The sequence below is a fragment of the Danio rerio genome, chromosome 22, assembly GCF_049306965.1.
Source record: "Danio rerio strain Tuebingen ecotype United States chromosome 22, GRCz12tu, whole genome shotgun sequence".
Classification (NCBI taxonomy): Eukaryota; Metazoa; Chordata; class Actinopteri; order Cypriniformes; family Danionidae; genus Danio; species Danio rerio.
Window position 1 is genome coordinate 35,278,689 of NC_133197.1, and position 72,089 is coordinate 35,350,777.

General features: G+C 37.4%; 1 protein-coding gene and 1 long non-coding RNA gene across 3 annotated transcripts; both read left to right on the forward strand.

The window, feature by feature from the left end:
- Positions 1-24,123: 24,123 nt before the first annotated feature.
- nicn1 (nicolin 1) lies at positions 24,124-42,501 on the forward strand. 2 transcript variants are annotated; one of them, XM_009296489.5, is made up of 7 exons: positions 24,124-24,455; positions 25,910-26,042; positions 26,122-26,295; positions 34,736-34,849; positions 37,217-37,285; positions 41,199-41,303; positions 41,375-42,501. In XM_009296489.5, the coding sequence occupies exons 2-7, from the start codon at positions 25,917-25,919 to the stop codon at positions 41,414-41,416; spliced, it is 630 nt and encodes a 209-aa protein (XP_009294764.2). In that variant the 5' UTR covers positions 24,124-24,455; positions 25,910-25,916; the 3' UTR covers positions 41,417-42,501.
- Positions 42,502-43,021: 520 nt separating this feature from the next.
- On the forward strand, positions 43,022-45,719 carry LOC141380234 (uncharacterized). The gene is made up of 2 exons (XR_012397912.1): positions 43,022-43,847; positions 44,944-45,719. It is a non-coding gene; the product is annotated as an uncharacterized lncRNA (long non-coding RNA).
- Positions 45,720-72,089: the final 26,370 nt, after the last annotated feature.

Genomic DNA, 72,089 nt, shown 5'->3' on the forward strand with positions numbered 1-72,089 from the left:
CCTCTGTTCTCCTGCCCGGCGCAGAGGAAATAACAGTCTCATAATGGTGATAATTAGGGAGATCGATGCAGTTCGCCGGCGGGACGCTCAGCGCGGCCGTAAACCTTCAGCAGGGCTCCGAGGAAGAAAAATCGGGCGCCCCCCAAGGCTAAAATTTCCGCTTGATAAAATTTGACTATCAAGTGTCGCGTGTCATGAGTTACAGCCTGCGCATGAGTGGACATATGAACAGTAAATTTTACACCTGGTTAGACTTGATTAATATTTGGCCTCCTACTCAAATTCATCAGCAGAGAGTTCGTATTCACATCGCTGGCGATGTTAGAAATTTGTCACTCGGCATATATATATGCTGCTAACAGATGCCAGGACCGCTTAAGTTATTTATTTATTTTTTTACACATAATCCTGAACAGATTGTATCCCAAATATATATATATATATATATATATATATATATATATATATATATACACATACATATACACATATATATATACACATACATATACACATATATATATATATATATATATATATACACACATATACATATATATATATATATATATATATATATATATATATATATATATATATATATATATATATATAAAACTATTAAAAAGTTAGAAGAATCATCAAAGTAATTTTGATCTTAGGTGTGAAAGTTAAATTCACCTCACTAATGTGCCATGCCAGTGGCCCATGAACATTTCCTGCTTGTTATCAAACTATTTCATAACTGCAACAAGAGGCAATTCAATCATAACTTACGTTAAAACAGCTACTGTACCATAACTTCATACATCAATGAGGCTTTTTTTTGTATCCTGGAACGCTTGTCACGTTTTAGCGTGATCAAAACAGGAAATAAACGGGTATAGAATCCAAGTGCAGTTTATTTGATGTATTGTGCAGTGACAAAAATCCCAAAATCCAAAGTACAAAATTACCAAATAGCAAACAAACAAGAAACTAAGACAGATCAAACTTGAACTAGACTACAACAAGATGCAAGAGCAAGAATCAGGAACAACCTACCAAAGACGACAACGACCAACTAACAAACCGAGGTGGAATGGTTGAATATATAGTCCAGGTAATCAACGGGGAAACAGAGACAGCTGTGATTGCAAATCAGTGTAGATGACAGACCGGGTGTGTGCGCGAAAGAATGTATGGAAATGTAGTTTTTGGGCGCTGTAGTTCATACTCCGTGTCTGTTGAACTACATCGCCCTCTGGTGGTCACTGGCAGTCATGACAACGCTATAGAAATCAAAAATGTAAAACAGGAAATATGTTAGGACCATTGCGTTTGTTTACATCCTTTAAATCATACCCTCACTGGCCACTTTATTAGGTCCAACTGCTCATTAACGCACATTTCTAATCAGGCATGTAGACATGGTCAAGACGATCTGCTATAGTTCAAAGTGAGCATCACAATGAGAAAGAAAGGGGATTTAAGTGACTTTGAACGTGGCATGGTTGTTGGTGCCAGAAGAGCTGGTCTGAGTATTTCAGAAACTGCTGATCGACTGGGATTTTCACGCGCAACCATCTCTTGGGTTTACAGAGAATGGTCAGACAAAGAGGAAATATCCAGTGAGCGGCAGTTCTGTGTGCGCAAATGCTTTGTTAATGCCAGAAGTCAGGGTAGAATGGCCAGACTGGTTCCAGCTGATAGAAACGAAACATTAACTCAAACAAGCACTCGTCACAACCGAGGTCTGCAAAAGAGCGTCTCTGAACGCACAACACATCCAACCTTGAGGCGGATGAGCTACAGCAGCAGAAGACCACACCGGGTGCCACTCCTGAATCTAAGAACAGGAAACTGAGGCTACAATTCACACAGGCTCACCAAAACTGGACATTAGAAAAATTGGAGAAACGTTGCCTGGTTTGATGAGTCTCCATTTCTGCTGCAACATTCGGATGGTCGGGTCAGAATTTGTACCAATTGCCTTGTACTAATGGTTCAGGTTGGCGATGGTGGTGTAACGGTGTGGAGGATATTTTGTTGGTACACTATTAGTACCAATTGAGCATGGTGTCAACGCCAAAGCCTACCTGCGTTTTGTTGCTGACCATGTCCATCCCTTTATGAGCATCTTCTGATGGCTACTTCCAGCAGGATAATGCACCATTGTCATAAAGTGCCAACCATCTCAGATTGGTTTCTTAAACATGACAATAAGTTCACTGTACTCAGCCTCCACAGTGACCAGAACTCAATCCAATAGAGCACCTTTGAAATGTGGTGGAATGGAAGATTGACATCATTGATGTGCAGCCGACAAATCTGCAGCAAGTGCGTGATGCTATCATGTCAATATGGAGCAAAATCTCGGAGGAATTACTTGTTGAAGCTAAGATTAAGGCGGTTCTGAAGGTAAAAAGTGGCTCCAACATGGTACAAGTAAGGTGTACCTAATAAAGTGGCCGGTGAGTGTATATTTAATGGTGTATTTTAGTATACACATAAACCACTACAGTAATACCAGTACATTTGGCATTTCCTGCGCAGTTCAAAAACTAAACCAAACTGCTAAGACATGATTTGTTGTCATTTAATATTATTCAGTGCTTAATTTAAATATACGCTCAAAAATTGCTCAAACCACTTATTTAAATTGTGCTGAGACAACCATTTTTGAAGACTTTTTGGGACAGCTTAATTGTTTTATGTTCAGTGAACTTAAAATTGTAAAAAGCAATAAGTTAACTTCTATTAGCATGACAGCTACATACAAAAAAATCTGGAGGAAACTCATATATGAGGTTAATATAGAAGTACAGGGCCAGAAATGATACTCTCACTTATATTATTATATATTACATAAAATATTAAACGACATAAAACTAATTAAACTGAGATATTTGCAAAAAATAAAAATAAAAACTCATAGTTTAGTAATTAGGAACGGATAGTAATTTAATTATGGGGAACATATGATGGACGGACGAACGAATGGCTGGATGGACGAAGAAATGGATGGACAAAAGGATGGATGGATGGTGGTCAAGTATAATGTGCGTTTATAAACATTTTAATGTGGCAAAAAAAAAAAAAATTACTATTGCAAAAATATAACCAAAATTGTTATTATGATAGTGACTGTAACAATAAAATAAATACAGCATAATTATAAGAAATATAGGACAGTCACATTGTGCTGTAAAATGTACCAATTTTTGGAAGTAAAATAATTGTTGTAACTGCGATTTATTCACTTACAAAGATATTAAAGAGTTGCTTTAGTTTCAAACATTGATAGACAGACATGGGGACGAATGGAAAACAGACTGTTCAAGGATGGATGGAATACAAACTGTTTATTCGGTGGATGTAGAGATGGATGGAAATTAGACTGGACAGATGATGGACAAACAAGTGGATGGATGGAAAATTAAATTGATGGATGGACGGATGGATCCATTTTTGAAGAATTTTTGGGACAGCTTAATTGTTTTATGTTCAGTGAACTTAAAATTGTAAAAAGCAATAAGTTAACTAAGCATTAAGATTTGTGTTGGGACGACAAGAAGAAACCTAGCACTTTACAGTGTGCAAGTACATAGATTATTAATAAAACATTCCAAGTTTAAATGTTGGAACATTCCAAATGAATAGGGCATAGGAGGGATAACTGGATATGGAACACAACCAGAAACTATGTGTCTAACTACAGCTTCAGAGGTGTAGTTGCAAGCGTAAATGTTTGCGACACACAGTGCGTTAACATAGACACCAATAATTCAATTTTAATACGATTAAGACAATGCTCTGATTAAGTGTTTACCATGTAAACAGCGATTTTTGATTAATTTAATCAGATTAAGGTCATAATCAAACTAAAGAGAAATCCAATTAAGACGTGTGGAGTATGCCGATTTTAGTCGCATTATTAAAAGTGCAGTTCAGACATGTAAACACCTTAATCATAATTATTACCGTCATGTAGGACTTTTCACCATGTTTTGTGAAAAGATAGTCCACACACACACACACACACACACACACATGACTGTTTGACATCTTTGCACCGACCGAATGAGTGCAGACCACAGACACCTGCATCGTGAAATGCAGAGTTTTTTTTCTTCTATTCAGCATTCGGTATGAACTTCCGCTAAAACAACACTCTTCCAGCAGTTCACAGTTGCATCCAATATCTCGTTTGTCACGGGGGCATGTATGAAATATTCCATAATGAAAGTGCCAAACTGCAGTTAAAGTCGACAAATAAAAAAATGAAACACCCAAAATTTCATGAAACCACAGGGGAAATTTGGATAGCGCTATAACCCAATGACATTAATCAAATTATATGCTGTAAAATGGGATCACGAAAGGAGCATTCAAAAAGCAGATCATAACACCTTCATCTTATTATTGTTTTAATTAGATTAAGGCAAATCATTTGATTACTAATGTCCATGTAAACGTAGCCACAGTTTTTGAATGTTAGTTGGAACGACCGATTTGGGACCTGCCAAATTAACAAACTATGTTTGTACCGACGCAACTTGCAACCTTAGCTGGCTAACAATGAATTCGGAAACATACCCCTGTTCAATTTCAATTTCTAATAATTAGTAATTAATTTATAATGTCATGAATTTATATTTTTATAGAGTTATACTTTAAGAACTGCGCTTAATGTCTATGCTAATCAAACTGTTGCTCAATCGCACCAACGTTTTAATCATCCGTTCAGCATGAAGTTGAGATATTTTCTTTCAGTAAACTCAGAATCATTGACTTAAACAGTAAGTGTGTGGAAATGATGTTCAACGCCGCAGGAATTAGCACCGATGGAGCTCTAAGTTGTTGTAATTCCACACAGCGGGTCCCGTGGGAGATGTTTTTGGCGGTGACTGACAGCAGCAAAGCTGTCCTTTTCTGTCACCGCTCCCATGAGGATCCCAGATGCAGGAGCGCTCCTGAATTACAAAAAAAAAAAAACCTCCTCTGGAAAATCTGTGACCTCAACAGATGTAGTTAAAGTTAAATACACAGTTTTTACTAACTACATTAGGAAAGTTTTTATTTAGCTTTTTTGAATACGCTTTCTTATAAATAATGAGAATGTGCATTGGGTAGGGCAAGTGTCACCAAACTTTTAGGAGGGCCGGTGTCCTGCAGATTTGAGCTCCAACCCTAATCAAACACACCTGAACAAGCTAATCAAGGTCTTACTAGGTATACTCGAAACACTCAGGCAGGTGTGTTGAGGCAAGTTGGAACTAAACCCTGCAAGGACGTTGGCCCTCCAGGACCGAGATCGGTGACTCCTGGGGTAGCTTGTTTGCTAGAATGTTCTAAGCCAGGGGTGTCCAAACTTGGTCCTGGAGGCATATTTTAGTTCCAAACCCAATTAAACACACCTGAACCAGCTAATCAAGCTCTTTCTAGGTATCCTAGAAACTTCCAGGGAGGCGTGTTAAAGGAAGTCAGAGCTAAACTATGCAGGACACCGGCCCTCCAGGACCGAGTTTGGACACACCTGTTCTAGGCAGTTGCAGCATACCATCACTGGAGTGGTTGTTTTTTGGGGTGTTCTAAATGATTGCTAGGCAGTAGCAAGGCATTCTGAGTTGTTGTCTCTAAGGTAATTGACATAGTTAAGGTTATTAGGGTATATCTAAGTGTTTTTATTTTAAAATGTTGTAAACTGATAAAACAAGTCACACAAAACAAGTCAAACTTTGAGTTTGGCTTGAGAAAAACTAAAAAAAATTTGACGAGTCTTGAAGTTTCAAGGGGAAATGAAGCCCTCAGTCAAGTTTACCTTATTTTGTACATTGGATTCCACTTTAATGAAAATATAATAAACAAACTTAATTAATGTAACCATTTAGAAGAAAATGGCATGTTTTACTATAGATTTTAGACCTAGGGTGCCACCATCTTGGAATGTCGCTGTGTTTGACATCACGGGGTTGGTTCAGTTCGCTTAGCAGAACCAAAACAATGGAAGTAATTGTAAAACTCATTTATTCATTCATTTTCTTGTCGGCTTAGTCCCTTTATTAATCGGGGGTCGCCACAACGGAATAAACCGCCAACTTATCTAGCACATTTTTACACAGCCACAACCCATCTCTGGGAAACATCCACACAAACATTAACACACTCATAAACTACGGACAATTCAGCCTACCCAATTCACCTGTACCGCATGTCTTTGGACTGTGGGGGAAACCGGAGTACCCGGAGGTAACCCACGCGAACGCAGGGAGAACATGCAAACTCCACACAGAAACGCCAACTGAGTCCTTCGTAAAGGAGACTGTAAAGCCTAATTTAACCCAATGCAAGTAGTTGTGGACGTAGAGCTGCTGCAAATACAATCATCAGATGTGTGTCTAATATAAAAGTATATATATTTATTTATTCTATTTTTTTTTAATTACTGATCATTTGATGCGCTTTGAATAACTCTCTGTATTACACTGCTTAACTCCCTGAACACAGAGACTAGACACCCTAACTTAACCTAATGCATTGTTGTGGATCGCAGAGCTGGTGCAAATACAACAAAGACAGGCATTTAAGTGTCTTGAGTTGTGTATTTTTCTTATTTTTATACCTTCCGTTTGATGCACTGTTGTCCGCTTTCAGGCGAAGCAGTGGCGCAGTAGGTAGGGCTGTTGACAGCAAGAAGGTCGCTGGTTCGATCCTTAGCTCAATTGGCATTTCTGTGTGGAGTTTGCATGTTCTAATGTAATGTATGAGTGTGTGAATGTGTGTGTGTGGATGTTTCCCAGGGATGGGTTGTGCATGAAAGGGCATCCGCTGCGTAAAAATGAGCTGGATAAGTTGGCGGTTCATTCCGCTGTGGTGACCCCGGATTAATAAATGGACTGAGCCAACAAGAAAATGAATGAATGAATGAATGAATGGTCCGCTCTCTCATGCTGCTCCAGCGCTGCCTGACGAGGGCATACATGACTTCACGCTTTATTAAGTCTTGCCTGTGTGGATTATGTCAAGAATTATCAAGTCGATCTCTCAACATGTATGAAGGATAAAAACCTGCCATAAGAAACACTGCACTGATCTTAGTTTGTTTAAACATGAGCAAAGGTGAGGGGGTGTATCAGTGATAAGAGTACCCGCCCCCATTACATAAGTAGTGATTCACCCTCTGTATTACGCTGCTTGACTGCCTGTGGTTTCAACCAGGTCAGGTGGTGACGTGGTGTTGACTTCTGTCAGCAGGTGGCGCTATGACAGTAGCTAAATATTTGCATGTAGATGTCTTTAGGAGATGAATCTTATTGAACGGGATTTTTCCGGCAGAGATATAGGTACTTCCTCTTCCATGGTGATAAACTGAATTTGTCAGTCCGCCATGGACACGCCCTTTGGTAAAAACTCTATTCTCCACAATTTTACATCACAAAGGCCTTTGATTTATACTGACAAAACATAGCTGCTATGTATTAAAATTTATAGGAGGACCTTGTTACAGTGTAAAACATTTCCTGTTGTCAGCAGGTGGTGGTATAACTGAACTTAAATGTTGGCATGTAAATGTGTTCAGGTCAGGACTGTTAGCATACGTGTGAGTTTTGAGGCAGATCGGACAATGCATCCCTAAGTTATAACAACTTTATGTTTCATGGCGAAACATCAAAGTTTGTGAGGCTGCCACAGACACGCTCTTCGATGAAAACTCTAGATCTTCGCAATTTAACATCGCCAAGGCCTCTAAACTTCAAAACCCAATTTCGGTGTTGATCTGATAAAATCCCTAAGAGGAGTTTGTTAAAATACAACGACTGGAAATGCCAAAAACTGCACTTTTTTTCAGGCAGAGGAAGTTGTAAATGCCATAAACATTGGACTCCACTTTAATGAAAATATAATAAACAAACTTAATTAATGTAACCATTTAGAAGAAAAGGGCATGTTTTACTATAGATTTTAGACCTAGGGTGCCACCATCTTGGAATGTCGCTGTGTCTGACATCACGGGGTTGGTTCAGTTCGCTTAGCAGAACCGAAACAATAGAAGTAATTGTAAAACTCATTCATTCATTCATTTTCTTGTCGGCTTAGTCCCTTTATTAATCGGGGGTCGCCACAGCGTAATGAACCGGCAACTTATCTAGCACATTTTTACACAGCCGCAACCCATCTCTGGGAAACATCCACACACACATTCACACACTCATATACTACGGACAATTCAGCCTACCCAATTCACCTGTACCGCATGTCTTTGGACTGTGGGGGAAACCGGAGTACCCGGAAGAAACCCATGCAAACGCAGGGAGAACATGCAAACTCCACACAGAAATGCCAACTGAGTCCTTAGTAAAGGAGACTGTAAAGTGCCACAGACACTTTTTCTTCGACGAAATCTCTAGATCTTCACAATTTAACATCGCCAATGCCTCAAAACCCAATGTCAAAACCCAATTTCGGTGTTTATCTGATAAAATCCCTAAGAGGAGTTTGTTAAAATACAACGACTGGAAATGCCAAAAACTGCACTTTTTTCAGGTAGAGGAAGTTAAAAATATCCGACTTTCTGTTGGGTTTGAGATTTCGCTCCAAGAGCCTTTTTTGTAGGTATGGACCCTTTTTTTTACATGACGTCACACAGTATCTGGTTTCACTCCACGCAGTGTATTGTTACTTCCACTATATATATTTTTATCTACAGATAGGGTTAGATGGTGACCATAGCTGTTTTCTGTTGTCTCCATTCAAGGTGAGATGTCTGACATCTTAAAAAATGTACAGATCATCCAGATTTCAGCTTGAACCAAGAAAATGGGACTTTAAACAGTGTGTATTTCTTTGTGTTGCTGTTTTTACTGCAGATTAGGGTTGTGACAATGAGGAAATTTCCCCAGTTAATCGACATGTGACAACACTAGTAATAACAAGTGTAAATTTTCGAGATTATACATTGGCGAGACCCTCATAAACGTGATTCATTTTAGAGAAGAAGGGAGCAATTCCAAAAGGGCCTACACACCATAGGTGCTCAGTCCCTATTAATAAAAGTTTGTATGCCCCTTTAAGCAATGCATCAAAGTGAACATTAATAACAAAAAATGAATTTCATATCATAAACAAACACATGCATTCAAGTCATCGTGTACAGTACAAGTTGCATTTTTAAACGAATTAAGCAACACACTTCATAAAAATCTGATTATAATCTGATTATACTTGATGCTTTGAGACGTTACTTCCAGTTTTCCTATATGCAAAAGCCATTATTAATTTCCGAGTGAAATCTCCCCCAACTGTGTCTTCCAGCAGCTCATGCTATAATGCTCCAGATCTCAGCCCACAGGAAGAGCCTGAACCGGGCCAAGCTTTCCGAAGCGTCAGCCAGCGACAGACAACAACAGGTGCAGCGCAGGACTGTTTTCACATTACTGACTCCACCGTCTCCAGAGACTCCAGCTCCAACATGGATTGATTTACCGATACTGTCAACTCCTATATTTCACTCTCCCCAAGAAAGCAGCCGTCGCATTCGAAAAGCGATCGAGTTCTCCTGAGACTGGAGGGAGAAACAAGGAGCGATTCAAGCGGTCAAGGCGAAGCTAAAACCAGGCCAGAGCGTCTGCCAAGGGGGATTACAGGGGGCAGCTGGTGAGGGACGTTTTATATCAATAACGCAAGGGCGCTTCGGGTCATCAACTACAAGCACAAAGTCGGCCCTTTTCTCAACTTTGAAACCAGCCAAACCAGTTTCACCACTGCTTTTGAAAACCAGCGACCCCTTTGTGTCCTTTCCACGCCACTTCACACGACTGACCTTCACAGCAAAACTGGAGGACGTTTCATTTCCCTCGGGCAGGTGAGGGAAGGTGATATGAATCAGAATCTTCTATTAGCATGACAGCTACATACAAAAAAATCTGGAGGAAACTCATATATGAGGTTAATATAGAAGTACAGGGCCAGAAATGATACTCTCACCTATAATATTATATATTACATAAAATATTAAATGACATAAAACTACTTAAACTGAGATATTTGCAAAAAATTACCTGAAAACTCATAGTTTAGTAATAAGGAACAGATAGTAATTTAATTATGGGGAAAATATGATAGACGGACAAACGAATGGCTGGATGGACGAAGAAATGGATAAACGGATGGATGGATGGTGGTCAAGTATAATATGCGTTTATAAACATTTTAATGTGGCAAAAAAAAAATACCTTTGTAAAATTGTAACTAAAACTGTTATTATGATTGTGACTGTAACAATAAAATAAAAGCAGCATAATTATAAGAAATATAGGACAGTCACATTGTGCTGTAAAATGTACCAATTTTTGGAAGTAAAATAATTGTTGTAACTGTGATTTATTCACTTACAAAGATATTAAAGAGGTGCTTTAGTTTCAAACATTAATAGACAGACATGGGGACGAATGGACGGATAGAAAACAGACTGTTCAAGGATGAATGGAATACAAACTGTTTATTGGGTGGATGTATAGATGGATGGAAATTAGACTGGACAGATGATGGACAAACAAGTGGATGGATGGAAAATTAAATTGATGGATGGACGAATGGATCGAAAATAGACTGGACAGGTGGTGGACAAACAAATGGATGGATGGACAAACAAATGGATGGACAGACAGATGGATGGATGGAAAACAGACTGAACAAATGATGGATGAATGGAAAATTTAATTGTCAGTTGGATTGATTGATGGATGGATGGAAAATAGGCTGGACAGATGGTGCACAAACAAAAAGATGGATGAATGGATGGACAAACAAATCTATGGTTGGATGGATGGAGAGACAAACTAATGGATGGATGGGTGGATGGATAGACAAACAAATGGATTGATGGACAAACCGAGGGATGGATGCATGGATGGATGGGTGGATGGAAAGAAAATAGACTGGACAGATGATGTACAAACAAATTATGGAAAATTAATTGTTGGTTGGATGGATGGACAAACAAAAGGATGAATGGATGGACAAACAAATGGTCGTTTTGATGGACAAACAAATGGATGGATAGACAAACAAATGGTCAGATGGATGGATGGACAAGCAAATGGATGGATGGATAAAAAATGGATGGATGGATGGATGGATGGATAGGCAAACAAATGGATGGATGGATGGATGGACAAACAAATAGATGAATGGATGGATGGATGGATGGATGGATGGATGGATGGATGGATGGATGGATGGATGGATGAATGGATGGATGGATGGATGGATGGATAGGCAAACAAATGGATGGATGGATGGACAAACAAATAGATGAATGGACAAGGAAATGGATAGATGGACATACAAATGGTCGAATGGATAGGCAAACAAATGGATGGATGGATGGATGGATGGATGGATGGATGGATGGATGGATGGATGGATAGATAGGCAAACAAATGGATGGATGGATGGATGGACAAACAAATAGATGAATAGACAAGGAAATGGATATATGGACAAACAAATGGTCGGATGGATGGACAAACAAATGGATGGATGGATGGATGGGCAAACAAATGGATGGATGGATGGATGGATGGACAAACAAATGGATGAAAAGATCAATGGACAAACAAATGAATAAATGGATGTATATACAGAATTATGGATAATTTATGGATAATAAATTACAAACAAAATAGACAGGACAGATGATGGACAAAGAAATGGATGGGTGGAAAATTTATTTTGTTGGTTGGATGAATGGAAAACGACTGGACAGGTGGAGGACAAACAGGGATAGATGGATGGACAAACAAATGGATAGACAGATAAATGGGTGGATAGATGGATGGGCAAATGGGTGAATGGACAAACAAATGGTCAGATGGACGGACAAATGGATAGACGGACAAATAAATGGATGAATGGACAAATGGATGGATGATTGTCCAGTATGTATAGATGTATTTTAAGAGCACAAAAGTAAGTTTCCTCCAGAAGCAGCGGATGTGAGTGTAACTCCACTGGTCTGACAGGAGGTTAATTCCAGCGCAGATGAAGGTTAACGGCAGGTGGCCGCTGCTTCTTGCCGTTTCTGAGGAAAAACATCACCTTTTCCAGACAACTCAAAACATGACGCATGAGTGACAGGAGGTAGGTATGATTTCTGTTTATGAACCAGCCAATATTCCAGCATTTCACCAACAGCGTTTCTACAGTATGTTCAAATATAAATGCATATTATTTTAAACATCGTTTAACCTTCCAGGGTGGCACAGTGGGTAGCGATGTCGCCTCACAGCAAGAAGATCACTGGTTCGAGCCTAGGCTGGGTTGGTTGATGTTTCTGTGTGGAGTTTGCAAGTTCTCTCCGTTTTGGTGTGGGTTTCCTTTGGGTGCTCCAGTTTCCCCCACAGCCCAAACACATGCACTATAGGCTTTCTTAAAATAACTATAACCCATTGAAAAGAAAAAAAATGATATAAAAGTGTCATAATAAAAATAAAGTTGTATTGTTTGTTGCATGTAGTTGACCATTTGTGTGTGTTTCAATCCAGCTACCACTGCAATTATATTTCAAACCTGTGGGAAATACTGTATATGTAATACATAAGTATGGTTTATACAACCAGACATTTAGATTTGTCCAGTTATATCAGCAAACCACTTCTTGGTCAATCAGACATTTTAAACACATCTTGAATGTGTTTCGGAGGACATTTAAACCTGTCGTCCAGGAGTAAACAGCTCCCTTAGTTATTCATGAATATAATTTTATTTTTGGACTAAATTACAAATATGGGCGGTGGGTTAATGGTTAGCGATGTTGCTTCACATCAAGAAGGTCGCTGGTTCGAGCCCCGACTAGGTCAGTTGGCATTTCTGTGTGGAGTTTGCATGTTCTCCCCGTGTTTCCTCCGGGTGCTGGTTTCCCCCACAGTCCAGACACATGCGCTTTAGGGGAATTGATTAAATAAATTGGCCGTAGTGTATGAGTGTGAATGCGAGAGCGTATAGTGTTTCATAGTGCTGAGTAGCTGCTGGAAGGGCATCCGCTGGGTAAAACATATGCTGGATATAAGTTGGCGATTCATTTCACTGTGGCAACACCTGATAAATAAAGGCACTAAGCCAAAGAAAAATTAATGAATGAATAAATAACCACTTTAAGAATGAACAAGCAATCTATGGCACATTTAAGAATCTATGGCACAGTTCAGATCAGATTTTGTTGAAAAATATATTGTACTTGTTTGTGAGTTTTAAGCAGTAGTGTCAAGTAAATTGTGAGATTTCAGCACTTCCCCCAATCATTTAAAGTTAAAACAACTGGCCAGAGGCCTTGCAAACATGGCTGCTGACTGAACAGGCTTTCTGTTAAAGGGATTTTGTTTAAAACTAAGCTTCTTCACGAGCAGGTTACTCAAATGAATCCTTTTTAAGGTTATTCAGTTTTATCTGCAACATGACTGTAATATCACAGTTTCAGTCTTCACTGAAAATGAAGGAAATCCAAAGGTGATGCTACGTGCTAGTCACAAAGTGTAATACTGTGAATATGTTGTTTTCTTGGGTGTCACGGTGGCGCAGTGGGTAGAACAATCACCTCACAGCAATGAGATTGCTGGTTCGAGTCCCGGCTGGGTCAGGTAGCATTTCTTGGTGGCATTTGCATGTTCTCTTCGTGTTGGCGTGGGTTTCCTCTGGGAGCTCCGATTTCCCCCAGTCCAAACACATGCACTATTGGGAAATTGGGTAAGCTAAACTGGCCAAAGTGTATGAATGCAAGAGTGTATGGGTGTTTCTCAGTGATGGGTTGCAGCTGCAAGAGCATGCACTGTGTAAATCATATGCTGGATAGGTTGGTGGTTTATTCCGCTGTGGCGACCTCTGATAAATAAAGGGACGAAGCCGAAAAAAAAATGACAACATACTTTAGGCTCGTTCTGAATATATATCCCTATATACATTTCAGGAGACCGCGAATTATGTCGCCAGAGGTACGTATGACTACACTTCATTTTTTAAACGCAACATGGCAGTATGACGCTATTCCTTTTCGCGCTTACCAGCTGACCACTTATCTCTGTATGGAAGGCTTTCCCACTGTAACCAGTTTGTCTAGTTAGCTCACCATATACGTCGGTGAACATGAGACGAAGAGGTTCGAGTCTGGTGAAGAACGGATCCAGAAAGCAGGTAAGACAAAAACCGAATGCAAAAAATTAAATAGACAAGTAAATAACAGGGTTAGAATGTGGTAAAATCTGAAAACTTGAGTTAGTCGAATGGTCAGTCGATCGGTCAGTCAGTAAAACAGTCAATTGATAGTGGCCTCTGTTAGGTTGTACACGAGAACAGCAGCCGCAAATGGCATCAAATGGTTTGATTCAACAATCTCCAACTCATTTTTCAAGGGAGAACAGGTCAGATCATCTAACGAGTCATTTATTCAGGTCAGTCGATCGGTTAGTCAGTCAGTCATTCAGTCAGTCGACAGCGGCCTCTAGTGGGTTGACACGAGAACAGCAGGCGCGAATAGCACTCGCGAGAGAAATTTGAGATCTGAAAAAGCGTACACAGCGGCCTCTGGTGGATTCACGTAAACGAAAACTGCAAAAAAGCCTACCTCCAGGGACGTACTTTGCAGTCTTCAGAAATGCATATAGAGGTATGTTTTCAGAATGAGCCTGGGTTGTAAAATGAAAGAATGAATGAATGTTGTTCCCTTAACAAGTGACATATTTCTGTTAGGAAAGGCTACAGATTAAACAATAAAGCTATGAAATAAGAAATGTCAAAATATTGACCCATATAAAACTATATTTTTACAGCTAAACAGTGAATTTTGCTCAGTTTGCCCATTTTGGGAGATGCGACTGCGTTTAATTCTTAACCAATCTCCAAGTCATTTTCAAGGGAGAACAAGTCAGATCATCAAACCAGTCATTTATTCGGTCGGTTGGTTAGTCAGTCAGTCATTCAATCAGTTAAACAGTCAGTTGACAGCGGCCTCTGGTGGATTTATTTGAGAACAGCAGGGGCAAATGGCACTCGTGAGAGAAATGTGAGATCTGAAAAAGCGTACACAGCGGCCTGTGTTGGATTCACGAAAACAAAAACTGCAAAAAAGCGTACCTCCTGGGACGTACTTTGCAGTCTGCAGAAATGCATATAGAGGTACGTTTTCAGAATGAGCCTAGGTCAGAAAATGAATGAATGAATGTTGTTCCCTTAACAACGAGCAACATATTTCTGTCAGGAAAGGCTACAGAATAAACAAAAACTATGAAATAAGAAATGTCAAAATATTGACTCCAATAAAAAGACATTTTCATCAATAAACAGTGAATTTCGCTCAGTTTGCCCATTTCGGGACATTCGAATGCCTGTGATTCTTAACCAATCTCCAAGTCATTTTCAAGGGAGAACAAGTCAGATCATCAAACCAGATACAACATAATAACGAAAAGAAGAAGCTGTTTCTTTTCACAATACTTCAATCAGTTTAGCACTAGCGCCGGCTGAAAGCACTTACTAGCGTTTTTCTTCTTCCCCCTGATGCAGACCCTGATTCACAATGCATGCACAATGAACACATGCACAATTTGTCGCCATTCTTCACACAGCGATACAGTTAATGGATCTCTTGATAATAGCATCTGCAGCAGGCATTAGCTGTCTCCTTTTTTCAATATCTCCCTGGCAAAAAATTGTTTCCCCAATAAAGCGATAGGACCCCCCCCCCACCCGAAATTACTACACAAATGCTAAGAGAGAAGTGACATTTCAGCTCAAGGCAATGGGCCTGTAACATTTTAGCAGATACAAAATCCTAAAATGACCTACATACTGGAAATATGCTGCGAAAAAAAACAAACATTTATTATTCATTAAGCAGAGGCTCCCTTAAAATGGGAATTGGGGTATAAACTGAGTGAAGCAGAACCAAAAATCCATCCGCATGCAAAAAATCCTCCTCACGTTCTGCTGATGTTGATATATTCGTAATGGAAATATTTGTAACGTATTTTACAGCTACTGAAGACTGAGTAGTTTGAAATACTTATATGGAGAGATTGGTAGAAGTCAGCAATGTGCCATTATCAAAACTTTGCCATTTGTGGAGATCCTGAGCTGTCCATAAGGTTGGTTTGGGGGCAAGACCATATGCTTGTCTGGTCAATAGCAAAAAAGGGTGGAGATTCGGTATTGTTTATAGCAGTGGTCCCCAAGAGCCCAACCACCGGGTACCAGGCCGCACAAGAAATCATTCATTCATTTTCTTTTCGGCTTAGTCCCTTTATTAATCTGGGGTTGCCACAGCGGAATGAGCCACCAACTTATTCAGCATAAGTTTTACACAGCGGATGCCCTTCCAGCTGCAACCCATTACTGGAAAAAGCAATTAATCAATAAATATTTAAGTTTTATTTTTTTATCTGAACGATCCTTTAATTTGAAAGATCTTTTATTTTGAAAAATGACCGAATTCTCTTGCTTATATCATGGTCACTTGAGCACCCACATTTAAGCCACAAGCTTTTAAGCTTAAAAGTCAGTAAGGTTAGTTTGAGGGTGGGAGTATTTGCTTGTCTGGCCCAATAGCAAAAAAGGGTGTAGATTCAGACTTGTTTATTGCACTGGTCCTCAACCACCAGGTTCCGGGCCGTACAATAAATCATTGGCTGTTTCTTACTTCCAAGAATGCTGAGAACGTACTTGCATTCATGTAGAGAGCCAAGTTAACTCGGAAGAACGAACTCAGGAGACCGCAAGAACAGAGAATGCATCCTGTTAGAAATTATATGTTGCGTTCTTCCCTTGTTCTTCATACGATTCATTGTTTTTCCCCTTTTAAATATTTATGCTATGCAAAAAAACCTCACAAATATACAGAGCGCAATACAATTAAAATTTAATTTAATATGAATTTCAGCAAATAAACACTTAATGTGTTTATGCCTTTATAAAGATTTTCATGGTGATGCTTACTTTCACAGTCTCATTTAGGGAAACTCTTGATATAATAAGTTATAAATATATATAAATATATAAGTTATAAGTTATATTAATATATAAATAAATAAGTTATATCGCTGAACTTAACAATAAATCTATATAAAATGCTGCACTTCCCATCTCCTTTGTTCAGCCACAGTGACTTCTGGGAATTCTAAAACGAGATCGGTGCTCAAGTCTGCATTGATGCATCCTCGATATCAAGAACCCATCCGGGAACTTTCACGAGTTCTTGCGGTCTTGATTTTTGGAACTGAGCCTTGGCAAAAACAGTTACAAACAGCCATTAATTATTTATGTTTTATATATTATGAGTCTGAACGATCTTTTATTTTGAAAAATGATCGAATTCTCTTGCTTACATCTTGGTTTCTTGAGCACCCAAATTTATTCCACAAGCAGCAAAAATGAGTAAGAAACAGACTTCTTTCCCCTTCCTTGCGAAGAAGATCAACTGCATGAGATCGCAAATAATAATGGCCTTTTAGGGGGGATTTGAATATCGCATTATTTCTGTGCGCAAGTTCATTATTTCCAAAGGAGGTGCGCAGCTTGCAGACACACCTAGGCCCGATGCCAATTCTATTTTTGTACCTTTACCCCGTCCCCTTGAAGCAGAGTTTAAAGGGGAAGGGCGTCAAAATTTACCCCTAAGAAATGGGATACTACTACAGCACCTGCACATATCATCATATGTCATCGTAAGCTCTTGCTTCATATGAGATTGATGATCGCGACTGCTGTAGTTATTCCATTTGTTTTGTTTTTTGGTATTTATCTTCAGGAAATCCCTGAAGGCATTTATATCATGTTTTCTTAACGATACAATGTGGCAATAAGATTGTAACTGTACTGTGCATTTACACCCTAGCTGTATTCATCTATTTAAACACACGGAAACAGCATTAACATTATAGCAGACACTGTAAACAGCTCATGCCCAGCCACTAGAATTTTATAACAAAATATTCGAGTGTCATCATGGATTAGAGATAGCCGAATTTACCGTTTATTAAGCACCTTTTTTTAAAAGCATGATGGTAAAACACAAAAGCGGTTATGAATATATTAAAACATGTGTTTGTTTGTTGTAAAAATTCGTAATAATAACAAAAAAAAATACTAATCTGTGGATCTCCTGACTTCTGTGTGCAGCCATACTGCCTTGAAGCTGGTGTATTCTGGGAAATTTTCGTACCCCTTTGTTGTAATGTGTGGTCCAGAAAAATCTTTGTTTCGAGGGGTATCTAGCCCTTCCTCTTAGCCCTATGCCTTTAAGCTAAAGATAACTGGAACACCCCTACTCCTTCACGTGAATGTGCAAAACGAGAGGAAGGGCTAAGATGTAGGATTGGGATTTGGCCCTAGTTAAAAAATGTCACGAACGCACCACAAGTCACGTGACAAGCACTGATCAATAAGCGTCATACTTTGTTTGGAATATACACATTTCAATACAATAATTACCTCAGACAAACAGAACACCCAAACACTGCAGTGCTTTTTAATTTTCTCCATAAATAAAACTTAAATAAAATTTAAAACAATGTTTTGTCCACTTGTCATCCTCTGAGAAAAAAAAAGGGTAAAGCCTAGATAGGATACAGCTGTCACATTAATAGAGCATCGTTTTTGTAACACTGGATAACAATAATATTTTTACAGTACTGTGATGGTTGGGTTTAGGGTTGGGGTGAGGGTAGGCGTTAATAAAATACAATTTATTGGATTAAATTAATAAATATCAGTAATAATACTCGGTACAACTACTGTTTTTACATTACTGTGATGGTCCGGTTTAGGGTTGGGGTGGGGTAGACATTAATAAAATACAATAAATGTGAAAATGAATAAATAATATAAATAATTTGAGTAAACTTCTGACCGCAACCGTATCTGATCTAGCAAAAACCAGAAAAGAGTTGATGGTCGCCTGGCAATCTATGTAAACGAATAACACAAATACATTTTTGCATAATTTGCTGACATAGCAAAATAAAAAATACAAGAATCACAACAGTGTTTTCAAGGCTTTCACGAAAAGGAGGTAGGGGTAAAGTTAAGACAGCAGAAGACAGAAAATAGCCTACAACATTTCTGTTTTTGATGCATGACCATTAAAAGTACCTTCTATACTGTACAAATGTGAAGTATGAATAGAAACTCGGACGTAGCACATAAACCATTTGTCTTAATTGCGTAATCTACCAGCCTTAGATTCATGAATTACTGTAATGAGGTAAAGTTGGTTTTATATTCGCACATTCGTTATTTAGCAGTCTCTATCTTGTTTACTATGTTAATTTGAATATTTGATCGGAATTGACATGCAAGTATGACTTCTAAACAACATTACCACCAGTGTTGGGCAGTAGCGTCGCTACAAGTAGTGACACTACTAGCTTAACTACATTTCTCAGTAGCTTGGCGGTAGCGTCGCTACTTTCTAAATCAAATAGCTTTTCAGTAGCGAAGCTATTTTATTAGTCAAGTAGCGCAGTAGTGTCCACACAAGCTACATATACAGATCACGGATCAAGAAGTGACGGCACCGACATTCACGGAGCTGAGAGGCCGGTGTGTAGCCAGTGATAGTAAATCCATCGCTGCGTCCGAAACCGCATACTTCCATACTATATAGTATGCAAAAATCAGTATGCGAGCTGAGTAGTATGTCCGAATTCATAGAATTCGAAAATCAGTATGCGAGAAGTACCCGGATGACTTACTACTTCCGGCGAGATTCTGAAGTGCGCATCCCATACATGCTGCGCTATCCCATAATGCCCCGTGAGAATTCATGAATGGAAGTGAGCCGACGCAACTGACGCAGGTAGGTCACGTGACCATGACAAAATGGCCGATGTAGTACGTCCGAATTCCATTCATACTTTTCACATTCATACTGTATAGAGCGTACTTTTTTAACGGCAAAGTAGTACGTTTAAATTCAAACGCAGCCCATATATATATATATATATATATATTATTCCAAAAAATTCCCTTTACTATAGTATTTTATATGAGTAACAACTGGTTTTATTGGATTTTTTGTTTTAGCTGTTATACTATAATGTGTTTCTGTTTAGTACAGCATACTATTTACATTAACTAACTGAACTGAACTATTATGCCTCATGTTTCATTGACAGTTTTATTGATCACCAACATATGATTGACTTGGATTTAAGTTGCTTCAATTTCAAAATAAAAATAGCAAAAATAGCTTGGATGTGGCTAAGCTACTTTTGCTTTGTAGCTTTTAGCTTAGCTTGCTACATTTCCCAGGGGGTAGCTTTTAGTGTAGTTAGGCTACATTTTAAGGAGAGTAAGTTAGCTAATAGCTTAGCTCACTACATTTTTCAAGTAGCTTGCCCAACACTGATTACCACTATCTAATTCACTATGAATATGTTGTACTTTGATAGTCATTTGCTGCTAATATGACTTCCCTATTTAGAATTAGCAAAGAATAATTTTCTGAAATTATATTATTAAGTAGAATGCCTGAATATCCGAATATAAAACCAACTTTACCTCTAACGTTATTTTACTGTGTGTGTCATGGGATAGTGGGAAAAGGATTGTTTGCTGATTGTTGAAATTTAGCAGGCCAAAAATCTAGCTTTACTAATTGTTATTAATCATATGGGAATTTACAGTGTGGAAAGTGCCGTGTCAGTTTGAAATGACACTAAACAAAGAAACCGCAGCTCCCACCGAACACGTCAATACCTGATCTAGTCAAACGCACGGTGAGCTCTGGCTCTCAGTGGCTCATTTGGAAACACGTTTGATGATAAATCCTTCCCCTCCGAGTCATCTTCCTTTCCTCCAGGCTGTCCTTGAAGGGATTTTTCATTGCTTTTCAGCCAGAGCGAACCATGTAGCTCATCTCCGAGGGGGTGTTTAATACTCGGGCTTTTGTTTTGGTCTGCTGGACCGCGTGCAAAAACCTCCGGTTGTGATGAACAAACGCGGGAACACCATGAGCACAGCGTTCCTAAAATATACCCTGCGTATAAATACTACCTGTTTCAGCAGGCCAGTCCTGGTCCAACTGCGAAACATTGTTTTTCCCATTTCCGAACAGACCCAGGGAAGAGCATGGCTTTTAAATCTCAATTCTGCAGAAAAAAAGAGGAGCTGGTTTTTGGTTACGCGCCAGTTTAACACCCTGGGGGCGCGCGCACGTTTGAGAGTTCCTGTATTTAGTTCAAAATAACAACAAAAACACTAATAACCTAATAATAGTAATAGTAATAATAGTAATAATAATAATAATGATGAATGTTTACAGTCCGATGGTTTAAAAAACTGTAGTAGAAATTAACACGTGATTGGCTTAAAATTGTTTTCTATTCAAAAAATTGACAATAATAATAATAATAATAATAATAATAATAATAATAATGTTAAACACAACATTTGCATAATATATCACTTCAATTTATAATGAATATTACAAATATACATGCCCACTGATGACACAAGAAAAAACATTTTTGTCACCAGGGCATATATGAACAATAGTTTTAGCATGAATCTCCTTACTCGATGCATCCTTAATTATTATGACTTTGACAGAGAAAGAGCATGTTATGTCACGCTTGCTGAACAACAGACACGTTGCAGGAACAGAAATGTGTTTTATATAAGAGATAAAACCAATCATTGAGTCCTCAGCACTAGGTTTAGCACATACTGTACCACACAGCAGCATGTATGTTGCAAGTAAAGTGCGTTAGTGCCCTCTTCCGGTGACATTGAGAAACGATCATGAAAAAAATAAAGTGAATTTAATAGCAGAGGTGCCATATCTAGAGAAATAAATTATATATATATATATATATATATATATATATATATATATATATACTGAGGAATTGAGTTTGACTATAATTAATTGAAAATACAGAAACTATTTTATAATTCACATTTGGATTATGCACAGAAACAGGTGTTTTGCTGCATTTATTATACTATTTGCTTTTCATTTGGCCTCTAGCTTTTAGATAAACAGCTTTACTCATTCACATGTGCTTGAGGGAAATATATTTATGTAGTGTTTACTTTAATACTGGTAATGATATTCGCTCTTGATGTTTTGTTTACTAAGCCAGTGTGTGAACAGCTTGGCTTATAAAAAAGAGACCTTCCTTAACATCAGAAAGGCTGCATACAATGATATACTTCAATGTAGAAAAAAACGGAAGAAAAAAAGAAAGAACCATCACAGCAAACACAAAACTTCCCTAATGTCCCCATATGTTTCCAGTTTGGTGGTTTACAATTGGTTAGTTTTGAATAAGACCATAATATCCTCCCTGATAAAACCAGCATATGCTGGTTATAGGTTTTGACATTTACTGCTGGTTTAAGCTGGTTATTGCTGGTACTTTGGATTAGCAGACAACCAGAAAGAGCCAGATTAAGCCAGCTTATTTAACTTTGCTGATCCTTCGCCACTCAACCCGCTCCGAGCTGGTATCAAACCGATGACCTTCCGCATGGGAGTCATTTGCTCTACCAAGGAGGCTAAAGACCAGTAACTCTAGTGTATTTCACTAGAGCACCTTTAGAGGGCAGAGGAATGAGGTTTACCTGCACAGCACCTACTAGGTGGCCTCCATTACATTCACCCCCTTAAACCTCACTGCCATCCAGGTCACGGCACTAATGTTTCCCCACTGGTTCTATGCCACCTAACCCACTCAAACCTGGTATCGAAGCGTTGACCTTCTGCATGGGAGTCGGTTGCTCTAATAAGAAGGCTAAAGACCATGGCCTCCAGCAACTGTTGCTAGAGCACCTTTAGAGGTCAGAGGAGTGAGGTTTACCTGCACAGCACCTACCAGCTGGCCCCAGTTACACTTACAGCCAGCAAGAACTAGTGTAAACCAGCTCACCGTGAGCAAGAACCAGTTTAAACCAGCTCAAGACCAACAGTAACCAGTTTAAACCAGCTAACAACCACAGAGAACCCATTTACACCAGGTCTTGACCAGCAAGAACCAGTTCAAACCAACTCATGGTGAGCAAGAATCAGTTTAAACCAGCTCAAGTCTAACTTGAACAAGTTTAAACCAGATCATGGCCAACAACAACCAGTTTAAACCAGCTCAAGGCCAACAATAACCAGTTTAAACCAGCTCACAATCAGCAAAAAACTGTTTAAACAAGCTCATTGTGAGCAAGAGTTAGTTTAAACTAGCTCAGGACCAACAAGAACCAGTTTAAACCAGCTGCTAACCAACAATAACCAGTTTAAACCAGCTAACAACCGAAAATATCCAGCTTACACCAGTTCATGACCAACCAGTTCCAATCAACTCTTGGTGAGGCTGGGAAATGACCAGCTAAATCCAGCTAAATCCAGCTTGACCAGCCTAGTTTAAGCTGGACATAGCTGGTTTTGGCCGGGCTCCCAGCCTGGCTAGGCTGGTCAAGCTAGTTTTAGCTGGTCATCTCCCAGCCTGACCAGCCAAGACCAGGCTGGATATGGCTGGAAACCAGCCTGGAAATGGCCAAAACCCCTAGACGAGATAACCATAACCAGCAAGAACCATCTTAATCCAGTTTGCAATGAGCAACAAGTTTTATACCAGCTCAGAACCAGTAAAAACAAGTTTAAATCACCTCAAGACCAGCAATAACTAGTTTAAACCAGCTCACATAGAGTAAGAACCTGTTCAAACCAGCTCATGGTGAGAAATAACCACTTTAAATCAGCTCAGGACAGACGAGATCCAGCTTAAAGTAGCTCAAAACCAGCAATAATCATCTTAAACCAGTTTATGACCAGCAAAACCAGTTCAAACCAGCTCATGGTGAGAAAGAACCACATTAAATCGGCTCACAACCAGCAGTAAACAGTTTTAACCAGCTCACAACCAGAATGCACCAGCTCATGACCAGCAAGAACCAGTTTAAACCAGTTTACTGCCAGGAAATTATCAGAGAATAAAATGTTTAATGAATTAATGAATGATTTAAGATTTATTATAACTTAAATATTTACTAAATGAGAGGCTCGTTTATAGTGCTGTATTTTATTATATTGATGTATTACGTATGTATTATTAGCCTGTGCTTACACCTTTATGATACTGGCCCTTTAAGAAAGACGTCACACGCCGGACCGGAAGCTACAAGGGGAGCTGCGTCTATCAACACTAGTAGACACGAACCATCACAATAAAGCTGCTCTTCATTCCTGCACGGATGACTGAAATGACTCTGTAAAGAGAGACTCGACACCTTTTAAGGGCACGACCAGGCTATTCGATACAAGATAAATTTAGTCCGAAGAACGAGTCAGACAGCTGAATATAGTAACGTTACAGTAAGTACTGCAGTGCTGCGCAATGGACGCGTTTCAAAACTCAGGGAGCTGCCTAGCTAGACAACATCATCATTGAGCGACGTCAAAAGCAGTATTTAATGTGCTATTTGTTTTGAAGGTTTGTTTATTATGTCCTTCAAGGTAAAAACAGACCTACAGTATGTTGTGTAGAAATATAAATATTTATAATACAAACCAATGAGATTGTTTTTAAAATAACTTATTACAAAAACAGATGACAAAATTGTCCTGTAAAGTATTATTTTTGTTGTATGTAACATTAACACATACTACCACTGGTCAAATAAACATTTTATTTAAAGGTCAAATTGTTATTTTCTATTAAAATAATAATGATAAAATATTATTTATATTAGCATCATTATTGTTATTATACTGGAAAAAAACAAAGTATAAGTGTAAAAATAAAATGACATATGATTTTATATATATATATATATATATATATATATATATATATATATATATATATATATATATATATATATATATATATATAAGTTGATCAGGAACCACAAACTTGGCTCCTGATCAACTTGTTTTTTTAATAATAAACAAATAAACAAAATGTAATAATAATAATTATTATTATTAATATTAGTTAGTATTACAAATAATACAAGCTGTGTTTTAAAAATATTTAGTAAATTCTAAAATGTAAAAAAATATGACAATTGTAAAATTAACATTTGTGGTAATATTATATAACTAATTATTTCTGACCAATGTTAAATGGCAAATCTGATAATAAAAAGTTATTATTATAATACAGGAACAACAAAGGATAACTGTTAAAACTACAATGACATTACAAGGTTGTTTAAATAATTCATTTAAAAATCTAAATATTATTAATATGATTAACTATATATATATATATATATATATATATATATATATATATATATATATATATATATATATATATATATATATATATATATATATATCTGAGTTGATTAGTAACCAAGTTTGTGGTTATAGTAATAATAATATACTAATGATAATAATATAAATACTACCACTAATAATAATTAACTAATGATAATATTAATTAGTGAATAATAATAATAATAATAGTTAACCAATACTAATAACAATAATAATTATTATTATTATTAGGTAATGTTACAAAAAAAAAATCTCACAATTGTCAAATAAACATTGTATTATAATCATAAAATAAAATATTTGTGTCATTTGTGCTAATATTATATACCTATTTGTTTATGACCAATGTTTTGACAGATTTGATAATAAAGAGCTATTATAATTATCATTGTTAGTTAATTTATAAATGATGTCTTTTTTGATATTTATTATTATAGAACAAACTATTAAATATAAAAATCTGTAATAAAACAATAATAATAATGATACAATAATTTAATAAAATAATATAAGGAATAAAAATAGCAAAAATAATAATAATAATTATTATTATTATAAAGTTTACATAAATAAAAAAAGCCTGATGTTGTGTCTTTGTGTTGATCAATACCATGGACCTTATGAGGTTTGTAACTGTGATTGATATCTGTCTTATCTCAGGTCAGTGATGAGTGCTGAATCAGTCAGCTGCACAGTGAAGTCTCCTGTGGCTTTGCAGATTGGAGATGCAGTATCTGATTCCTCTCGTCCCGGTGTCTATATTACAGACATCACCCTCGCCGAGCCTGTGAACGTGAGCATCATTGACTGACCACTGATCCAGCAGCAGCGAGGCTTTATTTATGTCTGATCTCCGTTTCATGTCTGTCTAGATTCAGGAAATTTCCTTCAAGAACTTCTACACGGCTTATCTAACAGTGCGTTTGCAGAGGAGGCATGGCTCGACTGCATCTAAGTGGGTCACGTGTCTGAAAAACTACTGCCTTATGGGTAACCCACACGCCGAGGCTGGGTCACATGACTATTTCTCCATCTATAGACAACAGGTAAGACAAGGTAATCAAGAGAGATCGCAAAACCTGGCGAAAGATAAAGATAAATACTTGTTTACCAGCTGAAATGCAGCCACAAATCTTATTTTCCCACAAATGTTGTTGGTTTTTACAACATTATGTGAGATTTGAGATACCACAGACACTTTGATGTCTTTGATGATACAAGGCTTGAAACACAGAGACAATAGACCTTTTTCACAGCCGAATTGAACACCGGAAGCGCCCTTCGAAGCAGTGTATCGATATTTCCGGGTTCGCTAGGAGTCGCAGAGACATGACAGCCTCGGGACAGCGGATGACTTTCTCACGGTCAACTTTGCCATAATTTGGACAGGAAGATGTTGTTCGGTGAATGTGTAAAACTGCCTTAATAAAACAGCATTTAAAAAATGATACCGATTTGCAGAATTTGTGCAGAAAACATGTCTTACACGCAGCGTTTGCAACATCAGGTTCCAGTAAGGTGCACAGCCAACAGCATAAAATCTGCTCATTCAAGCCATTCGTAAACTAGATTAACCTGGCTATTTAACATCCAGCAGGATAAATAAAATACAAATATACAAAACGTAATATAACATATGTAATAATGAAATACATTGTAGAGTTCACACATTTTAAAGTGGGTCGGGCTTTCTTGTTTAGAGAGTTGATACTGGTATTATACAAGTATATTTCAGTCATCAATACCTTAAAATCTGGTTTCATATTAGTAAATTTACATTTATGAATGTACAATTTTGTTAACAACATAAGCAAATTCAATAAATAAAACTATTTTCCTCTTGATAAGATAGGATAATCAAGTAAAGCCCAAACGTAAATTTATCCATGATGAAAGAGGTTTTGAACACAAAAGAATTGCTATTAATACATTTTGCACAATGTACAATGCCAAAATAAGTGTAAAACTCTCCTCGTATTCGTTACAAAAATACAATTTACATTAATCCCACTTTTACGTTTTTGCAAACAATTTTTTGCTGGATAAAACCTGTGGATGAGTTTATAGGACATTTCTTTAATTCTATTTCTAACATGATATTTCTGTGGTAACAGCCACACTTTTCTTCAATTCACCCTTTAATAAAGACATCCAATAAAATTGAATATAGGGTACAGTAATGATTTCTTTTTAGAAAAGAAAATGAATAGCTCTATCATTACTCTTGCTATTTAGTAAAACAAAATTTGCCGACATAAGATTTAGTATTATTAAAAGACGATGCATCAGAAGGATGGTCTTATTAATACCTCTAAATAACATGAATGAAGAACGTGTCTCTGCAGGAATTGAACCAATAACAGTTGAAAACTTGCTGGGTTATTGAGATTTTGTAATAAGAAAGGACTTCATTGTAAGAAAAGTTTACTATCTTTATTATATAACTGACTAAACAAATAATTTTGCTGTCAAACCAATTAAAAAAAAAGAGATTTGCATTTGTATGAACTGTCTATTATTCCAAAAATAACAACAATGTAGGGATAAATCATGCTTATAGATTAATGACCATGATGAGCACTTGTTTGTGGAAGGCAGATAGCTTAACTGGAGTTTTGTCTATATTATAATTACTCATCAAAATAAACCATAGACCACCAGTCTTTAATGAAACATGATAATCTCCGCTTTGAAGTGCATACAGCATACGAACGTACTCCCGCATATAACTTGAAACGGCATTCAACCCCTCTAATATTGTCATCCATGATTTTCCCTGTCCTTCGTCTTTCGGGAGATCGTGGTCATTAAAGTAAGAGTGTCGTTTTTGAGTTGGAGCAGCTGGGAACGCGGCAATCACAGCGATGAGATGACCCTGCCATTCTTTCTTGCTCCGTCGCATTGAAACCGGATGTTGTGGTACACTGCTTCGCTTACCGGAACCAGGAAGTGTGAAAAAGGCCTATTGGCTCTACACCTCACCAGGAGGGAATACAGGAAAGTTCACTCCTCTCCTTTTCTTCATTTACATTTGAATCCATAGCCGGCCATCCCTTTAAGCCAACTAAGCGGCTGCTTAGGGCCCCGCCGCCACTAATAGCCCGTTTCCACTGAGTGGTACGGTATGGTACGGTTCAGTTTGGTACGCTTTTATGGCCGTTTCCACTGTCAAAAGGCGTACCGAACCAAACCGTACCGTACCACTTTTTCGGGACCCTTTCGAAAGGGTCCCAAACACAAGAAAGGGTATCAAAAGGTGGAGCTAGACGCGCAGCTGAATCCTTTTGGTTTACAGAGATACGTCATTTACTTACAACAAGCCAGAATGTAAACAAAGGACCCGCCATGTTTAAAATACACAGCGAGAGATTACAGCAGAATTATATATTCATATATCATCGTCCTGATGAACAGCCACACAGCCTTGGATTAGAGCAGAATCTACCCTGTGCCTCTCAGTTTTTATACGAGCCAGTCTGACGCGCTAGCGGTTTCGGTTTCTTCCTTGCGCTCGCCGCGCGTCTATATCTGAAATATATATATATATATATATATATATATATATATATATATATATATATATATATATAAATATATATCTGCGCCGGAGTTTAGACCGGGTTAGTTTTGGTCTACTGAAAAATCTATTATAGTTTCTCAAAATAGCAACGCGCCAGCGGTCCGCCTCAGAACGCCTTCCTTTTTAGACCAGAACGCCTATGGGCACACAAATGAGCGCTAATGCATTTGCTATTTAAACAGCGTAGCGCAACGCCTCAAAACCACTCTTGCGCCAAGCTGAAACTACCAAAAGATTATTGCGCCGCGCCTTGCACCACACTGCACCGGGTGTATGATAGGGCCCTTAATGTCTCTGGTCTGCTCTAAATCCAACCATACATTTCTAAACTACAAACTCGTCAGATTGTGCTTGAATGGGAGTGTTTTTTTGCCAGTGTTTCTCAACCACGTTCTTGGAAGACCACCAACACCGCCTGTTTTGGATGTCTCCTTTGTCTTTCAGGTCTTTCAGTCTCTTCTAATGGGCTGGTGATCTGAATCAAGTGTGTTTGGTTAAGGAGACATGGAAAATGTGCTGAGCCGGTGCTCCCCTAAGGAACATAGTTGAGAAACACTGTTTTATGCAACAAAAACAAAACGACTGCCATTGTACGCAGACAAAAATACTCTTTTTGAATAATTCCCTTTGAGACAACTCAACCATTTGTGTCCGCAGGATATCATGTTTTTCAATTAAACAAAAAAAAAAGAAAAGCACCAAACAGTTTTGTCAGCCATCCTAGCATAATCGCTGCAGCTCCCTGAACATTTTGTTTGCTGTGACGGTGATTTGGCCCATTTGTGCATCTCCCGGGATCTGATGTCCCGCTCTTTGATCTGCGAGTTCCCTGTAATGACTGTTTTAAAAGATCAGACTCCCTCGACGCTGCGTTTCAAAGACATTGAGATATTAGACACGTGTCCTGGACTGAACCCGCAGCTCTGTGGCCCACCTTTACTGTCACCAGATGAAATTTGCATTGAAAAAAGCCACCTGGGATGCCATGCAGCTCACCCCGTCTGCCATAATCTGTATAAGCGCTTTTCTGATGTCAGCGGGCACTGCAATGATAAATAAGATTTTATTAAGGAGCAGAGAAATAACTAAAAAACAGCGTCCTCGTGGGCTGTAATTACAAGGACACGGCTTCTCACTTACATTGAGCTTTAAGAAGACTTTAAAGAATTATTCATATATTCATTCATTTTCTTTTCGGCTTAGTCCCTTTATTAATCTGAGGTCGCCACAACGGAATGAACCGCCAACTTATCCAGCACATGTTTTACGCAGCGATGTCCTTCAAGCTGCAACCTATCACTGGGAAAACATCCATAAACACTCACTCATACTCATACACTACGGCCAGTTTAGCTTCCCCAATTCACCTGTACCGCATGTCTTTGGACTGTGAGGGAAACCTGAGCACCTGGAGGAAACTCACACGAATGCAGAGAGAACATGCAAACTCCACACAGAGACGTCAACTGACCCAGCCGAGGCTCGAACCATTGACCTACTTAAAAGAATTACTTCAGCCAAAATTAAAGTTCTGTCATCATTTGCTCCTAAACGTAAGGATTCTTTCCTAATGCGAAACTGAAATGATGATTTTTATTAACATATCTATTTTGGAAATGTTTGGGGGGGCTGCTTTGTTCAGCCATTCTTCAGGTTCAGGTTTATTTTATTTGTTTATTTTTTTAAATAATAATATTGCGCGAAAAACAAAGTTAGTTAGTTTTAGGGTTTTACTTTTATTAATAATATTGATAATAATAATAATAGTAATAATAGTAGTAGTACTGCTACTACTACTAATAATTATTATTATTATGCCCATTATAATAAGTAAACTAATAAACAACAATTAAAATAATAACAAATGAATAAAAAATAAATGCATATTAATACATACACATAATAATAATAATAATAATAATAATAATAACATGCATACTACTACTATACTACTACTAATAATAATACATATTATTATTATTATTATTATTATTATTATTAGTATTATTAATTCCATTATAATAAATATAAATAAACAGCAATAATGATAATTTTTTGAATGAATTATTATTATTATTATTATTATTATTATTTTATTTTATATATATATATATATATATATATATATATATATATATATATATATATATATATATATATATATATATATATATATATATATATATATAATTATTATTATTATTAATATTGGATCAGAATCGCATCAGGGTGAAAAAAAGATGGCAGAATTGTCAATGTTTGTGAACAAAAGTGGTACATGCTAAAAGCCACAGTGTGAATGAGCTGCATGGTTTCACTGGAGATGGTCTTCAAAATCTCTTCAAATCTTTCAGAAAACAAGCAGATCAGCCTGTCAGTGTTGGCAGCGTCTGCGACTCCACTGCATCAGTAACTTCCCAGTGTGGGGGAACAGTGACACATTTAGTTTGTTGTGTTTTTGCTGCGTCACTGTTTCTGGAGTATTCTTTCTGTGAGATTTTCTTGGTTGGTGAAGGTCGTGTCAGCCGCAGCCTAAACATTGCTTGTTTAACTTTATTGCCTATGTGTCAGTAGCAGAAATGGTTTATCTACATTTTCCCATGGCCATTAAAGAGATGGTTCACCCCGTTTTTTTCATGTTCTCACCCTTTACTTGTACCATATCAGTTTGAGTTTGTTTTTTTCACACAAAAGGAGATATTTTGTAGAATGTTGGACACCTGTAACCATTGACTATGAGAGTGCATTGTTAATACCAATAACTAAGGTCCTGTGTTCACTTTTCTTGTTCACAACTTTGTTTTAATCCTATTAAAGGGGTGGTCCAGAATGTAATTTTAAGACTTGGTTAATCGGATGCAAAGCAATGTGTGCTCATGTTTCACTTGAAGGAAATCACCTATTTTTTTTATAAATCTCACTTTGATTATATACAGCTACTCAGCTGACATGAAAACTACTGATATATTTTCTAGTTCCTCTGAAAGGCCCGCCCTCAAGTGACTCTGATTGGTCATGCGTCATAATGTGCTGTAATTCGCGGATCAGCTCCACTTCATGGCCATATAAGCACGTGTGTTTTGTGTAAACAGTCAGTCAACCTTATGCCCGCTTTCTAAAATAACATCTGACAAGTGTCTGTAACGAGTGAAAATGGGGTGCGGCTCCTTTAAGAGAGTTTTCCATTGTGTGAGTGTGTGTTAATGTGTGTGCGTGTGTATACTATGAACTATGATCTGTAGACGCATGTAACGCAAGAAGCGCATGTGCGTAGGACCGATGTTTATTCTTTTTCTTTGATGCTCGGATTTAGTTATTTTCTGTAGTGCTGACAGAAGAATAAAGCACAATATGTGGGATGCGACCTGTGTAAGCCTTGATTTATTTTTTTGCTGCTAAACGAGTTAGGCGAGCTCTTCTGTATTTTTTTTTTAACTTGACGCGTTACATGATGTCTCACATATATTCAGAATATGCATTTCTAAGTAACATAAATTGTTCACAAATCTTTTGCAAGTTCATTATCTGAGATGTAAAACGCATGGAAAAGTTGCCTATAGAGAAACACTGCAGCACGCACACACATAGAGAGAGGCTGCACGCGCTGGTACCACATGTCTTTGGACTGTGGGGGAATCCGGAGCACCCGGAGAAACCCACGCAAATGCAGGGAGAACATGCAATCTTGACACAGAAACGCCAACTGACCCAGCCAAGGCTTGAGCCATCAACCTTTTTGCTGTGAGGCGACAGCTCTACCTATTGCGCCACTGCATTGCCTCACTATTATTTTCCCAAATCTAAATTACACCCCTTCGCTTTCCCCCTGACCCTCTTAACAGAGTGTGAGGGGGTAGGGATATAAATATCCCCGTCAGACATGGTACACAAATACAAACACACACATCATCCTCTCGTCCAACCTAGGCTCATTGTGGAAACGTAGTCCTGCGGATGTTTCTGGAGACCGCGGAATACGTCCCGGCGGGTACGTACGGCTGCAGTTTTTGTTATCACGAATCCGCGAGAGGCTGCTGTTGCGTGCTTTTTCGCACCTCAGACGCCTCTACGCGCTCGCGCTGTTCTTGCGTGAACCCGCCGGAGGCCGCTGTCCGACTGACCGGATGATTGACTGCGCGACCGGCCAATCGGCCGACTCGCCCTCCTCCTTCCCTGAACCCAACCAATTTTACTGATCGACCCGCCCGCCCGCTCGCTTCCCTGAACCCGAGTAACAGTTTACAAAAGCTGTCCAAAAAAATAAAAGCCCCGATTTTTTTTTTTTCCACCGCGTTCTCGCCCTGTCACGAAACTCGTTCACTTAATTTTTGGGATTCTGTTTTTGTCTTACCTGATTGCTGGAGCTGCTCTTCCCCGGACTCGAAACCGGTCGCCGTGGTCGACCCCTCTCCGCATCTCGAGCCTGCCGACGTACACGCTGAGCCGAATGGACAAACGGGTTGCAGCAGGGAAGCCCTCGACAAGGAGGTAAGGCAAGCGCGAAAGGGAACGTCACACCGCCCCGCAGCATTTGCTTGAAAAAAATAAACGCGGCCGTACGTACCCCCCGGGACGTTTTCCGCTGTCTCCAGAAACGTCCGTGGGACTACGTTTTCAGAATGAGCTTGGGTTGCTCTCGTCACTACCGCACGTTGCAAGTGTTTTCAATTCATTCATATGTAAAGATAAGTTGATCTTTAATACAGTGCAAAATCTTTGACACTAATCTTCGGTATGAATGAATTTAAAACCTCAATTTTTTGATGTCATGAGCTCCAGCATGAAGACCATTGGTACAGTGGTTGCCTAGTAACATAAAAAGCACAGTGCACTGCTCATTACTATTGTCAATCAAAGACTTTTTAGCCGATTAGCTAGTTGTGTGCTGTATTTGGATGAACGTTGTTAGTTTTGAGCTGGAAAGCGTCTCCAGGTTTGCAAGAAACATGAATCCATCATTTGTATTTACACAGTAACAGTTAACCACAAGAAAACAGCATTAATGTGCTGTAAAAGCGTATTCACAGCCACCTGGCCTATTCTGTCAAGCGACCGCGTAATGTTATCCGAATATATTACAGAGCTGTCTGGAATACTCGCTTCTGATTGGTCAGTCGCAACATTCTAAGCTATGTTATAACAAGATTACAACTGCTAAATAACACCAGCTCATCTCGGATTTTTGTATCACCTTGACTGTCAGTGAACTTTATTTTGTTAAAGAATCGAAGGTTTTAAATACGGTGCACTTTCAGATGTAATCCTCAGCTGGATGTTTCCATTCACTTAAAGCTGTGTTACACACTGCATGAAGATCCTTCTCAAAAACCCATAATAGGGGCTCTTCAAGGGAGCTAATAATATTGATTTTAAACTGCTTTTATTCTAGCCGAAATAAAACAAATAACACTTTATCTAGAAGGAAAAATATTATTGGAATACTGTGGAAAATTCCTAAATCTGGTAAACATCATTTGGGAAATATTTATAAAAAAAGAAAACCCCCAACGCCTTTACCTAAATGTAGAGAATTGCTTTGAGAAGATCTTTCAACAACCAACATGAGAAAGCTTCAAGAAATAAATGCACAGAAGCGATCCTTCAAGTATCATTGCAGGGAACATGAATATTATTTAACTTCACAAGCGTCAAGTATCTGGAGCAGTTCTCTTTTTGCAGATTACCGCGTAAAACTTGTGAAAGCATTGTGTCTTTTATCGGGTCTTCATTCCGTCTTGTTAATTAAGGCTTGGAGACACGTCCTCGGTGTTCAATTCTGATGTTCCCTCTTAATTTAACCTCCTTTGTTTGGTTTGATAGCTGCATGAGAGGCTGCAGGATTTCTTTCCCAATGCGTGTCAGTTCTTGCCGAGATCTTTTCTTCTCTGTTTTTTTGGTGTTTTCAGATGTCGACGGAGCCTGATAATGTGACGACAGTGAGACTCATCTTGCGACAGCCTTCCTCTGAATGGCTCAGCTTCAGCATCGAGGAGATCAACATTTATCCCTGCACAAAAGAAGTACGTGCGGAAAACATTCTCATTTATGTCCTAATGTAAAATAAACTGTATGCATTGCAAACCTTTTTATGTAGATGTAACTTTCAACAGTTCTTGGCAGTTTTTTTTTTTTTTTCCTCGGTTCCTTAGATTTAGTCAAAACATACAATAAAAGTTATTTATTTATTTTTTTACTTGCCTGGTTTTATTTATTTATTTATTTATTTATTTATTTATTTATTTATTTATTTTTTAGGTTTGTTTGATGTTTTATTTTATTATATTTTTTTATAAATAAAAGGTTTGTTTTTGACTATTTTAATTAGTTGTTTTTTTATAAGTTGACCGGTGTGCTTTTTGTTTGTTTTTGTTTGCTTATCCATATTGTTCTTTTTTGTTTGCATTTGTTTTACTTTGCTTTTGTTAGCTTTTTGAGTAAAATGATAAGTTTGTTTTAGTTTGTTTACTTTTGTTCTGCCAGATTAACTCTGATGAAAAAAAAAATAGTTTTGTTTCAAGTGTGAAGCAGCATTTTACCAAAACTTAATTATTATTAACTTATCATTATTATTATTATAATTTTTTTTTTTTGCTTGCTTGCTTGTTGTTAATGCATTCATTTTTCTTCCTGTTTTCTGTGTTTGTTAGAAGTTTTTTTGTGTGTGAGTTTTTTTTTTTTTTTTGGTGCTTTTTTGTTTTCTTTTTTATGTTTGTGGCCAATTGTTTTTATTTGCATTTGCATTTTCTTTGTTCTGCTTTAGCTAGTTTTTTATTTATTTATTTTTTTAAAATAGATATGTTTAGATAATTTTTTTAATCAATATTATTTCTCTTTTTGTGTTTGTTTTAGTTTTGTTCTTGTTTGTTTAAAGTTCTTGCTTGCTTTTGTTCTGCATTTGATTTAACTCTGATAAAAATAAAAACAGTTTAGTTTGGGTTTGTTTCGTTTTCTTATTTAATGATTATTATTAAAGTAGTGATTCACTAATTGATTTGTTTTGTTAGTGGTTAATTTATTGTTTATGTTTTACTCTTCACTTTGTTTTTTATGATTTTGGTTTGTTTGGCACACTATTTTTCAAATGCCTTTTAGGTTAGATTTTGTACATTTGTTTCTGTTTGGTGTTTTTTTTTTTTGTCTTTGTGCTTTTTTGTGTCTGTCTGCAGATTTTGTTTCACTTTGGTTTGTTTGCATTTTCTTTCTACTTTTTAAAACGTTTTTGAATTGTTTATGGTTTGTTTGTTTTAGCAGATTAGACTTTTATATTTCCTATTTTAGTTTTCATTTTAATTGTTTTAATTTCATTTAATTTTTGTTTTATTTTAATTGTTTAATTGTCATATTAATTGTTTTATTTTTGTAATTCTGTGTGTTTGTTTGAGTTTTCTTTTTTTTTTTTGTTATGCAGTTTGTATGAATTTTGTTTTGCCTAAAGCAGTAGTTTCCCCAAACTACACTACCTTAACAAAGTCTTGTCAACGATTCCAGTTGCGAGAGCAACAAATAAAGCTTGACTTCTAGTTCATTATTTGGAAAAGTAGCAGAAGAATTTTTTGATGAATCATCTGTTGAACTGCATCCCAATCATCACAAATACTGCAGAAGACCTACTGGAAACTGCATGGAGCCAGCATTTTAACAGAAATCAGTCTAGTTTGGTGAAGAAGAAATCTTATTTTGGGGTTACATTCAGTATGGGGCGTGCGAGAGATCTGCAGAGTGGATGGCAACATCGACAGCCTGAGGTATCAAGACATTTGTGCTGCCCATTACATTACAAACCACAGGAGGGGGCAAATTCTCCAGCAGGATAGCGCTCCTTCTCATACTTCAGCCTCCACATCAAGGCTCCTGAAATCAAAGAAGCTCAAGGTGCTCCAGGATTGGCCAGCCCAGTCACCAGACATGAACATTATTAAGCATGTCTGGGGTAAGATGAAGGAGGAGGTGTTGAAGATGAACCCAAAGAATCTTGATGTACTCTGGGAGTCCTGCAAGAACGCTTTCTTTGCCATTCCAGATGACTTTATTAATAACTGATTTGAGTCATTGCAGAGATGTATGGATGCAGTCCTCCAAGCTCATGATCGAGTCAGATACAATATTCATACTTTCTCCACTAAAACATGACTTTTGGCTTAGCAAAGTCAGACCTTACTGTCCTAATTAAATAATTAAATATCAAGGCAAGATCATATTTTATTGTGCTCAAATAAGCTTAATCTAGAGCCCTTTCATATAAGCCACTTCTGATACCAAATGATCAATTAAAAGCCAGATTTTTATCCTAAAACGTGGATAGGCGACAAGTCTCTTGTCAGGTAGTTTAATCTAGTCATTGAGCAAATGTTTATTTGTATGCTATTTCTTTTTATGTTTCCATTTAGGACTCAGAACGAAATGTTCCTGCCTGGTTGTCCACTCTTACGCCTGTAGATGAACCTCTTGATCTTAAAGTAAGTATTTTGTGTCGTATAATCAATTGTTTATCAGCATACGCAGTGCTGTTTTTACAGTCTGCTAATGCTATTTCATTTAGCAGCACACATACACACACACACACACACACACACACACACACACACACACACGTCTCAGTAGTTTCTATGTATTTATGCACCTCTGAGGTGTTAATTAACGCTGTGGCTTAAAACAGACTGAAAACATAATTAATGGAAGTGTATGAAACTCAATGGTTGTCGTTTTTCAATCCCTGAGCATTGTGGCCTTGTCCCAGTTTTCATCTATGGGTCACTTGCATTAGAAATGTAAGATGCTTGTCTGGTGTCTCTATAGCTTTAGTGATGCTGAGTGCTGAACTTAATGCTTATTTAAACATCTGAAGAACTGGAGGAGAAATAGTGATTCACTGTTTACCCATAGTACAGTGTTTCGCCAGGAAAATGACATGTACAGTGGTCACTTCATGAACTTACAGTGCATCTAGAAAAGTGTTGATATCGCTTCACTTTTTCCACATTGGTTTATGTTTCAGCCTTATTCCAAAATGAATTAAACTCATTTATTTCCTCAACATACTACCCACAATAGCCCATAATCACAATGTGAAAAACGAGTTTTAGAAATTGTTGCAAATTCATTCAAAATAAAAAAGCTGTAAAATCACATGTACATCAGAATTCACAGCCTTTGACGTGAAGCTCTAAATTGAGCTCTAGTACATTCTGTTTCCACTAATCATTCTTTAGATGTTTCAGCGGCTTCATTGAGGTTCACCTGTGGTCAATTCAGTTGATTGGACATGATTTGAAAAGGCATACACCTGTCTATATAAGGTCCCAGGGTTGACAGTGCATGTCAAAGCACAAACCAAGCATGAAGACAAAGGAATTGTCTGTAGACCTCAGAGACAGGATTGTCTCGAGGCACACGGCTGGGGAAGGTTACAGAAAGAATTTTGCTGCTCTCACAGTTCAAATAAGCATAGTGGCCTCCATCATCCTTAAGTGGAAGTTGTTTGGAAATAACAGGACTCTTCCTAGAGCTGGCCAGCTATCTAAGCTGAGTGAAGCCTTAGTTAGGGAGGTGATCAATAACTTGATAGTCACTCTGTCTGAGCTCCAGCGCTCTTCTGTGGAGAGAGAAGAACCTTACAGAAGAACAACCATCTGTGCAGCAATCCACCAATCAGGCCTGTATGGTAGAGTGGCCAGACGGAAGACACTCCCCGCCTGTAATTTCCCAAAAGCCATCTGAAAGACTCTCAGACCATAAGAAACTGAATTCTCTGCTCTGATGAGTCTAAAATTGAACTTTTTGTAGTGAATGCCAGGCGTTACGTTTGGAGAAAAGCAGGCAGCGCTCATCACCAGGCTAATACCATCCCTATAGTAAAGCATGATGGTGGCAGCATCCTGCTGTGGGGATTTTTTTTAGCAGCAGGAACTGGAAGACTAGTCAGGATAGAGGGAAAGATGAAGGCAGTAATGTACAGAGACATCCTTAATGAAAACCTGCTTCAGAGTGCTCTTGACCTCAGACTGGGGCGATGGTTCATCTTCCAGCAGAACAATGACCCAAAGCACACCGCCAAAATTTCAATGGAGTGGCTTCACAACAACTCGGCGAATGTCCTTGCCTGGTCTAGTCAGAGCCCAGACCTAAATCCTATTAAACATTGGAAAATGGCTGTACACTGTCACTTCCCATTCAACCTGATAGGAGGTTCTGCAAAGAGGAATGGGCAAAGATTCTCAAAGACAGGTGTGCCAAGCTCGTGACATCATATTCAAAAAGACTTGACGCTGTAATTGCTGTCAAAGGTGCAACAAAGTATTGTGCAAAGCCTGTGAATACTGATGTACATGTGATTTTACAGCTTTTTTATTTTAATAAATTTGCAACAATTTCTAAAACTTTTTTTCACATTGTTATTATGGGGGGTTGTGTGGAGAATGTTGGGGAAATAAATTAATATATTTTGGAATAAGGCTTTAACATAAACAAATGTGGAAAAAGTGAAGCGCTATCAATACTTTCTGGATGCACTGTATATAGTAGATAGATAGATAGATAGATAGATAGATAGATAGATAGATAGATAGATAGATAGATAGATAGATAGATAGATAGATAGATAGATAGATAGATAGATAGATAGATAGTAATCTCAACATATGACTAAAAGTATGAAATATTATATTCAGAAGAATATTGATTCCTACAGTAGTAATAATTCTCCTCTGCACAGGGTCCCCGCGGGTCCTTAAAAAGTCTTGAAATGTCTTAAATAAAATTGTCGATTTTTAAGGTCTGAAAATGTCTTGAATTCTGTAATTTTCCATAAGGAGGTCTTAAATTTTATGTGGGATCTGAAATTTCATGTCCAACTCGTCTCTCGTCTTTTTTATTTTTTTCAACCGCTACTTGACCAGCGCAACATTTGGGGGCAGCACTTCGTGAAATCGCAAGCATGGGCAAATGTTTGTTTGATGACAATTGGTTGGAGGACGAAAAGTATCGGGGGTGGCTAAAGAAAACAGCCAGTAATCATGAAGGGAGGTGTGCTTTATCTAAAAAGACGATAAAACTGGGGACAATGGGCCGCAAAGCGCTCGATTCACACATGAAAGCAGAGAAGCACAAAAAGTATGTGTAGTCGCAGGCAAGTAGTTTGCCCATAAGTATGTTCTCATCGAGCACTTCCACCTCAGCCTTCCACAAGGCCGTCCACTTCAAGCAATGCTTTCAGCAGCTTTGCGAATATAGTTACATTTAAGGCTGAAATACTGTGGGTATTTCAAACCGTAAGCCGCCGCCACTCGTACACCTCAAATGAGGACGTCCACCTGGTTTTTCAAGCAATGTTCCCTGACTCAGAGTGTGCGAGTACGTTCACATGTGGAAGAGACAAAACAGTATGTTTAGCACGATTTGGTGTTGCCCCATACCTAAGGAAGAAACTAATTTCACGAGCAAACAAGGACGCTTTCATCATAATGTTCAATGAGTCCATGAACGCAGCAACGAAGACTTAGACTTGCACTTTAGACGTTGGTCAACTGACGAGACCGGTGTCCTGTTGTCAGGGTTTTAAGGTCAATCAGCACTCGACATAAAAGTTTTTGCGTCCCTTTGACCTGTCTTGAGCGTGGCTCTGGTGAGTTGTGCCACGCTAATGCTTCACCACATCATTCTGTGTTGACACACTAAACATTTTCCTGTTTTTTTTTTTGTTTGTTTTTGTTTAGGTAAAGTCTTAAATTTTCATTTTAGAGGACTTAAAAAGGTCTTAAAAGGTATTAAATGTCCTGTTTAAAAATGTGCAGATACCCTGCTGCATGACAGTGCTTTACTGCCACTTGCTGGACAAAACTGAATCTGCAACTCAAAGAGTACAAAGGTTTTCCATATTAGTTATAAACTGATATAACTAATCTTATTTTCCTGACACTGATTATAAGGTTTCAAGATATTTCAAGATATGTCTGTACATTTCAAAAATTGTTAGTTTATTTATCAGGCTGGCACAGTGGGTAGCACGATCGCCTCACAGCAAGAAGGTCGCTGGTTCGAGCCTCGGCTAGGCCAGTTGGCGTTTCTGTGTAGAGTTTGCATGTTCTCCTCTTGTTGGTGTGGGTTTCCTCCGGGTGCTCCGGATTCCCCACAGTCCAAACACATGCTCTATAGGAGAATTGATGAACTAAATTGGTCGTAGTGTATGTGTGTTATTGAGTGTGTATGGGTTTCCCAGTGATGGGTTGCAGCTGGAAGGGCATTCACTGCGTAAAAATATGCTGGATAAGTTGGTGGTTCATTCCACTGTGTTGACCCCTGATTACTAAAGGGACTTAGTTGAAAATAAAATAAATAAATAGACCATAAATAATTGTGTGTGTGTTTCATCAGGGTCTTCCTGATCCAGAAACAGTTTCCTCCAGCATTCAGCAGATGTGGGCTCTCACTGAGATCATGCAGGCCAGCCAAACCGCAGCTTCAATCGGACGCTTCGACGTGAGTTACTGTTTACTATACACAAGTATCTCTCATGCGCACCACATTAACAATGCTTACTCTGTTTTCAGGTGGAAGGAGCTTATGATGTGAAATTACTGTCATACACGTAATGGGTCTGCTGAACCAAACTTTGACTTCAAGTTGATTAAGAAATTAAATGGATTGTTCATTCATTATTTATAATTGAAGTGAAAGGTGCCCGAGATTTTGAGCTCATGTAGGAAGCTGGAAATCATAGGTAATAGTTTTAAGTAAGGAATAATTGTCGACGGGCCATTGCATTATTCAAAATTTTTATAACAGAAGTGAATGGTGCCCGAGATTTTGAAGCTCCAAAAAGTACATCAATCCATAATAATAGTAATTCATACAACTCCATTGAGTTCATGTAGGAAGTTAGAAATTGATAATAGTTTTAATTAAATAATTAAACAATGGCAATAGAATTATTTGAAAAGTTTATAATGGAAGTGAATGGGGCCTGAGATTTTGAAGCTCCAAAAAGCACATTCATCTATAATAAAAGTTATTCATACAATGCTACTGAGTTCATGTAGGAAGCTGGAAATCATAGATAATTATTTTAAGTAAGGAATAATTTGTGACAGGCCATTGAATTATTCTAAAAGTTTATAATAGAAGTGAATGGTGCCCAAAATGTTGAAGCTCCAAAAAGCACATCCATTTATAATGAATGTAATCCATACAATTCCATTGAGTTAAGAAGTTAGAAATCCCTAATAGTTTCAAGTAAGTAATAATTGATGATGGGCCATTGAATTATTTTAAATGTTTATAATGGAAGTGAATGGTGCCCGAGTTTTTGAAGCTCCAAAAGAAGCACATCCATCTAAATTGAACGTTATCCATGTGATTCCATTGGGTTAAGAAGCTAGAAATCGCTAACAGTTTCAAGTAAGGAATAATTGATGATGGGCAATTGATTTATTCTAAAAGTTGATAATGGAAGTGAATGGTGCCATCTATAATTAAAGTGATTTATACAACTCCACTGAGTTCATGTAGGAAGCTGGAAATCATAGATAGTTTTAAGCTAGGAATAATTGACGATGGGCCAATGAATGATTAAAAAAAATGTATAATGTAATAGAATGGTGCCTGAGAATTCAATAATTTCAAGTTCATTAAGAAATTAAAGGGATTGTTTAATTCAGTATTATTGTTTGTATATACAGTAAATATAAATATACATTGCCAGACCCGGAGATAGGCTTAAAAAAAAAAAAGCTCAACTGTTTAACCCTAGATGGGTTGTAAAATTTGCCTATTTGCAAAAAAGAAAAAGTGTTTCTTTTAAGATTTGCTTCTGCAATGCATTAAATTACGATTTATTAATTTATTTATTTTATTTATTTATATATATATTTTTTTGCAAACTCGTATTAGATATTAAGATAAGACAAAGATAATTGCTTTCTGTAATTCACTGACTGGTGAATAGGGTGAAAAAAAATGTATCATCATCATCATCATCATCATCCTATGACCAGTTTTTTTTTTTTTTTTTTTTTTTTTAATGTTATGCTTTAACGTGGACAAGATATTTATTTTACATATATTGTAAGTTGCAATAATTTTTAGCACAAAAATCTGAACACTGGATCTTTTTTTTTCCTATTATTTATTTATTTATTTATTTATTTATTTATTTATTTATTTATTTATTTATTTATTTATTTATTTATTATTTTCTTTACATGTGAGGTTTCTATAATCTCTTTTTAATCAGCCAGTAAACTTTTCACAATTTGTGTAGAATTAAATGTACATGAACAAATCCCTAAATAAAAACCTTCAGAATATAGATATATTTATAAAACTGTGAAGTCTGGCATATTGTAAGCTGCTAAAGAGGAGATTTATGACTTAATACAAGACTAATCACAATACAAAATATGTATTATCATTGAAATATGCAGACACTATTTGCTATAAAGTGCTATAAGTCAAACACTTAAAAAGGTATTTTGGATGTTTGCACATTCACATTACATTAAATAACATGCTATGAAAATCCCAAAACTGATCATGGCACCAAAAGATAAGTGTTTTCCCAGTATAACTTTGCATTAATATACGATGGGAATTATTTTAAATGTTTATAATGGAAGTGAATGGTGCCCGAGTTTTTAAAACTCCAAAACAGCAAATCCATCTATAATGAAAGTAATCCACACAACTCCATTGAGTTCATTTAGGAAGCTGGAAATCATAGATAATAGTTATAAGTACGGAATAATTGACAACGAGCCATTGAATTATTCTAAAAGTTTATAATAGAATTGAATGGTGCCCAAGCTTTTGAAGCTCCAAAAAAGTACAATCATCCAAATTGATTGTAACCCATAAAATTCCATTGGGTTAAGAAGCTGGAAATTGCTAATAGCTTCAAGTAAGGAATAATTGATGATGGGCCATTGAATTATTCTAAAAGTTTATAATAGAAGTGAATGGTGTCCGAGATTTTGATTTCCAAAAAGCACTTCCATCTATAACAAAAGTAATCCACACAACTCAGTTGTGCTCATGTCGGAAGCTAAGAACCATAAATAATAGTTTTAGTAGGGAATAATTGACAATGAGCCTTTAAATTATTCTGAAAATTTATAATGGAAGTAAATGGTGCCCGAGTTTTTGAGAAATAATATGCTAATATTAAGTGAGTTTTTCCGTAAAACAAGCAAAATAATCTGCCAATGGGGTAAGCAAAATAATCTTACGTCAAAAGAAAAAAACAAGATTAATTTGCTTACCCCATTGGCAGATTATTTAGCTTGTTTTAAGGAAAAACTCACTTAATATTGGCATATTATTTCTCAAAACAAGACAATATGTTTTGCTTGTTTCGAAAATGCTTCTTGATAAAAGAAATTTTATATATTTAGACTAGAAACAAGACAAAAAATCTAAGCAAGAAAAGCATTTTTTGCAGTGTTGAGATAAGAAGCTGAAAATCGATAGTAGGTTTAAGTAAAGAATAATTGACGATGACCCATGTAATTATTCTAAAAGTTTTCAATGGAAGTGAATGGTGCCCAAGTTTTTGTAGCTCCAAAAAGGACATCCATCTGTAATTAAAAGTAATCCATTAAATTCTATTAAGTTAATATGCTGGATATTGATAATAGTTTAAAGTAAGGAATATTTGATGATGGGCAATTGAATTATTCCTAAAGTTTATAATGGAAGTGAACGGTGTCCGAGTTTTTGAAGCTCCAAAAAGCTCATCCATCTATAATAAAAGCAATCCAAACAACTCCACTGAGTTCATGTAGGAAGCTGGAAATAATAGATAATAGTTACACGTATAGAAAAATTGACATTAAGCCATTGAACTATTCAAAAGTTTATAATAGAAGTTACCCGATTATATACCCGATTTTTTATATACCCGATTTGGTACCATCCATCCAAATAGATTTTAATCCATACAATTCCATTGGGTTAAGAAGCTGGAAATCGCTAATAGTTTCAAGCAAGGAATAGTTGATGATTGAACTATTGAATTATTCTAAAAGTTTATAATGGTAGTGAATGGTGTCCGAGATTTTGAGTTCCAAAAAGCAGTTACATCTATAATAAAAGTAATCCACACAACTCAACAGAGCTCATGTAGAAAGCTGGGAACAGATAATAGTTTTAAGTAAGGAATAATTGACGATGAGCCTTTGCATTATTCCAAAAGTTTATAATGGAAGTGAATGGTGCCTGAGATTTTAAAGTTTCAAAAAAGCACATCCATCTTTAATGAACATAATCTATACAATTCCATTGGGTTAAGAAGCTGGAAATTGATAATAGTTTTAAGTAAGAAATGTTTGACGATGAGCCTTTGAATTATTCCAAAAGTTTATAATGGAAGTGAATGGTGCTCGAGATTTTGAAGCTCCAAAAAAAGCACATCCATCTTTAATGAACGTAATCTATACAATTCCATTGGGTTAAGAAGCTGGAAATTGATAATAGTTTTAAGTAAAAAATATTTGACGATGAGCTTTTGAATTATTCTAAAAGTTTATAATGGAAGTGAATGGTGCCCGAGATTTTGAAGCTCCAAAAAGCACTTCCATCTATAATGAAAGCAATTCATACAACTCCACTGAGTTCATGTGAAGCAGGAAACCATAGATAATAGTTTAAAGTAAGGAATAATAGATGACGGGCCATTGGATTGTTCGGAAAATGTGTAAAAGTACTCCACTTCATGATGTGGCCACATTACTACCCTGAGGTCTCAATTCAATTCAATTCAATCATTTAAGTGCAGTTTTAAAAAAAGCCTTTCAGCACAAGTTCAAGAGCTTGTCATGCATGTAAAATATGATGTATGCTTATGTATTTATTTACTCATTTGTGTCTTAACATTCAATAAAAAAACACATCTTTCATGCATAGACTGCAAATGTTTCTCATTCATTCGCACCCTGACACGTTTAAATAATTTTAATTTATCTTAGCACATGATGACATCAACACAAGCTTCATTCTCCAGATCTATCATCATATTTGCTCAATAAATAAGCCTCTGCTGCTCATAATATTAAGATTTCCTTATTTTAGACTGTATCTCTCTCTTTCGGGACTTGAGTATCTTTTGACGTCTGTTTTCAAACGTTAATGAAATGCGTCTCATTTGGTGTTAATTAAAACTCAATGGACATGTTCATGGTTGCCAGGCAGTAATCAAGAGCGCTGCCGCTTCCTAATGCTAATCATTGGAAATCAATGGTCGGCGTCCAAGAGGAGCCTCCATCTGTTTCTGCTGGCGTCTCCATCCGAGGCCATCGGCTACGCAACATTAGCCTCCAAATGGAGCTCCGCGGCTCCACAATGTCACCCAAAAAGAGCTTCTTTAGGTGGAAACTGACGGATGGTATTTGTACGTTAAACTAATCTTAAATGAGTAAACGTGGTGTCACTTTGAGTCATTTTATGAACTGCAACCTTTGAAAATTCAGTCATGTTTATGCAAATCAACACAGTGTGGTGTGGTTTAAATCAATAGCTCAACCAAAAATGATCCCATAATTTACTCTAGGAGTCACGTTTTCTTTCCTTTAAAGGTAGACAGTTGAATAAGATCCTGGATTAGCCTATGCTTATAATGGAAGTGAATGGTGCCCGAGTTTTGAAGCTCCAAATAGCACATCTATCTATAATAAAAGCAATCTCTACAACTCAATTGAGTTCATGTGAGAAGCTGGAAATTGATAATAGTTTTAAGTAAGGATTAACTGACGACAGGCCATTGAATTATTCTAAACGTTTATAATAGAAATGAATGGTGCCCGAGTTTTTGAAGCTACAAAAAGCGCATCCCTCTACGTATAATAAAAGCAACTCATACAACTCCATTGAGTTCATGTAGGAAGCTGGAAGCCATTGATGATACTTTTAAGTAAGGAACAATTGTCGATGGGCCATTTACTTATTTGAAAAGTTTATAATGGAAGTGAATGGTGCCTGAGATTTTGAAGCTCCAGAAAGCACATCTATGTATGATAAAAGTAATCCATAATATTGGAGTTGGGAAGCTGGAAACTATAGGTAATACTTAAGTAAGGACTAATTGATGACGGGCAGTTGAACTATTCTAAAGGTTTATAATGGAAGTGAATGGTGCCCGATTTTTTGAAGCTCCGAACAGCAAATACATCTAGTAATCCATACAACCTCATTGAGTTCATGTAGGAAGCTGGAAACCTTAGATCATATTTTTAAGCAAGGAAGAACTGTTGACAGGCCATTGAATTATGCAAAAAAGTTCAAATAGAAGTGAATGGTGCCCGAGATTTTGAAGCTCCAAAAAGCACATCAATCTATAATAGAAGTAATCCATTCATTTCTATTGAGTTCATGTAGGAAGCTGGAAACTGATAATAATTTAAAGAAATAATCGATAGTGGGCCATTTGAAAGGATTATAATGGAAGTGAATGGTGCCCAAGTTTTTGAAGCTCCAGAAAGCACATCCATCTATAATAAAAGTAATCAGACAACACTACTGAGTTCATGTGGGAAGCTGAAGATCAGTAATAGTTTTAAGTAAGAAATAACTGGTGACGAGCCATTAAGTTGTTCAGAAAGTTAATAACGGAAGTAAATGGTGCCTGAGATTTTGAAGCTCCAAAAAGCACATCCATCTATACTAGATGTAATCCATACAACTCCGTTGGACTCATGTAGGAAGCTGGAAACCGATAATGGTTTTAAGTAAGGAATAATTGATGATGGGCCATTGAATTATTCAAAACCTTTATATAGAAGGTGAATGGTGCCTGTAATAGTTCGATTATTCATTGCTTATACGTTGGTTCCCACAGCTAAAGACACTGTTCAGTTGTTGTATTTCAGACATTAATCAGGTTCAGTTACATGGATTTATATGTATAAATGGATTCATTAAAAAAAAAAAAAAAAAAAAWTATATATATATATATATATATATATATATATATATATATATATATATATATATATTTAGTTTTTTTTTTTTTTTTTTTTTTTTTTTTAAGTGTACACATGTCCAGGAAATTTCAAATTTACTTTTTTTTTTTTTTTTTTTTTTACCAAAGAGGCTATAAAAAAAAAAAAAAAAAATATATATATATATATATATATATATATATATATATATATATATATATATATATATATATATATATATATATATGAAGAATTAATTATTATTGTATTATTATTATTATTATGTTTTAATTTTTTTATTATTATTAAACTGGTCAAATTATGACTGAGGACAGTTTTTTTTTTTTTTTTGTCTAATAATTTATAGGAGGCTACAGTTTTTTTTTACTTTAAAAATTTAACAGACTGCTATTTTTTCCTAATGATATAATACATTTGTATTTAAAAGTTTCTTGTTTTAATTTTTCTTTATTGCAAATTTTTAGGAAATATTTTTAGTACATCAAAAAGTGTGGTTATGATGACATCTGACTAGCTAATCCAGCAAAAAAAAAAAAAAAAAAAAGTACTGTTTAAAATGTCTCTAAAATGCAGTATTTAACTCTCATAGTTAAATAGAAACTGAGGCGTATCACTGCAAAAAGGTCCACGTTTAAAAAAAAAAAAAGAAAAAAGAACCACCCCTTTCACCTGGCTGGCTACGGGCCTGTAGTTTATTGACAATGATCCATATTCTAAAGTGTGTTTAAATGCACACATGCGCGGTGTTTCAGTAGTATCGTGTTAGTATGTGCACTGTAAAAATTCTTGGTTATTTCTTTGTCAAATAAGTTTTATTGATGAAGACACAGACTCAAGACAAAATGAATTCTGGTTACATCTTTTGTCCACATATAACATAGGCACAGCAAATAAGAAAAATTAAAAGGAGAAAAAATACAAATAAAATTAATAAATAAAAAAAAACACCCACCCACATAACAAGCAAACTTACAAAGACCTGTTTGAACAACAGGGTATGATGACAAAGGATGTTAAAACATTACAGAAATGATGCATTATTATGAGAGTTTTTTTCAAGGTAACAGATAAAGGGATTCCAAATTTTGTCAAATTGTTCAAGTTTTCTTTTCAAAAAGTATCTAATTGGCTCCAAATGTATTATAGAGGCAATTTCTCCAAGCCACAGTTTACATGTAGGGGATTCCTTTTTTTTCCAAAACAGTAGCAGTAGCTTCTTGGCAGTAGTTAAGCAGTATGAGAGCAATTTACGTTGTGTATTTGACAACAAATGTGTTTGTTCCAACCCAAGCTCATTCTGGAAACGTAGCCCCTCGGACGTTTCTGGAGACCGCGATTTACGTGGCCGGAGGTACGTAAAGGCCGCGTTAGTTTTTTTTCGAGCAAACGCTGCGGGGCGGTGTGGTGCCGCTCCGCCCCTCCTCTTCGCGCTCACCGGCCGACGGCTCGCCTCCGAGTGGAGGGCTTTCCCGATGCAATCAGTTTGTCCGCTTAGCTTACAGCGTTGCGTCGGCGGAGCGGAGGCCCCGGAGGAGGAGGAGGAGCCGGAGCCGGTCGCGGTTGACGACGACCGGGATCGAGTCCGGGGAACAGCCGGTTCCGGAAATCAGGTAAGACGAAAAACGGAATCCGAAAAATAAGGGCAAGAACGCGGTGGGATCCGAAAACGCGGTCAAAATCGAAGACGAGGGCTTTTTCTTTTTTTTTTTTTTTCGATCCGGCGGCTTTTCGCGCGAGAACGGCGCGGGCGCGGGCGCGAACGCCGCGCGCTCCCGAAAAGCGCCCAAGACGCGAAAAAGCGCGCACAGCGGCCTCTCGCGGATCCGCGAAAACAAAAAACGATCGAATACGTACCTCCCGGGACGTAAATCGCGGTCCGCAGAAGCGTCCGCGGGGCTACGTTTCCACAATGAGCCCGGGTTGGTTTGTTCAGAAAATCCCAGAATTACAAGCATTGGATCTGGTTGTAATTACAATTCCAACACTTCGGAAAGCGCTTCAAAGATTCCATTCCAATAATTCTGTATCTTAGAACAAAAAATCAAACTGTGAGATAGATCCGCGTCTGACGAATTACATTTGTCACAAAGAGGTGAAATATTTTAGAAGATTAAAATTCTGGGTTATTTCAAATAAAAAATGTTTGTCACGGCCACACAAAGGAGACAAGGCGGAAATTACTTCAAGGGCTTCATGTGTGTGATGCAACCCCAGCAGAGAGGTGAAGCAGGTGAGTGGTGTGGCGGAGGGAAAGCTGTCTCACACACAGTTTGTGAGGTAAGTTCAGTTCTTCGGTAAACACCAATATAACAAATGTCATTTCCCTGAATCAGTCATTTGGATCCACAGGAGGATAAGGACAACCACGGAGGAGCATAGGAGAATTGTAACAGCAAGGAAAAGAACCATGGAGGAAAACCATCCGACTATGATTCCAGCCCATGAGTGAATGACAGAGGTGAGTTTATACAGTTGAAACCAGAAGTTTACATACACTCTAAAAAAAGAAACATAACTATTAAAAAAAAAAAAATGTCTGATGGTAAATCATGTTAACGTTTACTTTTGTAGGTTCGTTAGGATTACCTAAATCATTTACATTTGCTAAATGCCAAAATAATAAGATCTTTTTTTTTTTTTGAGAATTTTTCATTAATTTCTAGACAGTAAACTTTTACATACATTTCCTTGGTATTTGTTTTGCTTTGCTTTTAAGCTGTATAACTTTGGTCAAATGTTTTGGTTGTCCTTCCACAAGCTTCTCACAATAGTTTCAAGGAATTTTGGCCCATTCCTCCTGATAGAATTGGTGTAACTGGAGTCAGATTTGTTGGCTGTCTTGCTTGCACAAGCTTTTTCAACTCTGCCCACACATTTTCTATAGGGTTGAGGTCAGGGCTTTGTGATGGCCACTCCAAAACATTCATTCTGTTGTCCTTAAAGCACATTTTAACTATTTTGGCAGTATGCTCAGGGTCATGGTCTGTTTGGAAGACCCATTTGTGGCCAAGTTTTAATTTCCTGGCTGATGTCTTGAGATGTCGCTTCAGTATTTCTACATAATTTTCTTTATTCATGACATCATCTATGTTGTAAAGTGGACCAGTCCCTCCAGCAGCAAAACAGCCCCACAAAATGATGCTGCCACCCCCATACTTCACAGTTGGGATGTTGTTCCTGGGCTTGTAAGCTTTCCCCTTTGTCCTCCAAATGTAACACTGGTCATTATGGCCAAACAGTTCAATCCTAGTTCCATCAGATCACAGGACATGTCCCCAGATTATTTTTTTTCCCCAGTGTAGTTTAGCAAATAGTAATCTGGCTTTTTTGTTGATTCTGACTTATTGGATTTCCCATGTTGTCACACAAGGAAGCAGTGTGTTTAAGGTTTTCCTTAAATACTATTCTAAAGTTGAGCCTCCAATTAACTCAAATGCTGTCATTTAGCCAATCAGAAACTGATGTGACACTGATGTGGACAAAACCAATAATTATTTAAACTTATTTATAGGACAAATTTAACCCAAAGTTTGGGTCGTATTATTGTAAAATAAAGAACTACATTTTAAAATATTTCCTTCAGTGTATTAATTTAGTGTAAAAGAAGCATTTTATGTGTATAATGGTTGCATTGTTTCTTTAGTCATTCTATTGTTTTTCCAACAGATGGCAGTAGATAAACAATTGATGTACTGAAAAACGCCTACAGTTTATAAATTGATAAATCAACATATACATTTTGTATAATGACATGGGTATGATCAAGTTGTACTCTATCACGGTGGTTTACATTGGAATTCCTCATGTCCTCGTATTTTAAAACGCTTCAAAATCACACTTAAAGGTGTTTGACTGTCAAATTTCGCCAAAGGTGTCCTTTCGGGGTTGGGTTTAGGGATATAATTAGCGTTTTTACTGTATAATATACTTTACACCTATGAAGAGTTCCAGTAAACCACCAACACCAACTTGTATGTGTGTGTGTGTGTGTGTGTGTTTGTGATAGGTAATATCTGTAACCCATGAAATATGCTTACAAAACTGTTCAAAAGAAATCTACGGCTACCCCGATGGTGTTTTTTCCATAAAAAAGCATAATGCAAGTTTGATGTAACTTCGCTGTGTCTCCACAAGATGGCGCTGGTGAAACACAACACAGAAATCCTGACAGAAATGAAACGGCCAATACATTGACGAACTGTTCAAAGCAACTAAATACCATCTGTTAGTTTAGTGATAATGAATGGATTTTACATCACCAAAAGCACACATTACTCACCACATTAGGTAAGACGACGTTCTGGGCATTCAATACAACCGAAGCCCTATGCGATTTAAGCAGGTCCAATGTCAATTACCACAGACAATAATTTCGACCTAAAATCAAAGAGAGGAGACCGTCGCTCAATTCTGTAAATGTAATAGTCAATGTGTTTGTTCTTTCTCAAACTATAGAGATGTTCGGTGCTTTTGTTTTGCTGTGAATTGCCTGTGAATAGAGCCAGGGACCTACTGAAGCCAAACATTTCTTTAATATCTCTATTATGTCTACCACCACACAAATGTTGACATACGACAAAACTGGTAAACAGACATTTTCTGCTGTCAGAAGATCAGATTTTCTGTTAGCAGCTCTCGGAAAACAAAACTTAGATAGTTTCGAGTGCATTTAGCTCTCATTGAGTCTCGAGCGGATGTGTGAAATGGACTTTTAAATCATTCAAGCCCACAAAGGGAGAACAAACTTCCCTCTGCTGAACTCGTGATGCATTAAAATTGCAGATGGACAATAACCTCTACCAGGACTACTCTTAAATCTTAAAATGTGCTTCGGGAGAACAATATGTTCCTCTTTATAGAGTTTATATACACTAGTCAATCTATAAAAGCACCATTGACGTGGTCTTTGCTGTTTGTGTGCCCTATATTTTCAGTCTTTGAAGCTATACCAGGGGCAACATGGTAACAAAGAGGCTGTCGCCTTACAGCAAGAATGTCGCTGGTTCGAGCCCTGGCTCGGTCAGTTGGCATTTCTGTATGGAGTTTGCATGTTCTGCCCGTGTTGACGTGGGTTTTCATCCGGGTGCTCCGGATTCTCCCACAATCCAAACACATGCGCTATAAAGGAATTGAGTACGCTAAAATTGTCTGTAGTGTATGAGTTTGAATGAGTGTGTATGGATGTTTCCTAGTGATGGGTTGCAGCTGGAAGGGGATTCGCTGTGTAAAACATATGCTGGATGAGTTGGCGGTTCATTCCGCGGTGGCGACCCCAGATTAATAAACGGACTAAACTGAAAAGACAATGAATGAATGAATGGTGCTATACTATAGTACAGTCTGTGAGGAATACACCCAAAACACTTGAAATTTGACTTAAGCCAATATTTATTATTTTAATATATTATGATAATAAACAATTGGACATTCAAGATACTATATATTAATAATTTATAGCATATTTACACTGTACAAAATGTACAACAATCGCTCAATTTCATTTGCAGTGCATCTGAAAAGTCTTCATATCGCTTCACTTTTTCCACATTTGTTTATGTTACAGCCCTATTCCAAAATTGATTAAAATCATTGATTTCCTCAACATTCTACCCACAATCACCCATAATGACCGTGAGAAAAAAGAGCTTTTGAAATTGTTGCAAATTTATTACAAATAAAAAGCTATGAAATTACATAAAGGGACTAGTACTGTGAATGCTTTCAGTATTCACAGGCTTTGGCGTGAAGCTCTATATTGAGCTCAGGTACATTCTGTTTCCACTGATCATTCTTTAGATGATTCACCAGCTTCATTGCAGTTCACCTGTGGTCGATTTAGTTGATTGGACATGATTTGAAAAGGAATACACCTGTCTATATAAGATCTCAGGGTTGACAGTGCATGTCAAAGCACAAACCAAGCATGAAGACAAAAAAATTGTCTGTAGATCTCCGTGACAGGATTGTCTCAAGGCACACGGCTGGGGAAGGTTACAGAACATTTTCTGCTGCTCTGAAAGTTCCAACGAGCACAGTGGCCTCCATCATCTGATGCATGGTGGTGGCTGCATCATGCTGTGGGGATGTTTTTCAGCAGCAGGAACTGGAAGACTAGTCAGGATAGAGGGAAAGAAAATACCTGCTTCAGAGTGCTCTTGACCTCAGACTGGGGCGATGGTTCATCTTCCAGCAGAACAATGACCCAAAGCACACCGCCAAAATATCAATGGAGTGGCTTCACAACAACTCAGCGAATGTCCTTGAGTGTCCCAGCCAGAGCCCAGACCTAAATCCTATTGAACATCTCTGGAGAGATCTGAAAATGTCTGTACACCGTGGCTTCCCATCCAACCTGATAGAGCTTGAGAGCTACTGCAAAGAGGAATGGGCAAACATTCTCAAAGACAGGTGTGCCAAGCTTGTGGCATCATATTCAAAAAGACTTGAGGCTGTAATTGCTGTCAAAGGTGCATCAATAAAGTATTGAGCAAAGGCTGTGAACGCTGATGTACATGTAATTTTACAGCTTTTTATTTGGAATAAATTTGCAACTCTTTTCTCACATTGTGATTATGGGGTATTGTGTGGAGAATGTTGAGAAAATAAATTAATTTAATCCATTTTGGAATAAGGGTGTAACAAAAAATGTGGAAAAAGTGAAGCGCTTTATGACTAATACAATTAACTATAATATGGTTATTTCTCACTGTTGATTTCAGCTTAGGCTCACTGGAAAAACATATTTACGAGTCGTATTATACTGCCCCCATAGAGTTCGTTCATTTCATGTGTGTGTGTGTTTTTTTTTTTTTTTTTTGAGGTTTTGCAAAATGCCTTGGACATTTCCAGTGAGCCTCTGTTGGTTGAGTTTAATGCATTAACTAACGTTTACTAACTAGATTTTATAAAGTGTGACCTGCTGTGCTTCATCATCTATTGGCTGCTTCAAGAGTTCACACTTAGATATTGCTTGACAGCTGTAAGCAGGTTTGGCATGCTGTCCCGGGAGAGAACCCTGAGCTCGGAGATAGTTGAGCCCAGGGCTCCCGCCAGGTCCATAGAGCATGTGAGGGGAGTACGAGATCAGGTGGTTCTCGAGAGCTCCCCTTTTTGTAAAGGAGAAAAGGAGGAGAAAGGGGTGGATGGGGGGTTTCTTCGGAAAACGAAGATAAGGGAGTAATGTCTAGCTAGGCTACTTATAGTGGGTTAGGATAGATCTGATTGGCTAACTAATGAGTGTAGATAGGTGGCCAGCTGCTGTCAATTATATCACGTGCTCCTCTCGAAATTAGTTTAAAAACTTCACTTAATTTAAAACGTTTGTTTTTTACTCTGAATATGTATACACATAAGGAATACACCAAGCATTTTTTGACTAATATGTCGGTCAATATCATGATAGTACCATTTACCGTGGTAAAAGCTTAAGCAATTAAATTACGACATGAAAATGGGATACCGGAGTTATGTCGAGAAATGGACCCCTGCCTTAAAATGCACCCACTCCTAGACTTTCATTAGCATTTTCAAGCCACATTTACTAAAAAATAAAAGGCCAAAATTGATTAAATTGTAAAAAATATTATTATTATGATGGATAATGCAAGGACAAGTAGTGAAATGCATTTTATACGCACTAGGTTTACAAATAAATGTAAAATAATAATATTGACTGTAGTGTAGCCTAAAATTAGAATTTTGTTGGTTTTTACATGGACATTTAGGCCACATGGAACACATAAAGTTGCTGTTTTAAACTAAACCATATGTTAAACAATTCACTTAGGCCGTACTCACACTAGGTACAGTTGCCTCGAACCGGGCCAAAGCATGCTTGTCCTCCCTCCCGTCTTCCCCGACGGCCCCAGCTCACACCACAAACGGGCTTCGGCACGCTTACGTCATCGCTGCTGCGCTGTTCAGTGAGAAGCGCTCTCTCAATCAGGAGCACAGTGAAGATTTCTCTAGTTATATCGTTTCAGTCGTTTAATATGCCGTCATATATTTCGCCAAACAGTCCTTAGGGATGCGGGGACACGCAGTCAGATATTTCGCCAAACAGATCCGCCACTTTTGGCGCTCAAAAACAATCATAAAGCCCTCACGCTGCAGGAATGAGGTCTACTGAAGGTGCGCAGCTGTCGTGCAGTGAGGGGTTTGCGTCTTTAATAAACTACGGCAGTTTGCGTTCACTGAACAGTAAGAATGATTAATAAATCCATATGAAACAGTCCCTTAAAAGTCACGTCTCGCTTTCAGTTTCGGGCTTTAGCGCGTTTTGCACTCACACACAAGCCCAAGTGAACCCCGCTCAGGCCTACCTCTTCCAACCGGGCCAGGGCCGGCCAAGTGAACCGTGCTTGAGCCCGATTCAGCGCACTCACACTTCTTAAACGATCCGGGAAACGGGCCTGGGCACGGTACGGATGGCATAGTGTGAGTAGGCCCTTAATCTCATCCGTATTGTTTTTAAAGTCGTTCATTCATTCATTTTCTTTTCAGCTTAGTCCCTTTATTAATCTAGGGTTGCCACAGCTGAATGGACCGCCAACCTATCTAGCACATGTTTCACGCAGAGGATGCCCTTCTAGCTGCAACCCATTGCTGGGAAACATCCATACACACTCACTCACACACATACACTATAGTCAGTTTTAGCCGATTCACCTATACCAGATTTGTTTGGACTTGTCGGGGAAACCGGAGCACCAGGAGGAAACCCATGCCAACACAGGGAGTACATGGAAACTCCACACAGAAATGCCAACCAGCCCAGCTGAGGCTCGAACGAGTGACCTTATTGCTCTGAGATGAACGTGCTACACACTGCATTAATGCTTTACCTGTTTTTAAAGTCAATCTATTTATTTATTTATTTATTTATTTACTTATATTTTCTGTAAGAGAAGGTTTCCATTCATGAAACTCACCCAAGTCACTCATATTAGTGTCATAAATCTATTATTAAATCTATATTTTTAATCAATTTCAGTTAATAGATGCACATTTCAGTGGGGGTGCATTTTACGGCAGGGGTGCGTTTCTCTGCACAACACCGACAGAAGCCTAGTTGAAATATGACCATGCTTGTTCATCATATCCTATCTTTTTAACTTGGAGGTAAGAATTATCACGCAAAGTGCCTGACACTGAAGCCATTTGAATGGGAATTGATGGGGTGTCCGTTACAATAGGTCCTAATTGGCATTTTATCCATCTCAGAGGTTGGCCAGAGGACAACTATCCGTCACTGAGAAGCAGAACATCATCCTGAATGGGATTTTAATTGAAAGCGAATTATTGAGAAACTTGTTCTGTACTGACAGAGGAGCTTTGTCTGGACTCTGCTGACAACTGGTATTTGAATTCAATATTGACACGACTCGTGCGATTAAACTGCGCGGGACGACAGATTAACTGTGAAGAAACAATTAGTTTCTGCATTAAAGAGAAACTTCTGCTGAAAATAAAGCAATTATCTTCCTCCGCAAACCCATCAGGTTCTTTAATAAGTAGAAAAGCGTGAGGCCTTTGACCAGTATTTAGTTCACACTTGGTTTGCTCTGCTCTAAAAACGCTTGACTATTGTCTGAATTTAAACAGAAAGAATAGTGTTGCGTACAAAAGTGTTCACCGCCGGATGATGTCTGTTCTGCATAATGGACCTAAACATGCGCCTCAAGCATCCTGACAGTTGTTGTTGTGGTTATACCAACTAGTTATTCCCCAACAGGGATCGTCTAAATGGCAAGAGGTTGGACACTTTGTGAGAACAAAGCAATCCATTTTCACCCTGTTATGAAGACCTGACTCATTCGATTCAAGCAGCTCAGGGTAACCTTTTACCCTTATCAGCTCTGAGTCATGTCTAACTCCATCACATTTTCTACTCTTTTTCAGAGCACCTTTGGGTTGGAGTTTCAATTCAATTGATGTTTTACAACTAGGTCACCTTTAGTCTCTTCCAAAGCTTATCAAAAGTATTGAGTTCGGTACCAATCAGTTCTAAAAACTGTCAATTTTCACATTTAAACACAGCTGATTGGCCAATGTGTTCACTCCACATGTACAACAGAAATGTATATGGCTGTTAACGGCTCTTCATCGAGTTCTCCGAGTGCAAACACAGATACACAGACACTGGAACATTTCAAAGTCGCTTCAATTAGCTGTTCTATGCTGTTTTTGACATATGAGCAATCTGCGGATGGATCGACTGATCTACGCGACTTCGAAATGCTCCAGTTTTTGTGTATTTGCAGTGAAGAGTGGTGAACTGATGACCTTTATGGCTTATCACAGTAATTCTGTTGAGCATGTGAACACAATGGCTAATCATCTGCGTTTATGAACTCAGTCAATAGCGCTCAAATGTTAGCGGGAAATGGAGGCTTTGAAAAATTCAGTAATGATTGGTACCAAACTATATAGATTTGACAACACTAACTAGTACTGTTGTTGTGGTTTTATACTTAAAGTTGTTACATTTTCAACTGTCATACAAACCTGATTTTCTTTGCCTCCTGTACAAAAAGAATGTTTGCAGAATGTTGAAGATTTTTAACTTTTAGTACCCTGAACTTTCAGTACCGTTACAATACTGGTTTGGAGCGGAGCTTATTTGCAAATCTTTGTTCTTTTAACACCTAAAGCACTGGCTTTAGACCAGGAAAAGCTGTTTTATCACCAAATTACTGGGCTACAATTATTTCACATGAATAAAAAGTAAAAATTATCTTAGAACAAGCTAAAGTATCTGCCAGCGGGTTGGCAAAATAACATTATTTCAAACCTGAAAACAAGATTATTTTACTTACCCCACTGGCAGATTATTTTATGTAAAAGAAAATGTTATGTTTATATATGAGCGATATCACACAAGTAGCAGTGCGATGTGGCTGCTACACTGCTACGAGTGTGATATTGCGTTTTTACAACAGTTGAACTGCATAATCGTGTATATAAAAAAAATAAATCAAACACAGAAGGTCTCAAAACCCTTTTGTAAAGGGTCTTCCGCCATTCCTTCACATCTGCAGTTGACGTCAGAACAGAAGCCGCTGCTCATTCACCAGACATTTTAGAATATCACAATAATTAATGCCGAAAAAAGCAGCACAATCAATACCAGACTGCTGTTGTGTTTGTGATAAGGAAAAACACTAAACACATGTATGCATTTCTTCTTTTTTTCTGCCAACACAACACACTCCGGGTATGTGAGTCGCATCTCTCAATACACTATAATTATATGGTATAACAGCACTACAACATACAAAAGAGAGAGATTGACTTAGAATATCACCAGTTTTATAATGATTTGATCAGCTATAGTTAGAAATTAGGCTGTTTTAATCTTCTAAGGATTTATTATGCGGTCCTGTCATCATCTAGACAACGTCAACCGTCTGGTCAGCTCAAAATGACAGGCTGATGGCCGATGATATCTCTCAGAAATGATAAATATTTAAACTAGGCACTGTCCTTATAAACAAACTGCATAGTTTGAAACTAAACAACTACATTCTCAACTTAAAAAGCCTCCAAAGACATTATGAAACTAAACATTATGTCCAAAAAATTAAAAAATTAGACTCATGCAGTGCTCACACTAGAGTTTGATCATGCAAAATTCTGTCGTATGGCACTGCAAAAAGGGGCGGGATCAAATTAGATGTTTACACAATAAAAAAAAGTGAGCGATTGGTCCATATATAAAGTTTCAGTAAAGAGAGGTCATGTTTTGATCTTCGATTGGTCTCACTCAATCTTGTGGTCAGAGCTCACCAGGCTTGAACTTTGCAATGCAGTGAACTGCAAAACTTTTCGCACTAGGTTGCAATTCCAGTCTGTCGCATTTGCGTGTGTATGAATGGAAGTCTATGGGGTGAAAAGTTAAGTGTGACCTCTAGTAGGGCTTTTCATGCAGCAATTATCCATGGATTTTAACAGTGGGTGTGATTAAAACATTTTAGACCCCAATATCCTCTGTATTTATTATTCTCTTGGTCAACAGATGGGCAAAAAAGCCTCTCCGTATTTGGTGTAAAGGGAGGAGAGGGCAATGTTGTAAATTTAATTTATAAATGCTGAATATTAAATCAATAAATTGTGAATGAACTAGTTTCTATCACATGCATTCAGAGTCATTACTTAAAGCTGCAAATCATTAATTAAAAGCTGGAGAAACCGCTGTCGCTCTATTTCCGCTACATAATAAAAGAGTTGCACCTCAGCAGGGCTTTTCACTCTGCTTTTTAACCATGGATTTTCCTGGTCAAAATTGTGCATCATCAAAACATTTTAGACTCCGTTTACTCATATTTAAAGGTATAATTTGCCCCAAAATGAGCATTTTCTCCCCATCCGTTCAGTGCTTTTAAACTTTTACAAATTTATTGCATCTGTTTAATTTTGAAAACCAACTTCCGCCAACAGCAAAATTAGGAAAATAAGTACTATGGTGTCAATGGCAGTTTTCCTGGATCATTCTTTGGTAGATCTTTATTTGTGTGCAACAGAATAAACTCAAACAGGTTTGGAACAAGTGGAAGCTGAGTATAATCAGCTAATAATAAGGATCTTGTTTACTAGTTTAGAATGACCCGGGGTTAGGCTATTTCAAGTGTTCCAGACAAAACATGTTCAGATGCATACCATTTGGGAATAAAAAGTTTTTAAAGACATGTAATCAAATAATTGTGATAAAAGACTTTTGGTCAGCAATGATTGAAAGTTTAAATCAATATTTGGAATGTAAATGATTTTGGATAACTGAACTGAATTTGGACCAATTACACAATCCGAGAGGAAGGAAAGTACATGAACAAGGTGTTGTCATAATAAAAAAGGATGTACTACATATTTTACGATTATGGGAATTTTGTCATCTCCACCTAAAATCTCTTATGAAGTATGGCAACATATAATTCAGTTTTTTACTAATAAGTCTGCACCTGTGATTGGTCAAACAAGCATTTACTCCACTGGCACTTGAGAGGCACTTTAAAGTGATCTGATTGGCTAACGCGCACTGTTCACAGGCAGATTGTCTTTAGTTACAAAACAGTCTAGACCCATGCAAAACAATGTGCAATTTCTCAGGGTTGAGTTGTTGAGGGTTCTGTCAGACACAAGGGATATTTTATGTGATATTTTCTCACCCAAAAAAAATCACTGTACTTTGGAGGATTGTCCTTGTAATAAGCCAAAGGCTTGAAACAATTGACGCACAGTGATCAATAGATCTGATTCTCTGAGAATCAGTGGAGTATCCAACCAAACTCCACCATATAATTTAGCCTGGGTATCATATGAAAAACAACAGTGCACTGAGTATTGATTCATATATTGACTTTTGTCACATGCCAAAGCTGCTGGATTTGTGGCTGGATTTGTCTCACAGTTGTATTTTAAATAGTGAAAGTTCCTCCTCAGACTTGTTCGGTTTGTGAAGCTCCAACATTAGCATTCATAAGCTCAAGTTTCCACCAGAACAGAGATGGACTGGTCATGCTGGAGCCAATTACATTAATGCATTACTCACCATCCTCTCAGTGTAAAACAGATATCTGTGTATGTGATATTTTGGATGTGGGGAACTATTAGAAATTGGAATGTGGCAGCCTTTTCGGACATTTATCCAATATACTGTAGATATCATAACTTCAAATTTTCAAAGTTCACATTTCCTGATATATAGCCTAGTGCAGTGTTTCCCAACTCTGTTCCTGGAGGCACTTAAATAGTACATATTTTGGATGTCTCCCTTATTTGTTTTGGAGTCTCCTCTAATGTTTGATGAGTCGATTCAGGTGTGCTTGAATAGGAAGACATTGAAAATATATACTGTTGGTGTGCCTTCAGGAACAGGGCTGGGAAATACTGGTCTTGTGAAGAAATGGCCTAACCTGGCCTCGTGTGCTAAGTTGGCCTATGGTAATCTCCGATTTGGCTGACCATCCCATCTTGGAAGAGAAAGAGAATGTACTGCAATATGCATATTTTATGATTATGGGAATATTGTCATCTTGGTCAAACGTTTCTTATGAAATATGGCAACCATAAATAAGCTTTCACTAATGAGTCCTCATCTGTGATTGGTCAAACAAGCATTTACTCCATTGGCACTTGAGAGGCACTTTAAAGTGATCTGATTGGCTAACGCGCACTGTTCACAGGCAGATTGTCTTTTTATTTACAAAACAGTCTTGGGCCGTGCAAAAACAAGGCGCAATTTCTCAGGGCTGAGTTGTTGAGGGTTTTGTCAGACTAAAGGGACATTTTATGTGATATTTTCTCACCCAAAAAATCACTGTACTTTGGAGGATTGTCCTTGTAATAAGCCAAAAGCTTAAAACAATTGACGCGCGCTGATCAATAGATCTGATTTTCTGAGATAGAGTGGAGTGTCCAACCAAGCCCCACCATATAATTTAGCCAGGGTATCATATGAAAAACAACAGCGCACTAAGTATTGATTCATATATTGACTTTTGTCATTCTCCAAAGCTGCTGGATTTGTGGCTGGATTTGTCTCACAGTTATATTTTAAAGAGTGAAAGTTCCTCCTCAGACTTGTTCGGTTTGTGAAGCTCCAACATTAGCATTCATAAGCTCAAGTTTCCACCAGAACAGAGATGGACTGGTCATGCTGGAGCCAATTACATTAATGAATTACTCACCATCCTCTCAGTGTGAACAAGACATCTGTGTATGTGATATTCTGGATGTGGGGAACTATTGGAAATAGGGAATGCTGCAGCCTTTTTTAGGCATTTATCCAGTATACTTAAGGTATCTTAGAACTTCAAATTTTGAGAGTTCACATTTCCCAATATATAGCCTAGTGCAGTGTTTCCCACTGTTGGAGTGTTCCTGGAGCCACTCCAACAGTGCATATTTTGAATGTCTCTCTTATTTGTTTTGGAGTCTCTTCTAAAGTTCTGATGAGTTGATTCAGGTGTGTTTGAATATGAAGACATTGAGAATATGTACTATTGGTGGGCCTTGAGGAACAGAGTTGGGAAACACTGGTCTTGGGGAGAAACGGCCTAACTTGGGTCCGTGTGCCAAAGTTGGCCCATGGTAATCTTTGATTTGGCCGACTATCCCATCTGAGAAGAGAAAGAGAATGTACTGCAATAATAGAAAACAAACAATGTACTGCATTATTCATTTTTTATGATTATGGGAATCTTGTCATTTCCGACTAACGTTCTCATGAAATATGGCAACCTATAAATAAGCTTTCACTTATCAGTCCTCATCTGTGATTGGTCAAACAACCAGTTACTCTATTGGCACTTGAGTGGCACTTCAAAGTAATCTAATTGGCTAAAGCACACTATTCACTGGCAGGTTGTCTTTAATTACAAAACAGTCTAGGGCCATGCGAAAACAAGGTGCAATCTATTAGGGTTGAGTTGTTCAGGGTTCTTTCAGACTAAAGGGACATTTTATGTGATATTTTCTCACCCCAAACTAGGGCCCTTGTGTCAAAGTTGGCCTATGGTAACCTTTGATTTGGCAGAAGATGATCTCATCTGAGAAAAGAAACAGAGGTGAGGTAGTTGGGCCAAATGTATTTGATAGAAATTGTCATTTAACTTAATTTTGAAATCGAAATTTAACTTAACTCTTTGTTTCCCTTTTATTGCTTTATTGCCCCTTTTTGCAGAAATTACATCACAATTTCACATGCTCAAACTCTAGTTTCTTCATGGCCTAAGAAAATGTGTTAATTCAATTAATTTTTAATCAATTATTTAAATGGTATTTTCTGTTTAATTTTGATCAGACTACATTACCCACGATACTCTGCGAAAATTTCCTCCAATCAGAAAGGTTCAGTTAGCAAAGTGCCGGAAAATATATCTTTAGCTCCACCCTTTTCCCTGAGGCAGCGGCAATATAAAGCTCACAAATTTGTAAAAGTAGGTTTATTGCGTGGTAAACTTGCAATTTATTCGTTCTATAGACTCAACCAACAACTTTAAAAGAGCAGTTTTTCTGTTTGTTTGTCATTTTAAATCGTATAACATGGATTAACAATAATCTGGCCTGAAGTATTTAGGCATACAAGTTAAGTTGAAATCAATTCCCTTATACAAAGCGTGTCACAAAGACTGCCACCTGGAGGTTAAACGAGAAAATTTATTGGTTTGAACTTTTTAGATCGCTTTAGTACAGTTTGTGTGTGATAACAGGCATGCACAATATGTAACTTTTTTAATAAGCAATAATACATTTATGCAATCACAAATGTTGACAGTGATTTGATGCATTACAAAAATTGCAGACACCTTTACCAATATCAAAATGCTTTTGTAAACATCTAGTTATTCTTTACACTGGTTAAGAAACCGACTGTAATACTACTATGGCTACTGTAAAAAAGAAAGTTCGCTCTAACTGTAAAACTAAACAAATTGCTAAATATTGTTGACACATAAAAGTGTAAAGCATGCAGCCTACTACAAAGGTGGAAGGTTATTGTTTATCATATTTAACAAACCGTTTACTACAAATTTTTTATGTAATTTGGTTCACATGGATAATTGAATATTAATCAGATGATGTCATTACGCTGCTGTGCCGTCAGCCAATCGTTGCATTGCTGATCATGATTTCGAGGATCGATAGATCTGTCCTTCACAACACACGCAGCGATCTCAGATCAGTTCATTCAGACATTTTAATCTGATTCACAAACTTGTTTTAAGAACCAAATTAGCTAGAGATCAGTCTTCAAGATTAAAAGATCCAGGATCTGCCATATCATCTAAGGGATCATTTAAGGGGGCATAAGAACGGACCCCTGGTCTCCTGCCTAGTTTAGCTCTAACTTCCTTCAACAAGTTTCTAGTATACCTAGAAAGAGCTTGATTAGCTGGATCAGGTGTGCTTAACCGGGGTTGCACTAAAATATGAAGGACACCCGCCCTCCAGAACCGAATTTGGGCATCCCTGACCTGTACACATACCGAAATTAAGTAAGTTTTTATTGTAGTACATGTGTACATGTTGGTTTATTATTAGTTATTATTATTTTCGCCGTATTAACTATGGTTAATTTGTGTCACCATGATTAAACTACAGTATTTTTTATATCAAGTAAATCCTTTCATAAGGCTGGGAAGAATATGAATAGAATTTCTTTTTTTTTCCAGACCCAAACTTGCACTCCATAAAAACTGATTTGCATTGGTTAAATCTAAACGGTTCAATCTTAACTGTATAGCCAGGTTGCGTGCTTTACGCCATCTGCCCCCACGCCTCCGTCAATTCCTATTTGACTACAGAATAATGGGGAAAGTTTATGAGCTATAAGTGCACTTTGCTTAATTCATTCGGCTGTTTAGCTGGCACATCATCACGCCAGCCCTCTTTATTACCATAAAGCAAATTACAGTGAGAAACTTCACCAGAGATGCTTTCACAAGAGACATCAACAAGCAAAAAACGACATTAATCAAGCACATAAAGCATCCCTCATCTGCATTTTGCCATCATACGCTTTTGATAGTCATTGCGAATGGTGGAAAATAAAACTGACTGCCAGTTCTGCACCAAGTATATATAAACAAAGTGAAACATTAGCTTGTATTAATTAAAATGTATGCAATATGTTGCTACAAACCAAAAACGAAGTCACTTATTAATCAGTGAAAGCTATATCATATATTTGCATGAATTTATATACAGTAGTCAATATTTGAAGTAGATCATTGCCATTTATCAGGGTTTTCCTAAAACAATTAAACAACAGCCATTCACATCTCAGCACAATTTTGAAAAATGTTGACTACTGTTGTTGTTTGTTTGTTTATTTTCATCAATCGGACATAGAATAGTGCCTTGAAGCAGAAAACACTGAAATAATGAAATGGCCAAACCAGAGTCCCGAAAATCTCTGGAAAATCCTTGGTGACAAAGTTCTGGCTAAGAAACACTGCAGTTGGTGATCTGCGAAAGCGATTGATTGCCATTCTTTTCTTAGGACAATTTTGAAAACTTTTGATCCACAAGAAATGTTGACTATTGTATGGTTTTCATATAATTCCAACACTGTATATACATATAAATACATAGTATATTTAAATATTCTAATTCGATTTGTTTATTTGTTGCCGAACAAACAACTTATTACGAGCAATGAACAAACATGTCTGTTTAAAAATAAAAATAAATAAAAAATTGATATTAGCATGTTGCTAACCCAACAACAGTACTGTATCAAATATTGGGCCTATTGTCTATTTAGATTTGAAGTCAGTGTGTTGCTTAAAGTACAAAACTATAAATATTACGAGGAACACAACTAGGAATCATTAATAAGTGTGTGTATTATGTTAAGCCCATTTATGCATTAATAGCGCCGCCACATTTGTACAGTGCTCCCAGGATAAATGTCATTCAGCCGCACTAGTCAAGACTAAAGCCAATGTGAAGGTGCTGGACTTTAGCGCTGTGTGCAGTTGTAGTAACGAGCAAAAAATAAAAAATAAAAAAAAGCAAAAAGGCAGAACATTTCATAGGTAAGGTTTTGTTTTTATGTTTTTGTATGTTACGAACTTTTGTGCTCAACAAGTAACGATATTTAGTAACACAGTCACTTATGGCTCGTTTCCACTGACTGGTACAGCAGGTTTGGGTCGGTACGGGTGACCTTTATCAGGATTGCTTTTCTACTACCAAGGGTACCCTTTTGGTGGGCGTGGTGTATGACAGAGAGTTTTAGTCGACGTCATTCTCGCTCGAAAAATGTCTACAGTAAAGCTGTACAGGTCGTTCACAAATTTTTTAAATGCCATGCCTTAGCATCTCAATTGGATTAAGGTCAGGACTTTGACTAGGCCACTCCAAAGTCATCATTTTGTTTTTTCTCAGCTAACTTCAAAAGTGATCTTGCTGATGATCTTCAGATCATTGTCCTGCAGCAGAATCCAAGTTCGCTTCAGCTTCAGGTCTCTTAACAGGTCCTGAAGCAGCAAAACAGCCCCAGAAGCATCACAGTTATTTATGTTGCCTTTATACCATTTTTTAGAATATGCAAAAAAGTACACGCATTAGGATCATATAAATACAAATAAAATGAAACATCAAAAAAAAAAAAAAAAAAAAACACCACAGCATCAATATAGTCAGGTACTGGCAGGTTTAAATCATAGATATAAATACAACCGATAGAAAGAAACCAGTGAGTGGTAAGCAGAGACAACAATACTTGTAATGTATGATAGTAATAATGACAGTAAAAAGAAAGAAAGGACAACAGCAATAATAACTGACAACAACAATAATAAAGCACAAGTACTACACCAACCACTACTAGAAGAAGTTACTAATATTATAGCTACTACTGCTGCTACTACCACAACCAGGACTACTACTACTACAATGTCTACTACTACTGATATTACCACAGCAATAGCCCCTTTCACACAATGATACCGGAAAATATTTGTAAAATTTCCGGAACGACTTTACCGGTAAATTTGAAAAAGCGCTGTTCACACAGGCGAGGACGTTACGGAATTTTTCCAGAAAAGTTCACACACCCATTCCAAAATACCGGTAAATTCTGACATTATTCACCTCAAATGAGGTTTTAACGGCTGCGCTTGTATTTGTAAACATTTGACTATATCACAAACTCTGTGGATGATCAGTATTGTGAACAACTTTGATAAAAACATATGGAGGATCACTTTCGCATGTCGAGATGTACATGATATGTGTGTGCTGGCGTTAACAGCTGTTTCACGGGCACACGCAAGCTTGAAGGCAAACAACAGCGGCTTATCATAAGCATCTTATCAATGGTTATTTACACAGTTGGCATTAAGAAGAACATATAAACATTATCTGACTAACTTCTAGCAGCTAAATGCATCTGGGATAATATTCAAAGGCTTTTATTCTCCTAAACCGCGCAGAACGTGAACTTCTGACTGTTCTGATTGGCTAAAGCAGACGTCTCACGTCAGCATGTTCTAGACGTGCACGCGCTCTTTCTGGCAATCTTCCTTCTGCATTCACACAGCGCAGCATTCCGGCAAATTACCGGTAATGTTACAACTCCTCTTTCCGGAAAATAGCCAGAACAAATTTACCAGAATTTTCAAAAAGGACCTGTTCACAAGTACAACCTTTCCAGAAAATTGCCGGTAATTTTCCGGAAAGGTCTGTATGTGTGAAAGGGGCTAATGACTACTACTACTACTGATACTACTACAAAAATGACTACTACTACTGATACTACTACAGAGTCTATTACAACAACATCCACTACAACTGATACTACTACACTAATGTCTACCACTACTACTACTACTACTACTGATACTACTACAGCAATCAATGCTACTATAACATTTACATCGACAACATCTACTACTTCTGATACTACTACATCGACAACGACTACTATTACTACTACTACAACTACAACAACTTTTACTACTTCAGATACCACTATACCAACGACATCTACTACTACAGAAACTACTACAACTACTACTTCAATAATCCCATCTACAACTACAATCATTACTACTACAATGACTACTACTACTACTACTTCTACAACAACTACAGCAACCTGAATAACAACAATGGTAGAAATGCTTATAATAGTGATAATGAGGAGATAACAGGAGGACAAGTCAGAACAGTGATAATAATAAAGCATCACACTACTGCCAGCGCCACATTTTACCATCAGTATAGTGTTGATTTTCAAGAAACACCTTGAAAACTGCATGATGTGTTTACTTGTGTTTTTTTTTTTTTTACTAGTATTTACATTTGTCTGATGATCTGAACAAACATGCCAATAAAAAAATTAGTTAGGGGGCAAAAACTTTTTCACACCACAGTAAAATGAGCGTTTTTGTTTTCAGACTATTGCATGCAGGTTAAGTTATTTCACTTTAATGATTTTAATGTTTTTTTATGGCCTTTAAACTGATATAACTGAACATAACCATAGGACACTGAGAAAAAGAGCTGATTTCAGAAGAACATTCCAGATGACACCTTAAGTATTGATCTATTTTAGATTAACAACACTGTAAGAAGACTGTAAAAAGCAACCATTTAATCAGCTACATCTGATGTTAGCAGATGTATATTTAATTTTATTAAACTGTTTGCTAATTTATTTGCATGCATACTATTTATTGTATGTTTTCTTTTGTAAATAATAATAATTAACCGTTAAACTGTTTATTTACAATGAAACATTTCCAGAAGAACAGATTTAGTATCTTTTATTATGGTGGGTTTCCCTTATTATGGTGGGCACATTTCTTATTTGCACATCCCAATGATGACAGGTATGTGGACTACTAGTGAACATTTATAGCCTCCATTTGGCAGCGTGTGATATATCATCATCTGATTGTTCATATCTGTCCTAAACTGAGATTGATTTGACATCCGGGTGTCACTGCTACTAAATATGCATTCTTTCTTTCCCTCGTCTTTGTCCTCATTGTCTCTTCTTATCCCACTCGTGTATTTTCATCCTTTTACTTCCATTTTCTCTAAATGATGTGGTAATTGATATGGTAATTGTGTTCATGCGTGGAGCAGTGAAATGCATCTAACCAGCGTAGCTGCGCATGCTAAATCTGTCGATGAGATGATTGTAGGAGGATGTCAGTCAAACCAATAAGCATCACGTCAATCAAGCGAACTTGTTTTCCACTGTTGGCAAATATTAGGGTTGCAATCTGTCAATCAAAACTCACCCTATTTGCTTACATAACACTATTGAGACTATGAAGGTTACCATAATACCCAAAACCCAACAATGATAACATCTAATGTTTACTTTAGGTTTTATTTTTCGTGAGTAAGGCGTGAAGTTAGATTGTCAGTCATGTTGCTGTGATTTTATTTAAAAACTAAACCATTAGCAGTATTTTTTCTGTTTCTGAAATGTGTTTTATTACAATGTGAACCCGGATTTCATGTCTGATCATGCACTTTAAGTGCAAAGTACTTAAATAATTTAATATTTGGTTCATTACTATAACATTTTAAGTGAATTCTACTTTTTTCTAGACAAAGTTTATTGTATGAATACAATAGACTGATGCTTTAAAAGTTTTTCACTGATCACGCCCCCTGCCCCCAACCTGATTTGCTCAAGCAACGCCATGTTCTCGTGGTTGCAGTAGCAGGTAATTTCAAACTTCTGGGACCTCATGTACGAAGACTTGTGTTGAAATCAAACTAAAACATTAAAGTCATTAGCATAATTTTTTGTGATCGTGCACATGCGCTCAGTTTCACGTTAACTTGGATGTACAAAAAGAATATGCGTGGGATTTGGCCTACGCAGTGTTTCATGCATCTGAATTTTTACTGTGTACGCACATTCACAGCTTTGTGCACACAGTCCTGGCTAAAGGTCCCAGATCACCAGTTACCTACACATGAATGGGAAGTTAGTATCCTATAATCTGTTCAAATATTGGTTAAAGCGAAAGCAACCGGTGCTGATTACAAAAAGACCAATCTGGAGCTCTTGAAAGTAGCAGGACTGTGGATGCATGAACATAACTTTTTTGTCTAGTGTATTTAAAAGAGAAGCGATCACATCAGTTGCGTTTCTCGGCACGGTTGTTTCAAGCAAGGAAACAGGAGCGCACACGCGTTTTAAACAGTCGCACGCATCACATCAGCTGTTGGCGCGAGTGATAATCCTCTCATTGGGTATTCAACCGGCTTTCTTTTGCTCGCATGAACACAATTGTGTTTGTCAGTCTGACTGCTTCTCAATTCTAAGATCGCATTTGGACGTATATTGGGTCATCTTTATTGTCGAACACTTTTTTTTTTTTAAGACATCTACAATTTAAAAATAATTTTCAACCAGCCAAAGTGACGTGTGGCGATGTCTGTCAGACCCGCCACAGCTAAAATCTACCTGCGTTTGGCGGTTTGGCGGGTGTTAATGTAAAGCCTTGATCACAACACACCATAGATATATATTACATACGGACCCTGAGAGTGCGTCAATAGTGCCGCCACATTTGTACAGTACTCCCAGGATAAATGTAATTCAGCCGCACTAGTCAAGACTAAAGCCAATGTGAAGATGCTGGACTTTAGCGATCTGTACGGGTGTAGTAACGAGCAAACAGAAAACAAAGCACAAAGGCAGAACATTTCCTAGGTTAGACTTTGTTTTTTTATGTTTTTGTACGCTACAAACTTTTGTGGTCAACAAGGAACGTTTTTGTCGTTACCCGTTATAGTCACTAGCCGCGTTTCCACTGTCGGGCCAATGCAAGCCAGGGCTTTTATCGGGCCGGGCTGGGCCAATCGCCAGGGAGATTGAGCAGTGAGGCCGAAATCCTGTCGCATTTCCATTGTCGGGCTAGTAGCTCGCAGCGCGTCACGTAAATATCGCCTCCAGAACGTTCCCCGAATCAAACGTCACACAACCCGCCCACTTCAGCGGGAATCAGGCAGGTAAAGCACACCATCGCATCATCACAAAACTATTAAAATGAAGACAACCGATAGAAACAAATGACAAGTTACTGTACAGCATTATACTATATGTCTAAACAAACAGGCTTGGGTGTTCTCATTCATCATATTCATTTACTTGCCGACTGACTGTTGGCATCGAACATCGAGTGGTCTCGCCACTAACGGAGGGACCCAGCGCAGTGAGCGCACCATCCATGGTATAAAACCCCAGAAATTCTCAGTTAATAACTCAGTGGAAAATGTATTTTATAACATCCTCATTTAGATAGACGCTGTCGAACATCCAGTCCAAATGCTCTGGAGAGACCTGAAACAATGTTGCCCTATAAAATATAGCCTATATTTTGTTGCGCTCAGCAGCTATGCACTAATAAAGCTCTTCATGCATTTAAAATTTCATTTTTAAATTTTACCACGTCATATAAAAACATAAACACTTGGTTGAGGACACTGAACACATTTTGTATTTGCAGTTTTCCCCGATGCGTTTGTAAAGAGGCGCTGCGCAGGACTGGATGACAGAAAAAAAGTTAGCCTAGTTTCTGCTTTCACTCACCTAAAAAATGCTGTTTGCACGATTTGATTAATTTAATCGTATCAAATACTTTATAAATACTATTTCAGAACTCATCCAGTGTTTATTATTTTTAGAAAATATGTAAAATCTTTTTTTTTTAGATAGGCCTTTGTAAAATGAAAGTTTAATATGGCTTTAAAACGGTTTGATTTATGTTTTGTATTTACCTAAATTGTTATAGCTAGCTTTTGTTTGTTTTATATTGGTTTATTTTTTTTTATGTGA

What these genes read in the sequence shown, in the direction of transcription:
- nicn1 (XM_009296489.5), top strand. Translation starts at nt 25,917, where the DNA reads ATGAGTGCTGAATCAGTCAGCTGCACAGTGAAGTCTCCTGTGGCTTTG. An exon ending in CCCTCGCCGAGCCTGTGAAC is followed by an intron (nt 26,043 to 26,121) that starts GTGAGCATCATT and finishes ATGTCTGTCTAG; the next exon opens with ATTCAGGAAATTTCCTTCAA. An exon ending in CTTCAATCGGACGCTTCGAC is followed by an intron (nt 41,304 to 41,374) that starts GTGAGTTACTGT and finishes CTCTGTTTTCAG; the next exon opens with GTGGAAGGAGCTTATGATGT.